We start from the raw sequence: 57,188 nt of genomic DNA on the forward strand, positions 1-57,188 counted from the left end.
TCTCCTGTTTCATTTCAGATTTAACACACGCAGTCATGAACTACCTACTCACAGATCTATGTGATACCAGGCCAAAGCCAAGCTACACTAAAACTGTAGGTTTGTTGTTGAGTTTACTTTTGTTCTGTTTAATACATAGGCCAATTAAGACTTACTATAGCTAAACCTGAATTACAATGGGCCACGGTGTCCATGTCAGGGAGTGAAAAGTCATACTTTGATGATGATACATCACAAGGGCGTGAGAGAAATTATTATAAACTGAATGTTGATGGCTATAAACTAGGTTAATAGGTCATTTTCACAACTAAATAAGTGTTTGTAATTAAAACACATTAAGTAGGTTTTATTTCACAGTCGCCCATCTTCAAAAGTATTTACTTTGGTTATAGCTGTATTTCTATGTCTTTATTTTTTCTTTTTTTTTAACCTTTTAGTTGCGTGTACTTTATAGAGTGAGCCTTACATTTAAATGGGAATTATCAGTGATTTTTCAACTAAATCATCGAGTTATAAAAGAAGAAAAATTCACTAGTGTGCAACAACTATTATACAAGTACAGATTATCCATGTGTCAAAAGGATAAACCAATGGCGCATTTGGATTTAGTGGGCTTTTTGTACACCCAGGATCCATCTTCTCAATGATTAAAAATTGTTGTGAAAACACAACATACAGCGTTAATATTGACACCATTTACTGATGTATATGTTGACTTAGCACATACTGACTTCTCTCTGTGGTTCAGAATTCACTAAGAATGCTACTCAATTTAATGCCTGCACCAAATCACTGTCAAAGCAAAGACATTTCGATATAAACAGAGTGTGACGTTGTTCGCTACTGATTCATTAGCATTTTGCTAGTTGACTGAAGTTGGGCTTTTACATCACAGTATTTATTCATTCAACCTGGCCAGTATGCCTTTGAGTGAGCTCAAGCTAAAGGGGTGAGGACCTTAAATTGTCAAAATGTCACTTTATACTGTGCCAAACATGCTGATGGAGCTTTTATGCTGCGACAACAGTCTCATGGCAGTGTGATGTAAGCTGCTGAGCTGGATTGAAACAGCTATTTATCATGCTTCAGTGGGAGGCAAAGAGTTGGATAAAACACCTCAATCCATCTCAGAACCATGACCCAGGAAATAATCACCAAGTGCAAGGACCTGGTTTTTGGTTATGTTGCCAGGACTTGGTCTCGAATCTGTGAATTAGAAAGTGGTTGCACTTGGAATTGATGTTCCCTTTAAGGGACTGGGATCTCCCTAGAAGTACAGCCTGCAGTGTACATACGTAAATGGCTATGCAGTCCTGTCACCATCACACAGGCATTCAGTCAGTGTAAGAAAGCAACCAGCTACACCACAAACTGACCCACTGTGTGTCGCCCAGGCTTGCTAACAAAGAGAACCTTTCAGAACACAGCAGTTTCCACTTGTCTCTTGCTTTTCATTTCAACATTAACACAGGCTCAGAAAAGCTTACTCTCTTTTTCAGTTGTGCTACAATGTGGTAGAAGAGATCATTCTACCATTTTTGGTTTTCTCAGGTACATATGTAAACGCACGTCTCTTAATCGACAAGTATAGCTGATTTCATTTATCATTAAAATTTGGCTCATTTTGGTCCTGTAATTTTCTGCTGTTTTCTGCACTTTCCATTGAAGCAAGTTTTTGTAATGGTACAACAGTAGGTAGGCCTTAGACTGAATTGTTGATTAGTTGACCAAGAGTTATAATTTTCATGAACAATAAGAATTAAAGAAATACTAAATGCATTATCCTCTCTTAAATGTTTAATCACAGGGGAGTCCCAGAAAGTCAGTCTTCAGAACTGCACTGTGTATTGTATGTTAGAGAGCTTTGCTAACATTTTTGACGTTACATTGTGTAACGTTTATGTGATGTCATACGTTGGCACAGCTATCACAATCCTGCCTACACAGCTGGTGACGGAAATGGATGCCAAGGTTTACAGTGGCAACTCAACTGTATTCCTCTGTGTTACAATGTAACTCAGTCCTGAGCTCAACACTGGGCCCTTTTTACTCTTCCTGGTAAAGCCACGCTTTTCCCTTTTTTGCCTATTATGCTGCTCAAACTGGTGGGAGATATTAACCGATTGTGGTATCTCGCTCGGTAATATTGTCCGCATTTGTGGAGTAACCCACCTTTGCAGTTATTTGTAAAATAAAAAAATAGATACTTGATGTAAAAGCTATGATGTGTGTAAAACACTGGGGAATACAAAGTTACACTTCAAACTCCTGATATCTAACATTCAGTGTATTACAACAGATGATAAACAACATGAAAAATGGACAAATGAATGAAAGTACCCAGATTTAAAAAAAAAAAAAAAGCCATATTATCAAGCTGTTAAACTTCTTAATAGTTTTACAACCTGCTTTTGGAACCAGTAAAACAACACTTTTGCGTCATCTAATTTAAACTCAAGATACTATACACCTCAGTTCGCAATTTAAATGGAATTCCAAAACAAAGATCTGACACAGTTAGAATATTGAACGTAATCAGTTTCAGCTGCTTTTTTCCATCAAAAGTCCTCGAGCAACTAATTATTTTAGAGAGAAAAAACAGAGGAATTTTCTCCACCTCGAGGAACCACTTTTTTTAATTTATTTTTTTTTAATGCAGATTAAGGAATGGATGGGCAACTTAACTCATTCACTGCCATTCAAAGAGAGCTACTGTAATGGTATGTTTCAATACTATCAAACTGGGAGGACTGGCACTGAATTTAATGGCCCAGAGAGTTTACGTCAGCCGCACTAGATTATAAACCGCAGGTCATAACATCAAATTTATGCAAAAAAGATTTTAGTGACTGTTGCACACATTGCACTTAATATACACAATCATAAATACAATCATACATACTGTATACCATATATCAAATTTACAACTTAAACTTTTATACAAGATCTTATTCAATTTGGACATATTTTTTTATATTTTTAATAATCTATTTTGAAACTCTTTTTGAGCACAGCCATTGATTCGCATCTTTTCAGTTCTATTTCATAGTAAACTGACACCTTGAACAGATACAGACATTTGCTTAAAGGGTAGAAAAAAAAACGCAGATAAGCCGCCCTGGACTATAAACAACAGGGCTGAAATCATGATTAAAAAGTCGCTGCTTGTAGTCTGAAAAATTTGGTTTATAAAGATCAAGGAGGCAGGAAGGAACAGAAATGACAAAAAAAAAAAAAATGACAAAAAAAGACAGAAAATGTCAAGTGTGCAGGCATTTCAGGTTAAAAACCAAAGTGATGTGAATGTTGCATAATACTGTATCTACCAAAGACACCCAGAAGAAAACACAAGGTTCAATAATGCAACACAATTGAGTGAGGTTAATCCGAATAACTGCCCCACCACTGGCTGGCAACCAGTCCAGGGTGTCCCCTGCCTGAAGCCAGCTGGGATAAGCACCAGCAAGCCCGCGGCCCTTGTGAGGATAAGCAGCTCTAGAAAATGGATGGGTGGATAATCTAAATAACAACGCTAGCCTTGTGGAGCTTTAGGTTTCCCTTAATTGTGACCTTTGTCTATTTTGTTAAATTTGTTTCTTAACACCATGGTGACAAGTATGCCCTTGAATATAACATGACTAAATACATGGTGTCTTTATTTTTCAAAGTATAGTGCTATGGAATGAAGAAGATGAAAATAAAAACATGATGACGTTAACTGAGCAGAGAATAGATGCTCACTTCTAGCAGACAATACTGTGCAGTGGAACAAGGAAGTGCGGTTCACACTTGCTTGATGGAGCCAATATCAAGGAACACTGGTGCCCTTCGTGCTCCTCTCATTTAGTTGTTTTCATCTTCGTACATTTCCAAGGCTTCTAGTGGTAAGAATATTCATCTTATTTCTAATCAGCTCATAAAAGTACAGCTGTGTGGAATGCAAAAATATTAGCTGCTGAGGTCAAGTTGCACAACATAAAATTCCTTTTTTTAAAGGCTTGGTTTAAACTGAAGTTTGTTCCAGCAGTTTTATACTTGTTCATATTTAGCGCTGTGTTATTTTCATGTGTATTCGTAATTGGTCTTTTAGCAAAAATAAATTTTATCCGAATCCCCAATTGTTCAACATGATTTTTCGTAGAACGCACAAATACAACAATATTCAATTGTAGCAGCACTAACAATAACAATCCTGCCAGAAACGTTTGAAACATTGTTACATTTTGCTGTGTTCCCATTGTTATCACACCAGTTAAGACTGACTAACATAAATCTGTATGTGTTACATTCTCGCGTGAGGAGATAAAGTTAATGGGGTGAAAAGAATATACAGTGATCCCCCCTACTTCGCTGTTTATTGGCGGTTTCAACCCGCCGTGAAGTCTGAAACCCGCGAAGTAGGGTATCAGTTCCTAGATTTCTATGTACGCCCCAATATAGCCGCAGTAACCATAAACAATCGTTTTTTTTTGTATTTTTTGCATATTTTATTTCCTTTCTCCTATTATTTAACATTACATTATCCTTATTAACATTATTGTATATTCATTAAATAACTAATATTACTTAGTTTGTTGAGAATTTGCTCTCAGGACTGGTTATCTGCACCAAGACTCCGGTGAAAGAGTACGCAAGTCATCACGTTGAACTTCACATTTATTTTGGCTCATGTATGGTGTATCAGGTAGTATCTGTTAAATAATAAATCAACAACAATGTTAAAGTCAGTAAACTAACATATAAACACTTGCCGAACTTTAATCTATGAATTTACTGTATGTTTAGCCGACATTAGCGGGTTAGCAACAACTAACAACAACTACTAACTATAAAGTGCAACCTCTACACAAACAAACACAAACAGAACTAGAGCTGCAAGCAGCTATAAAGGGCCCTCGCAGACCTGTGCACATTGGGGTATGAACAGGTCGGGGAATGAACAAGGACTATGAACGATGAAAAAGTAGTTGTAGATCACTTCAGTGCAGGACTATTACCAAATATGTAAAATTTAGACAAGGTGGGACAATGTGTGTGGAGTTACTGCAGCTTTTATTGTTCCAATTTTGTGACTTTCAATGCAATATAGGCCACACCCACTGTCGAAACATTGTACTGATTTGTGGGGGGCATAAGGCATGGCCACTGGCTTTTCAGAAAACATTTAAGGGATATCACTTCAAGGGGCTCAGCAGAGTACATAAAAACATTAAGGATTTGCTATACTTTTTTGCTGCCACTAGGTGGCGCTCGTACTATGATAAAAAATAGGCTTGGAGGTGTGTTTAACATTGGACTCCCATCCTATATATGAAGTTTTGCAAACATCAGATCATCTAGGTCCAATTACAGCAACTTTTACCGTTTTGGCGAGACATCAGACTTTGAGTTTGCATAGAGGCCACGCCCTTTAATGAAAAGTCATAAAAGTTGAGAACCTTAATGTTCCAATGTGTCATAGCTTTTCTGACCATTTTTTAATTCATTTAGTCAAACAGGCATTTCACAGTACATAAAAGTATAAAAAATGAGATTTTTGTCCGCCACTGGGTGGCGCTCTAAATAATTTGAAAGTTTATTACATAGCTGAATTATTGCATGACTTTTAAAGTCCCAGGAGAGTTTCAGATGGTTTGAAGCTGTCAGAGCTGAGTTATTAAGATTTTTGTCACTCTTGGCGAAGAAAGTATTAAACCTAATTTGAAGCTCCGCCCCCATCTTTTATGTCAAGAGATCTTCACGATATTTAACCTATGTGTGCCCCTCAGTTGGATAATGATTCATGCCAAAGTTGAAGGTAATGGGGTGAATCGTTCAAGAGAAAAAGGCACTAGTTTGAGACCAGCTAATGTCTAAGAATGGGACAAAACTGCACATTAAAAAAAATCATAACAATTTTTCTGTACATCCTAGCACATCACTTCTATTGACTTTTTTGTAGGTCTTGCAGTCCTTCATTTGCCTACAAAGTTTCATAGCTGTAGGTCAAACCAAACAGCATTGACTGTAATCTTTCGACTAATGACATTTTTTGCAGCCACTAGGTGGCGCTAGCTTTAAACTGGAATATATTTTTGTCGATATGTTCAGGAGAATATTTTCATGCAATGTGTGAAATTGTGAGAAGATCAGATCATCTGGGTCAAATTACAGCAAATTTTACTGGACAGATAAAGCTTTGGAATGAAAATGGTCGTAGAGGCCACGCCCATTATCGAAACTTCGTAAAATTTGGTGGAGGTCAGCAGGGCTGTCTAGAGGCTTTTCAGACTTAATTTCAGCGATATTACTTCAAAGGGCTCAGCTAAACACATAAAAACGTTTAAAAAATGCTATATCTTTGGCTGCCACTAGGTGGCACTCGCACTATAACAAAAAATACATTGATACGTGTATTCCGCATTGGAAACTCATTAAATATATGAAGTTTAGAAAAGATAAGACTATCTGGGACCAAACACAGCAACTTTGTTCGTTTTGGCGAGACATCAGACTGACATTTTTGTTTGCCACTAGATGGCCTTATAAGCAATTGAAGATTTTTTTAAACACTTGTGTTAAGGGCTTAAGTTTCCATGTGTCTGTGAAGTTTCAGATTTTTCCAAGCTTGTAAAGCTGAGTTATAAAGGTTTGTTTCACATGTGGCAAAGTAATCATCAAAGGCATAATATAAAGCCCCGCCTCCAACATATTTGTTGGCGGATCGTCACAAAAATTTGAACAATTGTGTCTCACAGTCAGATAAAACATCACAGCAAATTTGAAGGCGATCGGGTCAAGCGTTTGGGAGAAAAAAGGAGCAGTTCGGGACCTGCAAATGAGCAAAAACGGGCCAAAAGTGCACATTCAAAAATTCATAACTCTCTTTCTGTACATCTGAGCATATGGCTCGCGCTGACTTTTTTGTAGGGCTCAAGGCCCTACATAAGGCTACAAATTTTTGGAGCTCTAGGTCAAACGGGCCGGGAGTGAGAGGCTATTTTCCACTCATAAGGCCATTTTGGGGCCAATTACAGCCACTTTTTTCGTTTTGGCGAGTCATCTGACTTTGAGGTGGCGTGCAGACTACGCCCATTATCGAAATGTCGTAAAATTTTAAAATCTTAATATTCCATGTCTTAATGATATTCTGACCAAGTTTCACTTGTTTTACTCAAACAGACTGTGCACAATACATGAAAGTGTAAAAAATAACATTTTAATCAACCACTAGGCGGCGCTAGTAGGTATTTAAAAAAACATTTTTCAAAGGTGTTAAAGACATAAGTTTCCATGTATCTATGAAGTTTTAGATTTTTTTAAGCTAGTACAACAAAGTTATTAAGGTTTATGTCACTCTTGGCAAAGGAAAAATTGAACACATAATTTGAAGCCACGCCCCTATCATATATGTCAGCGGATCTGCACCAAATTTTGCCCACTTGTGCCCCTATGTGTGAATATGGACCACAGCAAATTTGAAGGCGATTGAGTAAAGCATTTAGGAGAAACAAGGATCAGTTTGGGACCTGCAAACGTGCAAAAATGGGCCAAAAATGCACATTCAAAAATTCATAACTCTTTTTCTGTACATCTGAGCACATGGCTCACGCTGACTTTTTTGTAGGTCTCTAGGTCCTACATATGCCTAAAAATTTTCGTAGCTCTAGGTCAAACGGGCCGGGACCAGGTGCACTTTTTGGACCTTAGGTGGCGCTGCAGAGCCATTTTTTTTGCATTTTTTTGGGAAACACAAAAATATCCAATTTTTCACCGGGCCCGACAAATGTGCAAATTTTGGTGACTTTTCGTGCATGTTTAGGCCCTCAAAAATGGAAAAGCGCTGCACAGTAAATAATAATAATAATAATAATAATAATAATAATAATAATAATAATAATAATAATCTGGAGAAAAACAAGAGGGCTCTCGCAGCGGTAGCTGCTCGGGCCCTAATAAACACTCATTGCTTACTAAACATGGGCAATAGTGTGCGTTATCAACATAAATGATAATAAACTATAAATATGAGCTTACATTGTCATTCACTACGTCACAGTAACGAGCCGAATGACGCACAGAGAACGTAAAACGGAAATGCAACGCGACCCAACAAATTAAAAGCATGCATTTCAAAATAAGATAACAAATGTCACAAACTCTAACGCTTGAAGAATTCTTAACATAGTTATTAACTAATATTACTTATTTGATGAATACAGTACTGTATAATGTACTTTTTTGCTTTTTTAATTTTTTCCCCATTTTTGCGTATTTTTTTAATGATTTTTTATTTTGAAATATTTTCAATTTTTCCTGGAAAAACCCGCGAAGTACTGAGACCACGATATCTGAGATCGCGAAGTAGGAGGGATCACTGTATAGATGATCATACATTACAATCTGTGATTAGGCAGTATTTACAGATTAAGTGGGTGACAAAGAAGTAGACACTGCTATACTGGAGTTGTGAGTTCAAGTCTATAAGAACACGCTCACAAAGACACTGTATGTAGATAATGACTTGACAGGCAGCGTGTGGCTGACCTGTAAGATCAGGGATGGACATCAACACGTGGAAAGACAACTGTTCAAGAGTTGGTGGCCCTTTTATGTTCAGGCCCGCAATAACTCATGTTAGGTTTCCCCAAGTCATTGTAATTCTACTCTTATAAATGCTGAAAACATATGCATTTGACTGCCCACCTCCACTTACTATTACATGAACACTAGTTATAGTGGGCAGCAGAATCATGGAGCAATAGTATTGCTTTAATGCCATACCCAGATATAGTTGGATACCATTCGAGATAAAAATACCCGAACAGATGGGAGGGTTCACAGGCAAGGGTAGAGTCGAGGCAGTGAGCACAACGTAAGATTTCAGAGGAGAGAACTGCAATTACAGTCGTTTTCTAACCTCTGCCTTCTATGTGGTTCACAAAGCCTTCGGTGGATGCCCATTCAAAGATAATGACCTCCCTGGGATATACAGATGTAAGAATAATCATGCACAGGCCAGTGGAGCTGTGGTGGAAATGACGCCAAGTCTCCCAACATTTTCTGTAATGACTACTTAAGTTGGGTTAGACATAACCTTAGCCTTCATTAAAGTATTACCCGTAGTAGTGATCAAATTGATCGGACCCCAATTGTAATCAGACAATTTCTGTGGAAAAGCACATGATTGGCAATGAAAGGCATGAATCAACTTAGCAATCAAAAACGCTGCACGCAACAGACCAAACCGGTAACTGATTCATAAACTATACATGAACTTTTCTGCGCTGTCAATTTAATATCTTGTTTTTGTATAATAAAGGGGTGGAAATTTGGATTGAATTTTTACTTTTTTTCTGTAAAAAAGCCGATATGCACGAATATGGCTCCGATAATGGGCCCCGATGATAATTAGTCTAACCTCAGTTAATAACCTCTTTTATTACTATTGTTCTCTAATTGACTACTTTTCATAAAATAATGGTGAGTGAGTGGCAGTGAATTTGGTGTTATCAAATCGGAATCATCCTATCTTACGGGCTGAAAATGATTGGTGTCCTAATCAGGAGCATAAAACCCTGGTCGGAACACCCCTAATTAAAAGCAATGATATCCTTTGATCGATGTCAGCCAAATATCAATACAACAGAGCTGGCGTCGCCAACGTGGACCCCAAGAGTGGCTGGCAAGCCTGTTCTAAAAATAGCTCACCAATGACGGTGGACATTATTTTCTTGGAATGTTGTATTAATTCAGGTCTGATATTATTATTACAGGACTGATATTACCAGTAAGCCAGAAATACACTGATGCTCGCCTGACCAGGCCACCAGAGTACATGATTCATATTGCTCGCCATTGAATTGAAACCTTTTATGTAGCAATTTTCTCATTTTTATACTTTTCCTCAAATGTATACTATTGGTTAGGCCACACATGTGGGTGTTATTTTTACAACTTCTTGTCCAATCTAAAATGCTGAAAATGGCTTGCTCGCTATGAGGATACAATGTAAATGGTTGAATAAATCTGCAGATTTTGTGGTCTCCTGAAAAGAAGAAGATTTTAGAAGTACAAGGATTCTAACAAACACCGGTGCTAAAAGATGAAATCAAAAACATTTTTGCTTTTTCTAATATGTAATATTCAATGTTTGGAGTTGTAGCCACTTAAATTGATCAATCATCGATGCTCTTTTTAGCCCTGCTGCGCACATTCGATCGCCCTGATTCATTAATGCAGTGTGCACCACGTACATTTTGGCCACATGTTTCACTATTTCAATCACAAGCAGGCCTACAAAAATACTGTTTAAAATTTGAGCTGAGCAAAAAAATAAATTAATTTGACTGTCATTTTAGCAATCTAAAACTTGAAAATTAGCTAATTCTGAAATCGGTGTTTTGCAGAAATGGCAGAATGCTGGACGAGTGGTTTACAAAACATGTTTACAATTTGTAACTACTTAATTTATTAAGTACCAGCCATTTTTCAACCCTCCTTTACATTTTTGAAATTAATAAATAAACCAATCGAACAATCAATTATTATATCAATAAATGCCTAGGATAGAATGCCTAGACTCATGAAAGTTATGTAAAAATACACCTTTAGTATTGAACGAGTTAACTGTGACATTTACACAAGTTATGCACAATCTATGAATGTTGTTTGCATTAAAACTGATTTAAAGTCAGTATACATTTTCATTATCCAAATACTAATAAATCAAACCTTTACAAAAAAATAGGATTGTTGGGTTTATTACTTCAATTAAAAAAAAAATGATCAAAATGTAATGACTGTTGAAAACTTTAAAAAAATAAAATTGGTGCCATATCACCCACATTTCAATCATTTATGTGTGTGTGTAAAATGTTTGCAAACGTGCTTCCTCAGCTCATCACCACTATTAAAGTTTTTAATCCAGATGATGATCGTTAAGATTAATGAAAATTAGCTACATGTAGTAATTTAATACCTATATTCCACTTCCCTGAACAGCAATGTCTTCTTCAAACTATGATAACGTTGGTTCGAATGGCAAAAAGAGGCTATACAATACACTGCTTTGTTCAGGCTCCCAAATTATCCCTTTGAGCAGTTATCTAACCAAGTTTTGACTCTTTGATCATCACAAAACAAGGATTGTTTATTAAGTTTGAAAACAGACAAGAGGAGAACCTACCACATCAGTGCGATGTTAAATGAGAGTGTGCGCTTACCAATTTAATCGCCACATATTCGTTGGTATAGAGATTTTTTCCCAGGCGCAGCTCTCCAAAATTCCCGCAGCCAATCTTTTTACCAACACGGAAGTTTGGGCCAACCATAAGAACTCCAGAATTGGTCCCAGAACTTCGGCCCCCATGTCCAGTCCTGCTACCTGCCGTCTTAGACATTTTTTTCCCTTCCTCTGTCTCTCCCTTGCCCCCTCTCTTGTCAAAATCCATAAGCTTGTGATACCCTGGCCTCTCCACGATTATTCTCCAGCCATGCAAACCATAGGAGATCCAGTAACAATGGCAGAAAAAGCTTTAGGAAGGGGGGAGGGAGGCAAATCTCATGGGACAGAGGAAAGGTGTTGCTGTTAAAACTCGGGTGGAGAATGTAGAATCTAATGCTGGATCCTCCCGTTTAGTCTACTTGATTCGTTGTCACTCCAGCTCCAGTCAAATGGAAATACGGCCCCGACAGGAGACTAGGCAGGTGGTGCTAGAATGTGTCCATACGGAGACATGTAGTACAAATCATAAAAAAGCACTCCAAACGCCAGCTAGTGCATCCGAAAGGCCACTTGGGAACATCCCTTGAGGTTCCGCATTCCTTGGTGTCAGCCCTCAGTGATACAGTGGATACTATCCATGTTGTAGGGTCACGTCATACAGCGACCCTGAGATGAGTAGGTAATGGACTGGCTTTATGTCACCTTGATCCCTGCAAAGGAACCAAAAGAAAAGAATGAGTTCATAAATTATGATGTCAATTCCCCATCTGACGAATAACAGCTCTTCGTCAAATTTAGGATCTAACCCAAAAGAATGAATAGGAATGTAATAGGGCCACAGATTTTCCAATAAAAGTTATTATTCATTAAACAGGCACATTTTTTACAGCCAATACTCATTTTGTGATGTTGTGTCCCTTTAGGATTCTTCAATGTTTTGGCATTATATTACAAATTTTAGTCAGCAGACTTAACTCATTTCTTACATAACCATAATAAGACACATACGTTTCAAAACATTAAAGTCAATTTAGCATTATAGATGATAGAATTTGAGATTACAATTACAATAATAAACTGTAAATTACAATAATAAACTGTAACCTGTGGATCCAATAATAAAAACCAGTGATTTATTATTCTATGTGTCAAAGGCATATTTGGAGATCTGAATGACTGAGCCTTACAACTGCCTGTTCATTGCAACATTGCTTTAATTTCATGAGGTAAGTAGTGTTCCAAAATTATTTAAAATTAGCAAACATTGACAACAGCGACTGATAATACATATCCATGAGAATCATCAAAATATACCATTTTTATTCCTTCAAATGAGCAACATGTACGCGGTGAAAAAAAATCAATCAGTTCCAGGAAAAGCTGTCAATAGCCAAAATGTTTACAGCTTATTGATAGTGTAACTTAAACCCTGCATCCAAATCAGCTTTTCTGAACACCGTATTTGTGCAAGCTAAGAGGCTGGTTCAGAAGAAGAGGGCAGGTAATGGTCAACTTCTCTTACCAATGGAAAAGCACTTACATGGATCAATACCAAGTATACATTGGGTACAGTCAGTGCATATTCCAAAACGGCCAAGAGCATTATCACAACATGTAGAAAATTCTGTCAAAAGAGTATGCTGAGCAAGTTGAACGGAAGGAATCACAATTTACATTTTAGTAAGGCCCCTTATATTATGTTCAGCTCTATGAAACTGCAGTGATGTTCTTGGGTCAAACTATAACAAAAGGCTTGCTTAATTTCACAAAAGTAAAAAGGTAAGAATACAAATTCAACTGCATTTAAAATCTTCAAAACAAATACATTCAGGAAAATGCAATTCATAAGTAAATTATATGACCCGTTCTGCGGCCTACACTGCCCTTCTGACATGTCACGCAGTCTGGAACGTTTCTGTAATTTTGACATGACAACTTGGAGAACCTTTTGGAATTTTGGCCTGTAGCATCTTATTGGTGGATATTTTTAGCAAAATCCTGTCCGTCAATCCAAAAGGGGTTTCTCAAAAAGCAGACAATTGAAAGAAAATAAAAGACCCCCTCCCTTCTAAAACAGATACACACACGCACACGGTCCTGAATGTATGAAACGTTTTCATACCCATTAAAAACACTCACAAAATTACAAGAGGGTAAATACAGCAGTTTCAACTAAGCGATAAGATTAAAAAATATTGATGAAATTACTTTCAAAAAGCAAACAGCGTAATACAACAATTAATGTTCAAAAAGTCTTATATTTCATCCCATTGCCAATGAAAACAAGTGTTTATGTGAACAGCAATCATGCTTGCTGTATGTTCTATAGGGAAAAAAATGGAGGGGGGGGGGCACCTGGCAATAACACAGAACTACAATAAACAAGATGCCTAAAAGCAATTAGAGCATTCATGCTAAATCACTACCACTGTGAAATGTTTTTTATAAGTTGCATACTGTACAAGTTGAAATGCTTGTATGACTGTGTTTATATGTTAACCTTAATTGGAGGGAAAAACGCATTAGCCCACAACCCCCTTTAGTTGTGATCTTTAACACAATTGTTATTTCAGAATATGTACATTATTTTGAATGGATCGTTTGCTATCACGGCCCATGAGTTTGTTACCTTTGCAAAAAGGCCTACATTTTGAGGTGGCACCAAGCGACCAGGTCTAAATCATAGCTAGTGCCTCCACCGTCACTTCACTCAGGGTAGGTATAAGAGTTTGCATTGACATGGCATAAATAAATAAATAAATTCAGCGTGAGTGTTGTCTCTTTAACACAGGAAAATCCTAAAACGTAAATAATACAGACAGACAACATCAATCTATAGATTTCCTCATAATCGCGGTGTAAAATGTGTGCATTTTGCGAGTAGGTTCATGCTCGCTAACAACTAGCTAGCTAGCTAGCTAGCACTAGCTGTCATTTAACGTTACTTTTGTGTAGCCCCACAAATGACTATTTCCTCACAAGGGTACCAAAGTATGTTGCTTTTGCCGGCGTTGATGAGAACATTGAAGACAAGGAGGCTCGACACATTTCTTCAAAAATAACCGCAGACGTGCGAGTTGGGGAGGACAAGGCCAGATACTCTCAAACCATCCTGGCGTTTTTAACCCACTTCGCAAGATAACATTCATTCTGCTAGAGATTTAATCTACGATCAAATGTTTTCTTGTATTTCATAAACAAACGTCTCACGCACAACTGCCATCAAATGGAAAGCGGATGTATGCCGGCTATTGCTAAATATTACATAGTTGATCAATGCTAACCTAGTTAGCACATCTACAAAAAAAACACCGCTCCTCTTGGCCCTACGCCTAATAAAAAGAGCTAACGTTAGCCGACACTAATAGAGCAATTCAAATATAAATAAAATAAAATAAAACCCCAAAGACTAACTAACTGTGAGCGAATTAGGTCATAAAAATTACGAAGAGGGCAAAACACATTTTTTCATTGATTGACAGCCCGAAGATACGCTAATCTGGTTAGTAAACGAATAATAATAAATGAATAACACTGTCACTTCCGACGTAGTTACAGATGGTAACGACTGTTGTGTACTTTTAGTCAGATCGATCATCATTTAATCTGATAGTTTTATTCTAAATACATATTGCAGCCATTGGCATTGCGCCGACTACTGCCGGGCAACTCCTTAATCCCAACAAGCGAGTGTACACCAGCGGGTCTCTCTTTAGCTCACATGCTAACGTTAGCTGTTGGCCAAACTAGCACACGGAACACAGCCAGAACGTTCATGTACGGCGAGGCGCTTTCTTCTTCGAGGAACTACAGACGGGAAGGATCCTTTGCACTCACGGTAAAGCGTGTGAAATTACCTTTAGACTTTAGCTATCGACGGCAGGTCGAAGTCATGGCTCTTCGTACGTATGATTCGTTTATTTTGCCCCCCCTCTTGTCCTCCAGTTGCTATGATGTCTCTTTAAGCCTCCCTCGACTGCCGATACCCTGACACAGCGTCACACTGCCTCACGCCACTACTGCGTAGAAAAAAAAATAGGACGTATCTTTTTTCGGGAATACGGAAAGGAAGGCGCGCAGCGTACTGTAGTTGCAGAAGTCAAGATACAGTCGTTTAACTAGCCTAACTCTAAACATTGTTTGTTTCATGTAATCGTGATTCGTCTCTTAAAAATAGTTTGGATCACTCTCCATTGGCGTTTTCATTTATATTTTATTTGCAAGTGTGCAATAATTATGTCGTGTGTTTGCAGTTTACAGCTATAAAAATCTGAAGTGGTTTTGTGGTCCATTTTGCACCATAATGTGAAAACATATCATTAACAATTATCGTATGAATAAAAGTTTTAATAAACTGTGCAAACGAGTCACAAAAATAATTATATCTCAAATTAGTTGGATCTTATTAAGTTGCGAAGAATTCCCTATTTTCCGTTTTCTTTGGTTAGGGTCAGGTCTTTTATTATTAGTTTTTTTTTTTTTTTTAGTTGTACTGGTTATATGTCTCAATGTTTGAAAATGACTCATTTTGATCTAAGATTTACAGGAACTTTTTTTTTTTTTTTTTAAACTGAAGGTGTGGAAATAATGAACACGTTTTCTCGAGTCAATCACAGTGGACCCACACTTGCATGAATGCGGGAAACAAAAGCTTCAACTATTCGTGTTTCTATTTTGATTTTACAGTATAAAAATCAATGGTTTCTCATGGAAAACACTTGTTGGATGTTTTTTAGTGTTTTTGTATAATTTCGGAGGTTCACCATTTTATTTATTATTTGTTGCCTTATATTGCCTTTACATATTAATTGGTGTAAATTAAACATGCATTTTCAATGTGTGCAGGGCCGACACACATTGTATCCATATTTAAAAGGAAATACATGATCCAATGTGGCATCCCACTGGTGCTTTTGAAAATGTTTGCCTCTCCATCATTTAGGTTTTCCTGTTCCTGATTGAAAATAACACTGGAGGTTGAATAGGGATGTGTAGACTTTTTATATTCACTTCACAATGTTTAATGATGTAAAGAAAAAATACATATTACAAACATATTATCCAAATTAATAATGTATATATTTCATTATGTGAAGAATTACACAAGGTATAACCGGACTGGACTATATGACAGTAAACATTCATACAATTAAGAGTGAAAGGAGTCCTGCCCTCAAGTAATTTGAGTACCTCAGTTAAAAAAATCTCCAGGATTTTTTTTCTTGCCCCTTATGCCTTCTTATATTAGTGTGCATGTCAGAAAAAATATCAAGCCAATCACAGCAACAATTGTTAATGTTCTTCATGACAATGTAGTGAGAAGGCTAACTTCAAAATAAATTTATATTCAATTGCCAAGTCATGGTGTCAACAATAAGAGGTAAACATACTGGAATTCACATTTTTGTATGTACGGCACCTGTTGCCAGTATTGACTGGTAGTTTTCCACCATTATAGTTGCATCTAGCATAAATTAACCGCTATCTAGCAGCGCGCGAGTGCTGGCACGATCAAGGTAAATGACTCTACACACTTTTATATTGACTTGACACAGTTGCCATTCCTACTGATTACATTTTAACAAACTATGCTTACTCAAATGTAATGTTTCAGTCAGCAAATTTGTCTCGTGGGCTCTCTCTGGGCACTCTGGTTTTCTACCACACTCCAAATACATGCAAGGCATGTGTATTGGACATACTAAATTGTCCTTAAGTATGATTGGGTGCATGAATGGTTGTTCATCTCTGTGTGCCCTGCAATTGGCTGGCAACCAGTTCGGATGTCCCCCGCCAACTGCCTAAAGTCATCTGGGATAGGCACCAGCAAGCCTGCAAACCCTTGTGAGGATAAGCGGCTTTAGAAAATGGATGGATGGGGGAAAAAGCGTTGGTTATTAAAAAATGCATCAAAGTTGGCCATTCATAATTAAGTGAAAATGTGTTGTTTGGTCTTCTATGTTTATAATTCTTTTTCACCATGCAAAAAGTATATTTTATATTTTCATTCAAATACTCAATATTCCATTTGAATTTTCTGTAGATACCCAATTACCAAAAATACTCAATAGCTGCATCACTTCATGGTATATAATATGCACAATTGCACACTAAGTATTTCCAATGTCCTTGTGAAATACATTAGATAACATCAGCATACTGTGTAAATTGTGGAATGTGTTTTGGCACAGTTGATTTTAAAGGTAGAAAACATGTTTAAATTCAACTGTTCTCATCACGAGTAATATTCCTGGTTTAAAAAACAAAATTGAAAAAGTGATATATAGAAAAACACAGATACATTACCATACTTTTTTAATGTGTTTATTTTTGCTCACAGCAGTTTTAAGTCATCATTATGACTGCAAATAGGGAGCAGTGCAATTTGATAAATATATGTTCCTCATATGCTGAAAGGTGAAGGTTACAGAATGGTAAGAGATGTATAGATAATATAAGAAGTATCACACAAAGTCTCCAGAGTGCACGTTGGACCCAAATCCACCGTTACTTGCCCATGTTTGGATACGGCACAGCTTTATTGGAACAATCAGTCTGAAGGGAGAGGCTATGGTTTTTAGTCATGGCTGACAGAGGAGCCCCCAGGCCCGGGATTTGCTGTTGGGTGAAGGGCCAGAATTCTGGAGGACTGACAAGCTCTGTAGACAGCAACCCAAAAAGCGGCTGGCAAGGTGGGTGGCTGTAACTCTGGCTTGGGATGAAAGAGAAAAGTGGAGGGGAGGGAAGTCGCGGGGGGTACCTGGAGATGAGATGAGAGTCTGTTCGGGGGCAAAGATCTCTTTTTTTATCCAACATGGGACATCGCCTGACAGGGATGTTTGTTTCACTGGATAATGTGTCCTTGCCTTGTCTGTCTCCTTCCTCTTCCAGCTTGTTGTCATATGCTGCCCCCACTCTATTTTTGTCTTTGGAGAGAGGTACACACCTTTGACCTTTGCGAAACTTGGCTCTTCTGTTTTTAAACCACACCTGAGGGAAAAGACAAAATATGCATAACCCTTGTGCAGTATTTTGTCCAATCGTTTGATCTTTACACCAAAGGTATTTCACATCAAAAGGAAAGCATTAAAAGGAGCTTAAATTTCACCCAGATGGTGACAACATGTCAAATTTCAACACGGCATGACTACTTAGTTATCACACTGCAAGGGGTGTCTATTGGCTAAAATACTGCGAGAATGATGTGGAATAAAAATGACCCAAAAATGATTAAAATACTGTCCAAAGGTTAAATACAGCACCCATTGAACTTTTTTTCAGCTGGTTCCATTAGTTCAGCAGTTCTCAGGGGTACATGAGATTTCAACAAGATGTCTGTAGGCATCAGATAATCAAGTTGAATGCTTCTAAATGCCGTGAGAGGAACGATACATTTTTCTTTTCAAATTAAGAGCAAAACAATTGCAACATGAAGCTAAGTATTGCTGAATGGTATTATAATAACTTACTTGTAAAATATTGTATGTGTTTATTATGTTACGTTTTTTGCAGCTGAACGTCATCATTGTTGACACAATTTTCTCACAGACCAGAATGTTGAGAAAATGTTGAAAACCACTGTATTAGTTCATTGGCAGTGAAATGATGTCAGCAGTGGTGTCTGATTCGACATCAAAATACAGAAACATCACTTTCATCATGACAGGGAAAGAGAAGTGGTGACATCAAATGAGTCTGTAACCACACACCTCTGTCCGGCTTCTGTTATGTTTTCTGTTATGTCTCTGGTATTACTTCGGAAGGTGGGAAATTCCCCCATTCTGTGTCGGCGGCCTTTAAAATGAACAGCTACTCAGATAGAACTTGTTTTGTTTTTTGTTTTTTGTTTTTTACAGGAAGGATTGAAATTGAACAATACAACTGTTTGCTTTAAAGAATTTCAAGTCTTTTAAAAACAAAATGTTATATAAGCTTGTATGGTATCATACTAAAAACAAAACAATACATTTGTATAAGATATCCCATTATGACAATGTGAAAATAGTTTTTTCAACATTCTTTGAATTTATTGAAAATAGGAAATGACATTTACACACGTATTCACAGCCTTTACTTAATACTTTGTTGGGCCTCCTTTGGCAGCAATTAAGTATTTTTGAATATGATGTCACAAGCTTGGCACACCTATCTTTAGGCAGTTCTGATCATATGTCTTTGTAGTAATACTCAAGCTCCATCAGGTTGGATGGGAGACATCTGTGCACAGCCATTTTCAGGTCTCTTTAGAAACGTTCAATCAGACTCAAGCCAAGTTATCATCCTGGTTATCTCTGTATATTGCGGTATTCCTTTTTCTTTCTATCCTGACGAGTATGTTGATTCCTGATACTGGAATACACTTGATTGGTGGACTGCTACAGAAATGGTTGTCCTTTTGGGAAGGATCTGACAGAGTGAATATTGGGTTCTTGGTCACCTCCCTGACTAAGGCTCTTCTCCCCTGGTCGCTGTTTCGATAGCTGGCCAGATCTAGGAAACATCCAAGTGGTTTAAATGTCTTTCATTTATGAATAATGGAGGCCACTGTGTCATTGGGACCTTCAAAGCAGCAGAAATATTTCTGCATCAATCCCCTGACTTGTGCCTCAAGATAATCCTGTCACACAAGTCTACAGATAACGCCTTTGACTTTTTTGACATTTGATGTTAGTGCTATGACATGCACGATCAACTGTGGGACATTAGACCCGTGTGTGCCTTTCCAAATCATGTCCGTTCAACTGAATTTCCTGCAAGTGGATTCCAGTTAAGTTGTAGATTTCTTACTTTTCTATAATTTTTTTTTTTTTTAAAAATGTAAAAAACAAAAAAAGTTTGCCCCCCAATAATGCAGTAGCATAAGTGAACAAATCCATGCATGTTGAATGGAAGCTGACCTGAATGCGAGCCTCAGGCAAGTTGATGCAAACTGCCAGCCTTTCTCTCATGCCAACATCAGGGTATTGGGTTTGCTCAAAAGCTTTCTCAAGAGCCTGCAGCTGGCCCACTGTGAAGGCCGTACGACTGCGGCGCTGCTTCTGCTGATTCCCATAGCGTGCCTCCAGTATAAGTTCTGGTGCCATGGACAGAAATGACTTGGTAAAAATCAATACATTTTGCAAAGCTATGAAATTGAATCATAATACTACAGTTGAAATCCATAAAAAAAATATCCAAAATACCGTTGATCAACTTTGTATAGTATATATGTATATATACTGTATGTAATCTGGACGAGTGACCAAAAAAAGCACTGTTACAAAACACTGGACATTATTGGACAAACATTTTAATTAGATTCAATACAATAACATATTTTAGCCTTTTCAAACATGTGCATGACACAAATTTATTATAGTATTATTATAGTTATTAGAACAGAGATACAATTATTACTGCACACCACACTACAACAAAATGCGAGAGTGTCTCTCCCATTATACCCATTGTATTATCCATAATCACACTCACACTTAATTCATTTAATCCCAATGTCATATATGTATTGTATTTTTTTTTAAATCCAACCATTCATTCCCAAGAATTTACAGTACCGTGTTTACATTTCTTTTTATATTTTTTCAAGTGTCTGTCAAAGGGATGGTCTAAAAACACTAGGTACTAAAGTGATCAAATACTTTTGTAATTAGGTACCCAAGTAATGGATTACTCTAGGTAATTAAATACTAAAGCAATCAAATGCTTTAGGTACTTAAGTGCCAAAGTAAGCACTTACTGTAAGTACTAAAGTAAATGATTATTCTAAGTAAGTACTTAAGTAATCAATTACTTATCAAGACAATTAGTAATCAAAAACTAATCAATTATTTAAGTACCCATAATGGAATTACTTAAGTACCCAAAGTAATTGATTCATTTAGTATTTGAAGTACTGAAGTACTAATCTAACTGAATTTGTTAGTACTCTGCAGTACTAATACTTAGTTGTCCACAAAAAATAAAGTGTGAGAACCGTTCGAGAAATCATTATAAATAAATATATGTCCACAGAAAAATATTAAACATAGTGTTTTTTAATCACTGTAGAGACCTGTTCACAAAATAAACCATTAAATTAATCATTAATAAATATTTGTCCATAAAAAAATAATCAACAAAAAGTGCCAGACCTGTTCTCAAAAAGAAATAATTATAAATAAATATCTGTCTACAGAAAAATATTAAACACAAAGAATCCTGTTTTGGGGTTACAGTAGAGACCTCTTCACAAAAATAAATCATTACCCTGATTGTTAATAAATATTTGTCCCCAAATATAATAAATATAAAGTGTCAGACATTTACTCAAAAAGAAATAATTAAAAAAAAAAAAAAACATTTGTCCACAGAAAAATACCCAACTTAAAGTGTCCTCTTTTGGGATCGTAGTAGAGATGCATTCACAAAAATAAATCCTTAACAGATAATGAGAGGTGGAACGGGACAAGTTGGGTCAACCCATTCCAGTATGGGGCACAATCCGGGTTTTTAAAATAATACATTTGAATAACCTACCGAATATAAAATTTGTTTTTTGAACTTATATTTTCCTGAAACATTTAATTAATTCAAAAATTATTTTTTAATGGGTTTTTGCTCGTTTGTTTGTTTTATTTAACACCTCGGGTACCCTTTGGAATTCCTTCAAGTACCACTAGAGGTACTAGTACCCCGATTTGAGAACCACTTCTGTAGTGATGCTTTGTCAGGCAAAGTACTTTCACCTCATGATGGCAAAATATGAACAACACAATGAATATTACTGTCTAAATACTAGTTCCAGTTGAATTAACATTTATTTTTGGTGTGTGCTTGTGGAAAGGGGGCGTTGTCACCTAGATATTTGCAATCAAAAGTTTAGTAAATGGCAAATTAGAATCATTTATAAAGGTCGGGATTTCACCGGAAAGCAGTAACGTTTAGGAAGTGGTAGCTCGTGCCTTTTGTGCCGTGTGGCGTGACCGAGCAACCTTGCCCGGTTTGTAATTTCTTATAGACGCCACCTTAAAGCGAAGACCATTTATAGTAGAGACATTTCTATTAGCTCCATAAACCGTAACTTGTTGCCGAGTTGCGTACCTGCAAGTCTCTCAGCAACAGACAGGGTGCGCGCTGCGGGACTGGTCGCTGGGTAGAGGCTTCTGTACTGTGGCGCCATCTGCTGGTGGAATTCCAGCAGCATCGTGGTGTTGACGCCATACAGGGGGAACATGCTGCATATACACCCATCGAAGCCATGTCAGTATTGGGCAGGGATGTCCAGATTTTTTACAGATTTTTACCAGATTTTCACAAGTTCATCTTGTAATATTTAACACCAATTAAATAATGATTTCCTGTAAAGTTCAAACCAAAATCAATTATAAAATCGAAATAAATGTGGCATTTTTTCATTAAACTTTTTTTTAACGTTGAAAAAAATCAATCTGAAACTTGTGTGACCTCAAAATGTAAAACCTATCTCTGGTAACCTTTTGATGCAGGCGAGTCTAAATTAGCGTTTAGAAAGTGAAGGTGGCAATTTTAAAAGTGATCCACAACTTGCACCGAGGCCTGATTTTGGGCACTCTGATCCAATGACTCATGCAGCATTTGCTCAAGAAAGATGCATATTGACAGAATGGGTTATCGGAAGGTAAAACCCATTTTAATGCTACAAATGAAAAACCAGGATGAACGTCATCCAATCTGTGACCAAACATGCCAAACAAACGTTCTGTTTTTTTAAATTGTTGTGATTGTTAAGAATGTCTGTGAGTACAGGCACTTTACCTGAGATGGTAAACTTGTCTTTTTGAGGAATTCCCAGCGCGGTTTAAGCGAATATCCCCAGTGCAGGAGCTCCCAGTTGCTTTCAGCTGCTTGAGAGCATTGTCAGCCGGCACTATTTAAGAAGCATTTAGCCAGGCTCCTTCTAACCATTAGCCAATAGAAAGAAAGGTATTAGCTAGGATTAGGTGGGATGAGGAGGGGGGCGGTGGGGGTTGCACAGGGCTCAAGTTTTTGAAACTATTGAACTTGGGAGATTTATGCCAAGGATCCCTCTACAAGCGAGCGTTAAAACAATTAAAACAATGTGGTGGGCTAATCTCTGATGCAGCCTAGCAGGCTTCTCCTCATTCAGCCCACTTTTCGTTCTCCCATCATGCCGCTGCCTTTGACGGCCCCGCCGCAATAGCCTCCTTGCCTCCCATCTTCCCAGGGGGGGTTGTTTTGCTTACGCACACAATATTTCCCCTGGTAAACTGTCACAGCGTGAAAGTAATCCCAACTCAAACCTGTAGAGAACTTCTTCAAAGCAACCTCAATTAGGAATGTCACAGCAACATTAAATACAGCAGGCAACATTGTCATTTTACTTTGCATTCATATGCACATCCACTGTTTGTTGCATGGTTTAATACATTGGTAGCGGATTTTTTTTTTTTTTTAATAAGATTGATTTTGAGGAGATCTCCTTTTTGGGATTTCTACAAAAACAGCTTGATCAAGGTATTTTTTCATTTCTCAGCAGCCAGAAGGTTCAAATTGTAATCCAAGTTTTTAAAAATAAAGGTCCATAAATGTGTACCTTTGCAAGACATAATTTTAAACACGTTTTTCCCAGGGATTTTAATTTCAGCAACATTCAAAATGCTGTAACTTTGTCATTTTTTTGACCTACCTCCATGTATTTTACATGTATTTAAAGAGAATCTATATATATATATATATATATATATATATATATATATATATATATATATATATATATATATATATATATATATATTAGTTGAAAGTAATACTTGAATTTCACTTTTTCTAATCACTCACATAAGCTACAGCTCAGACTTTGAAAATATGTGAAATGTTTGTGGACTTTTTACCCCCACCCTCCCAACTTGGCCTTTTTGTCTCACTCCTTTCGCTGTTCCTGGCTGTCAAGCTATATTAGTGTCCGATAGAAATAAGTCATTTAGAAGAGGCTCTGTCGGCCAGCCCCTCAGCCCCACTAAAAGCTCCAGGATTAGGTCCCAGAGGCCTTTGTCTCGGCAGCCCGTAGGATTAGGGGAGATTTAGCGTGAGGAGAGAGAGAAAAAAAAAGCAGTTATTTCATGGCACTTTCATGATGAAACCTGGCCAAAGCTGTGGTGGTTGGAGGGATTAAAGGCACACAAAGAGTATGCTTGTGTGTGACCCTCCCCATCCCAGAACCACCGGCGCTGACTCAATTTGCTGCCACGGGCACCCCATTTGCCTTTTGGAAGGCCGCAAAGGTCTTGGCCGAGTTCACCTCGTCAAGTCTCAATTCCCTCCTTGGCTGGCTGATGCAAGTTCCCACATGACAAGAGGTAAATTATGACGCTCAATGACTTAAAATCGCTACGGGCAAAGCATCTGCAAAATTAAATGTTAATTGATGATGAGCTTAAGTTCAGTCCTTGGTGGAATTTGGTGTTTGTCAAAAACTGGTCCTGTTTTGAGATAAATGTCACCGTAGCATAAATTGTACTGTGGTAGAGCAGTCATGTATCTCAAACTGGCGCTGAAATGCTCGAAGGAACAACAACAAAAACAAAAACTTTGTCCAAAAGACCATTTTGGTTGTGGCCAAATGCTTACAAAGACACTTCACCCTGCGTGGTGAAAAAATGACGGCTACACGAATGAATTAAATGATACCATGTGAAAAAAATCAAAACAAAAGAAACAATGTTTCAACTAATTATAAATTTAATAATTTTTCAATTGTTTTGTTGATTAATCAATGACTCGGAGAAAAACTTTTAATTTCCCTCACTTTATTCATAAGCGAGACATTATTTGAAACTGACTGCAATAAAATAAAGTAACTAAGATTCAGGTTTGTGTCAAGAAAAAGGGAACAAAACATTGATAATTTTTTCATAAATTAAAGCAAATGTTCGCAAATGTTTTACAGTATTTTGACAACACAAACATAAGTCCGCTCACATGGAGAATGACAGAAAAAGGAAAATATTTCATGCCGAGAGGCTGAAATCAAGAGGATTTTTCAACTAAACCACAAGATGGTTAATTATTAAGAATTGTTATGGAATATCTTGACAATTGATTAAATGCAGATTAATCGATTAATCATTGCATACTGTACTAGTCACTTTTTGGGGCACCAGATTTTCCACTCAAGCAAACCACCAGACAAAAATGTAACAGGAGGGTACCTAATTGTATACTTCTGGCAGTTAGTTGAAAAGTATTTCCAGTAATTGTTATGCCTGCCTCTATACATCATTGACACGGACAGAGGAACAAAGATACATTATTTGTTGTAAATGTAGAATCATTTTCAGAACAATAGGGTCTAAATGTGTGGAGGCACACAGATTTGAATGAATGAAGTCTTTTTATTCCACTGAGGGGCGCATATACGCCTGGAGACAATTTAATGACCTATGGTGACATTTTGTCAAACGTTTGCGACCCTGAACAAATCCCGATGAGAAGGCAACAAATTGCTACCTTAGCCAACGCTCGTAATTGTTCGCCCCTCGGTGGGATAGTGGCTTTAAAGCTTCGTCTTGCCACAGGAATTACAACTGAACGAGTCTAACTTCTGCTACTTTAGGTACAGCATCCTTTAGTAACGGTAATGAGAAAGAAGCACTTGGTTTAGTCCAGAACATACAGTATAATCACCAGGACATAAGTAGCTTGCTTTGATGACTGAAGGGTGAGAAAATAAGTAGTTAGTGGATTTCAATGTGCCCTCCCCTCAGTAGGTTAAAAAAAAAAAAAAAAAAAATCAGTGATGCTGCTATTTGGGTGATCCGCTTACACATGCATGGATTATGGCGCCTGAAAGACAAAAGGCCAGTCACAACAGTGAGCAGGTGAAGACATGTATATTACAATAGTTGTATCACAGCTGCCTAATAGTGAATGCCTTTCTATGTAAATTGACGGTAAGTGTAGTGTAGGGCCACAGACGGCCCACTAATAATAATAAAGCTTCACTTTCTAGCGCAAATACATTTGCCATACCAATGATCATAAATGAATGAATGAATAAAGATTACTTAATAGGGACATTTTTTCATGGGATGCATGTGGAGACAACAAATGCAAATTCTCCACACTGGTCCCTAGTTTGGCTCTTCTACAACATCGCAATACAATAAAAATGTAAAAGTACTGTATTCATCACATACAAAAAACAAAGAAACTACACAATTCAAACCTAATAATCCAACATATTTTTCCTCATCGCTAATAACAGAAACCTTTTCTGTAACATAAATAACTTGAAAATGTAAATATGCAATTGCGTCCTTGACCGATTATAGCAAGTTTAATAAATTAGCCAAAATATTTTAAAGTGGCCCTCGCAGGCTTCCATTATTCTGTACCTTGTGGCCCCCAAACGAACAAAAACGAAAGTTTGAACGCCCCCGCCTTAAGGGGTATGTAAGATTTAAACAAGGTTTCTGCAGGTATTTTTAAATGCTGTTTTTAATGCGGCTTAAACCAACTTTTATATCCATGTGTCCCACTGCATATATACGCAGTTGTACATTGGTGACAGAAAGAGTAATAGTTTTCTTTTCAAACTAAGAGCAAATTACCTGGAACGTGAAGCCTGCATGAATTGGACTCTTTTTTTTGTTTATCGTAAATTACAAGTAGTCACCTGTTCCAACAGTATATATTATATTCTTAATCAGTTAATTGTGCAAAATTGAGTCGTAGAGACTTCTTTGCATAACATCGTATGACTTTATTTTGTGTAGTTTTACATGGACACTGATGTACTCTGTTTTAAATCCCCAAATGCTTTGTGCTGTTTAGAAGGGTGCTTCACTGAAAAAGTATTTCACAGAGTGTCCATCAGTGGAAAAAAAAGGTTGAGAGCCACTTGTTTAATACACTTGTTTAATAAAGCGCAGATGGGAGTGAGGGGGGTGAATGTTGCTTAATGTCAGTCCTTTTTTTGTTGGGGGGGTAATTTTGCCTTTTAGCAGATGTTTTCAAAAGCAAGGCCCCTTATGTTCCGGCTTTCTTTAATGAGTTATCAATTGTGGAAATTTATATTGACAAGATCTGTCAAGAAGGGACCTTTGTAGTTGTCAGTTATCTGAATGGACGGCCCCCTCGGACAGCGAGCGGATCAATCGGCACGCGGAACACAATTGGGGGGCTTTCGGGAGGGCAATGTTCATACAGAAGCAGTTGGGCCGGAGAGCGGCGAGCGGGCGGAGGGGTTAAAGCACCCTTTACAGGGGGAATCGATAGGGCCGGCTGGCCTTTGACCTGAGACGGAGTGCGAGAGCAGGCAGTGGGTCAGTGGGTCTACTTAAGCGGCCAGGATCACGCTGTGAGCTCTGGCGCTGACTGTGGCACGCTGCAGGCTTAGACTGACATTCACCAAATGCGCTCACGTTCACACATGCACACACGCACTCCATTGTATGATTATTTGTCCAAAATAAGGATTCAGCCAAAGTAATCAACATAATCAAATTTGGAATGATGTCTTTTCCACGATCATCGTAAATGCTCGATTTCCAATTTTGATGCGACGCATGGTAGTTTCCAATTAGCTCATATGATATGTTCAGCCCTTAGGAACCGGACAAAACGGATCAATACATAAGGATTAAGATCAGACTCTTAATTGGCATCAAGCGCAACGGGCGAGCAAGAGTGAGTTATCGTAGGGGTGGAGGGTACCCGCAGTCGGTGAGATTACACAGCTGCTGGGGAGTCAGAAGAAAAAAAAAAGTTTGTTTTTTTTTCCTTCTTCCATTTTTCTGTAGTCAAGTGCTGTTTGGCCCACTTCCAAGCAACAAAAATAAATTCATGAATTGGCCACTTTCTGTGTGTACACAATGTACATAATTATGTACTGTATGTATGTACAGAATCGATACTTATGTAACGATAGCCATTTTTGGTAGTTGATTGGTCATTAAAATATTTAAAATTGTCCAAATACTTGGAATTTCAGCCTCTCACTATTAAATATTCTCACATTTCTATGAAATATCCTTACACAGCGGCCAATCTTCAGGTGCTTGTAGGGAGCAGGAACTCATTTAGTGACCCAAGGAAAAAGATTTCTCTGCACACTGACACAGAATTTACTTTGTTTTTATTTAGGTTTTTGTGTTGTTCCCTCAAGTGAAAACATAATGCTTATGTCAGTGTGCGGGGGATTCTTTTTCCTTGGATTCTCATCTTTCCGCTGCCCCTCAAGTACAAAGATTTATCGTCTTGTGTTGAATCAAAATCAAAATAAAAAAACAAAATAGTTACGTTATAGATGAATTTTTTAAAAAGTTAGTTTACATGTTAATTTTTTAGTAGTTACATTTTGCAGATGCTGACCATCCAGCTAACTGTCATTTATTAGTATTATATGCTACCCAGTTTTGCCATTCAATTGGAGATATATTTTTAATAATGATGTTAAATAACAAAGTTTTGTATTAGCTTTTTTTTCTTATGACTTTTCAGGATTTCAGTTAACAAATTAGCCCCTTGTTTTTGATTTATGAAAATAAGTTTTTCTGACAAAACTACATTTGAATTCATTTTTAAGATAAATGAAGACATACATATTCAACTGCTATTGTATTTTGACAGTTGAGCAACAAACCTCAAGTTCTGTTTTTAGCTGAAGTAAAACAAAATGACCACATTTGCTTGCATCTTCAAAACCCTATGATGTCACTTTAATGTGAATTTCAATACTCCAGAAATGCATTTCATCATGTTCATTATCAGAGGTCCCACAGGTGTCAAACGCACGGCCCGCGGGCCATATCCGGCCCACAAAACGTGTGATTCGGTTCGCGTGATAATTTTGTGAAGCATTAAAAAATGAATAGTATTGAACCCAACATTTCTTACCGTGAGCGAGAAGTGTGAATGTTTCATTCATCCATTATTTCTCATTGAAAACTTCCAAAGGAGAGAAGTGTTACTGTATAGAGAAAAAAATAAGCGCTACTTACAATAATGAAAAACTTTTGGAGCTTATACAACACCACCAAAGAATCTCACAGTATCTCACGTTTTAATCGGGTTTCTCAGCTGGAGTGAAGCGTTACTAAGCTGGCGTCACTTTTTGTAGCCCTACATTACATGCCGGCAAAAAGTTGAGTCAAGCGTTGGTCTCACGCGTAGATAATTGAGCTCTGCATCCCCAGCATGGGGTCAATTTCAGAGCCCCCACACCAGCGTGACCCAAACTACTCAAAGGTGATGACGGGAGAGAGCGTGAAAGAAAGGCGAGCATTGATTGAATTTGAAAATGAAGACGACCCCTTTAAGCCGCTTTGGTCCACACGTTTTAAGAAATCCTCCGCAGCAGTCGATACGCACTGGGAAGCCCCCCTCGCTGTCGCCGCAACATTGTGACAATATTGATCCCAGCTATCTGGCTCTTTTCATACCTGGGCTCTCTGGTCCGGCCGGGGGGAATGCATTCTGACATGCGACGTGAGGAGCTTAATAGGCAAAGGATGGGCCTCTCATTTTAGCCTTTCACTGCCATTTATCACATCTGCTGAAGAAAGGTTTACAGCAGCTGCACCTGCTGCAGAGGGGACACACGGTTAGGATGGGCGCCGGGCACTGTACTTGGACAGAGCCGCTGCTAAGTATTTCCGCAGAAAAGACTGACCTCTTTCTACTTTAGTTCTTTTAATAGAAAAGATAAACAACCAACAATACAGAAATACAAAAGAAAATGTCGTAGAACTTATTTACAGCATTCTGCGTGGTCATTATCAACCCAACATTTAAAAAAAATATATAGAACTATTATTGCGGGCCAATGATACGAATCTTACAGGAAAAAATCAACCCAATTTTACAACATGTTCTATGAAACCCCACATCTAACCACAGTATTAAGACTAATATTTTGTTTGTGGAATATGAATGAAGCAGCAAAAACGCATCTGTTCTAAGCCATCTCATCATTTTACCACTATGTGGCCTACAAATGACATCACATTTGCTGAGGTAACAACCAATCACAGCTCACCTGGTTAAGGTGACATGACTAAACTCAGAAAACAGGTAACCTATGATTGGTCGTAACCTGAGCCATGACCAACTGTGATGTCATTTTCAGTCCACGCAAAGCGCAAAAATGGCCGACCCCTTAGGTGGATCATTCATATTCCACAAACACAATATTAGTCAGAATGCCATGTTAAGACTAGTGGGGGCACAAAGAACAATATTCGGTTGTCTTTGTCTTTAAAATTGTGTGTTTGCTGATATTTTTTTTTTTTCATGCACAGCACATGGCGGAGATGGTACTGAAAAGTACTTCAAATAGTTTAAACAAATTAAATATTTTTGGGCAAACACTGTGTTTTCTCAGTGTGATGTGATCAAGTATGATAAATCAGGATTTTGCTAACTGAACGTCAGACAAGTAGCCATGTACAAACAAGACATCGGTGCAATTTGGAAAAACAGCAAGTGTGTTTCCATGGTAATTCTCCAACAGACCATGAGAGCAATGCACTTCAGTACAACAAGAAATTAGAGACTTCCTATAACATTGGAAGCTATAACAGATGAGCGTGCATTTGAGACACAACATGAGCTTTCTTCTAGTGCAATTTAGCCTGCCAATAAATGACAAACCTCTTGCTCCTACTGTGGACACACATCTTTTATTCTCTAATCGTTGTTGAGGCGTTGGGCGTGAGACTGCTCAGAGAAACCAACGAACAAATGCACTTTAGACTCGCATACAAATGAGGACTGAAATAACAGTACAAGTAACACGGATAATGAGGGCTCCTATTGCTTATTTCCGTCATGTGCAAGAAGCCGCAACAATACGTGCTTCTGGCCTGTTTGTGCTCAAAACTGGGCAGAACCGGCCCAAAGTCTCCAAATGTCCTTCTTCGGCGTGTGATGTGAGCCTGAAGAGGTGGCGTGAGGTCATCTCTTAAGTTTTGCATCCTCCTTCAGCTTCCATATCATCAGTTCCATGCAGGCGGAGGCATCTTCGCTCGAGTCGTGGCCATCGACTGTGAATCCAGAAAGAAGGGGAGATGATTTTAACCAGCTTGAAAAATGTCACATCATGAATTTGGCATTGAAAAAAATCACCAAAGACCTGTCTTCCATGTTCTTTTTTTAACCGCATACTGGTGACATCTACTGGCAACTTTGAAATTGACCAGGCAAAATTCTGGCCTTTCAAATAGTGCATTACCTGAATTAACCATTACATTTATGAACATTGGCATAAGAGTTGCATCACAAAAACATGCTTTTATAAAGATCTTAATGTTAATTTTGCCATTGTCAGAGGTATTCCTTATTCTAGTTTGCAGTGAGTGAGTGAGTGAGTGAGAATAACAAAACAGCAACAATAATAATAACATAAAGACTGTGTTGCTTTGCTGGCTTGATACCGGAATATAATCTTGTGACAACAGCAGGTCACTCAAAAGCCCACTGTAAATTGGTTGATAAGAAGATCAGATGCCAAAAAATACGCGGCTCATCAATTCAACACACACACATTGATGTATCCACACATCTCATTCTGTTTGAAATATTCAACAACCCTGTGTTCTGTGTAAAAGACAATCATTTTCCAAACAAAAATGCATGTGTAATCAAGAAGACGCAGCATTATAAAGCTCAGTACAGTGAAACGCGTCCCCTGGTAAGTCTGTGCAACTCTCTCACCACTGTCCTGGATGATGCGTTTGAGGTAGTCGGCCATCAGGTTCCTCAAGGCACGTTTGTAGGGTAAACCAAGTCGATGTGGAAACACGATGGCTGTGTCTACCACTGAATTGTGAATGAGCTGAAGTGGATAAATACACAAGTAGAGAATGATTTTTTTTTTTTTTTTTTAGATTTAAAAAAAAAAAAAAAACGCACAACTTGGCATGCCAATATTGCTTTCTATGAGTCACCTCTGGTGACTCGCACCAGACCAATCAAATTACACGTTGACAAGAAATCAAAAGTTGTCTACCTTGAGAGCCAGGAGGTCACTCTCCAGGCTGTGTCCCACCAGGATGGACTCAGCACTGAACATACTGAGCAGCACAGCCTGAACATCTCTCAAGGTGATGGTGGTGCCATCCAAATCCTCTGCAGTCACACCCGAAAATCTGTGAAGGAAAAAAAAAAAAAAAAAAGTAGATTACACTGAAGAGAGCTTCACTCCAATGGCGGCTCAAATCAGGATGAAGTAGAAAAACATACCGCGTATTGAAGTCAACTACTTTGCTCGCCGGTTTGACAAAGGTGTCGTAGATGACTTTCAAGTCGGAGTTGATGACCGTTACTCTCGTCAGCTCCAGTCCTTGCTTTGTGTAACACTAGTTAAAAAAAGACACAAAACATTTTGGATGAGAACTACATGACTCTATGTAATTAAGAGAATTAATTTGGAATTATTTCGCATTACCATCTCACAATCCAAGGCAAACACTCCTCCATTGCCATCTAGTGGGAGATTTTTGCTGAACGTTGTTACAAAGCCATCTAATGACTCTTTTCGCCCATCTTGAACATGTTGCTATGGAAAAAGTATAGAGATTCACCAAATGAACGAAGCTGAACCTATGTGATAAATAATCACAAAAAGCCATTTTCATTTGCTTTGAAAGGTTCCTAAGTGAAAGATGGAATGTTGAACAATACCTGAGCCATTTGGCATCCTGGAGAGCCCACAGCCCCGGAGCAACAGTTGTACATTGTCTCCCAGCCTCCAGCCACTGCCGCAACAGGACATATCAGGCTGACGTAAACAACGCTTTTCACCATTTTGAATGAATAGCAAAGGCCTTACCTTTCTGCCTGTGTAAACGTCCCCAATGGAAAGCGCATTCCTCTTTGCGAAGACAGCTACCCATGGCATTGACTTTATACTCTGCACCGCATCTGCAGCATATTTTGGTGAACGCTAAAAACACATTAAAGAGGATTTAATCGGCAGGAAGAGAGGACAGAAGATAAGAAAATAATCAATCCCGCACATGGTTACATTACTCATTTGTATGCATGGGAATGGAATACTAAGAATCCCGATGGGCTTAGAGATTTACAGATCATACAAAGTGCCCAAAGAATACATAAGCAGAAGTATTCCCCACACTCCCCCATGCGGACTAACCACACGCCCAAAATCGATGAACCAGGACAACATTATGGCGCAGCAGCAACACGGCGATAAGAAGGCTTAAAGGGAGCCATTAGTTTCACTTCCCAGTCACAAATATAGTCAACAAAAAAATTATTTCTTAAGAAATTGAATTGCCAATGTGCCCAAGGTATGATTTCATCATATATATGCATATATTTAACGGTGGTGAGCTTAAAATGCCTTGATGTAGCTCCTTTAAAACAGAAAATTTGATTGTACATATGGAGTGTATCTACTTACGGTCCATGGTGACCTTCTTTTCTGGAAGATTGTATATAATAGCCTTCCCTGAAGCATTGGGGTTTATTTGAGGGTATCCGTGCTCCTGCAACTGTTCCTCTGTCATCAGATATGCTTGCAGCTTCCTGTAAAGTGTAGCTCCTAAAACGAGGAGGAAAATGTCCAAATACTGAAGAAAACAAACTGTATAACAAACTGTATATATAATATAATATATAATAATATATAATAAAATAATATAATAATATATTGACTGTACCTTTTTATAAGGAAACACTACAAATGAGTAGCACCTTTATTAAGAATTCGAGAAGCTGGTGAAGTTTAAATATGACTAAGTAAGTGTTAAAAATAGGTGTTTAAAATGTGAATTTTGTACAGTGGAAATAATAATACTAAAACGCCAGTATATAATATGCAATAAAATGTTTTCCCCCCCAATTCTATTTGTACTCAGTTAATGGGAAGTCAATCAACAATTTTAAGTTCTTTGTAACCACACGTAAAAACATGTCATTCTGATTACTGTATTTTTTTTTTGTTTGTAGAATGTGAATTAAGCAGCAAAATCCACCATCTCAGGTGGCTTCTATTTTGCCACTTGCTGTGAAATGAAAATGACATCACTCTCAGGTAATGACCAATCATTGCTCAACCGTTTTCTGAGTTTGGTCACAGTTCAACATACTATAAGGCAGAGGCACTACCATACTGAAATGCCCAATGTCATCAAGACAAAAACCAAAAGACCCACCACTGAGCTTCTCTTCTTGCTGTTTACCCATCCTATTGACTGTGAAACTGGTCGTAGCTGCAAGACGTCCTCCCAGAACGTCCTGATGAGACTGTGCCTTGCGGGAAGGAGGCAAAGCTGGCTCCTCTGTAAAGCAACATGGACAGAGTTTCACAGTAAAAATAGAGGTTTATGCCCAGCCCAATAATTATGATACATTTAGTACAAATTACATAATGTATCAGCATGCCTCGGAAGTAAACACTCATAGGAAAAGTAGGGTTTGCCTGATAAAAATGTCATTAGATAATACTTATGAAACAGAACTGTTCCATAGCCAAACTAAGTAGCTGATCTCAAGCGTACATTGACATATAACTGTGGTGACATACTGATGGCAGGCGAGGAGTATGAGCTGCTCTTGCTACGGAGCTTCTTCAGCGTGTTGACAGCTACATTGAGATAGATTTTCTTGGTGTTGCTGCGTTCATACACCAGCTTTTCTTCATCAAGGCCCTGACAAGAGATGACGGCTTTGAATTGACAATTAACTGCAGCCAGAAAAACACTGCCATCAGGAGGCATGACACAACTAAACCAATGGAGATAGCAGCTTAGGGTCTTGAGACATTCCTACCATTTGGAAGGCAACATCCTCTGAGGGACAAAATTTGATGCACTCATCTATGAAAATGTTGAGGTAGCGCTGGCGTATAATGGTCGGGATTTTGGTCCCATAGTCAGTGGGGATGATGGGACGTTTCAGTGAAGAACTCTGATCAAGTGAGAAAACAGGAAGTTAACTGCATTAAATCACATTTCAAACACGAATTTGTTATCATATAAAAACATTCTAATATTCTTTATCTTTTTATATGTTGTATTAAAATTTTTATTGTCTGTTTTGTTGTTTCCACAAAATAGAGCTGCAAATTAATTTTCACTGTACTTTCTGGTACAACGACAGTAAGGCTATTCAGATTCTCTGGTTTCAAAAAAATTGACCTTAGGGAGGCACTTGGATAGCAATTGTGTCAGTAATAACCAACAATTAAAAGACATTCTATAGGTAAATACCTTCATGGTGGGTGTGTGAGCCACTCGTTTCTGTGCAACAGTGGATGTGGTCTTTGACATGATACCAGCCGTAGTTTGGGTCTTGACAGGCAGGCTACCAGCTGCTTTAGCATCTGTACAACCTGCCCAAATGTTCACAGCAAGAAACTTTCGTAAAAGCCTCATTGAACATTTCTCTTGGTTTTATTTTCTTTTTTTGTATTATTATGCCATATTGGATATTTAAGTTGATTTTTTTTTTATCAGTTGAATATGCAAATTTAAGATGGAAATATTGTATTCAATGATTGCATTAAATGATTGTACTGTACATACACATCTACCTGATGAAATAGACATGAAAAAAAAAGTTCATTTTGCCTCTTTCCATTGTTTTATGATGAGCAAAAGTAGATTTAACAAAATGCTTCTGTTCTTCCCAGTGGACTCACTGATTTAGAAAAGTGTATTCCTGACATATACTGGTGGTAAAATTGTTTCTAACTTTGACGATCTAATGAAAGCTGTTTTTAATGTTTTGTCTTTGTGATGAAGCAAGGGTCACATTTTTATGCGGTCTTGTACGCAAACTCCTTGTGGACATATAATGATATGAAGATTCGAGGGGGAGGTCCCTTTCCAATTTTCACTAAAAAAATACATGATAATTACGTACTTGTCTTTGGGGATACCGTTAATGGATTGGGACGGTGTGCGATCCTTTTCTTTTCTCCTGAAATGCTGAGGCTGGGTGTGCTCTGAGAAAGTCCTTTGACTGCAGTGGAAAGCTGAGCAGCTTGCTGCTGCGCCATCTGCATGCGCTGATAGCAAACCTCCTGAGCTGTGGGTCTCCTGTACGGCCGGACTACATTCTTTGAAGGTGCATCAGTCTGACAAAAAGGAAAACAAGTAGACTCTGATGATACGACTCAACCCTAAATAAATTGGTAGCTAATGAATGGATGGATGTTTGAATGAACGAAAAGGTCTTTCTGTATAAACACAGATACACACTAACATTTTCTAATCAAAGTCTTCACAATAGAAGGGAAGCAGTTGTTGTACATCGTGGACACACTTCATTATTTTATTACCTAATCTGCTCCAGTAGATGTCCAGTAGACGCTCAGATGACTGCCCTTGATGACCCCACTAGGAAATGTTCGTTTCAGTGAGAAAATAATTTGAACTCCAAGTGACCCAAACCAGTGGTTCGCAATTGGGAGACATTTTCTCAAGTGTCCCTCCATGGTGTTAATATCAAACAAATACAACTGGACACGTTCATCTGTATTTTTCCCAAATAAACAAAGGGCAGATCATATTTATTACTGTATAAAGAGTTGTTATCATTTGAAAAGAAAGCTGTATTTTTCCAAAATAAATTCCCAATTTCATGAATCGTTATATTAAAGTCATATACGAATCAAAACGAATTGTATTGTACCATATAAAAAGTGATTTTTAAAAATAATCATAATATATCATAATATACACATAATAATATTCTCATAATTTCATTTTACGATGATTCCGAGAAAAATAATTTCCCTAATTTCAATAATTGGATCTTAATTCTCGCCAAAAAAGATCACTTTATTTCAGTAATAATAAGCCTTTCGTTAAAAAATAGAAAAGGAAGTCATGCAGAATTATGTGATATTTCTGGGGAAGAAGCACTTTCCAAAAGCTAACAGTGGCACTTCATCTTACTAAATGGGCTCTCGCGCTGTTTCAGTTAGCATTTTATAGGAGCATATTCTGTTGCCCACAGCAACCTAGAAAATGGATCTCTCCATCTGTGGTCCCTTCTTCAAGATTTCTTCTTTTTCCCCCCCAAAAAAGGGGTTTATGATTTTCTTGCCATTGGAAGATGTCGGTCATATTTTTAAATTGATGGAGGATGAGGTCAACTTACATCTCCTTTGGCAGCAAAGTGTGAGACTCTCTTCTTTTGACCAGGGAAGAGAGTGGTTAAAGTGCCCTCAATGTTGTCCTCCTCAGAATCTCTGGATGGCTGACAGCGCATGCAAAATAAACATGTAAAAAGTGTGACACGGACAATCAAAAGCGCAAATCTTGTAAATAAACGGAGAGAAGAATTGGTAAGAGCACAACCTGCTTAGCTTGCCTTCCCTTGTCTTCCTTTTTGACATCCGTGGATTCGTTGAAGATCCGTAAACACTCCTCCATTGGATCTGAGTCAAAGTCGAACTCATCATTGAAAAGTGATAAGTCGATTGCGGAATCTTTATCCGCACTGTTCCCTTCAGCGACTTTGTCATCCTCATCCTCAGAGGAAGACACAGTCAGTTCAGAGGCTTTCCTCTTATTTAGTCGTCCCCTCTTCAAAGCGTCAGCCGATTTCCTCACGAGTCTTTCTTCCGACTCGCTATCATCTCCCCCGATCGGTTCTGCCTCCTCTGCGCTCTCATCTCCAAAAAGATCAGCGTGACTCAGACTCAGGGTTCTTTTTTTCTGCTCCGGGCTTTTCATGTTTTTGGAGCCGACACCGTGTTTTGTTTTACCTTTGCTGGTTGTGGAACTAGATTTGCTCTTAGTGCTGGTGCTAGAGGAGCTATTTTTGCTCAGTTTCTTTCCATCCCTGCCTCTTTCACTGATATCTAATTGTCCATTTTTATGTTTCCTTTCCTTCTGCTTACTTTGCTCCTTGTCTGAAGTCTTGGACTTCCAGCTTTCCCTTGCTTTCCCGTCTTCTGTGTCCTTATTTCGTTTGCTAGGGTTTATTTTTGGCAGAATCTTTCCATCATATTTTTTCTGTTCCTTAATAACTTTATCAGCAGTCTTAACTTTAACAGTGTTCTTTGTATCATCTTTTTTCTCCTGACTCTTGTTTTCTTTTTTTGTGGGGTGTTTTGGCAGAGACTTCTTCAGTAACTCATTGTCCTTACTCTTGCTACTTTTTTTGATTAAAGATGTTTGGTCTACTTTTGCCTTCACAGACTTCTCAATTTTTACCTTCTTTTTCACCAGGCCTCTCTTTTGCTCCAAATGTTCCCCTGTCTTTAAGTCCTCCTTATTTCTCTGTGTCAATGCTTTAAGGGTACACTTAGCCCGCTCTTTCCGCGCCTTCTCCACAGCGTCTCCAACTTTTGTCATGCTGTTGGCTTTTCTCTGCTGAAGACTACCGAGCGAAGTGGGTTTGTACTCAGTTTCAGAGCTCTCACCATCAGAACCAGAGGTGTACTTGTTTTTGTCAATGCTCTGTCCCTGTGCTTTTCTCACAGATGGGGCAGAGGAATCTTCTGATATGGATAGTCTATGTGTCCTTTTGCCCTCTGCAGTACTATGACACATGCTGCCATCGCTCTTGCGCTTTACTGCAATTCCTGCGGTGTAGTTGGAGAGTGGGTCATATTCCATATCTGTAGATGGCTTTGAAGTGTCCACGGTGTATTTACATGTTGAGGAAGATATCCTGGTTGAGTACTTTGGACTTGGGGGCGGAGAGGGTACTCTGTGTGTCCGAGATGGATGCTTTTTTAACAAAGTGGGAACGTACTCCATGCAGTTGCTATTGGTTCCCCAACTGTCCGAATCCAAAGTGTACTTGCTGCAACCGGGAGTGGGGTTATACCCTCCTGACGTCATTTGATGACTGTCAGGATCATAGGCCAAATGTGTAGTCTTAACATTAGAGGACGCATGAGTTCTTCCTCTGGGACTGTAAGGTTCATCCCCGATCTGAAACAGCTTCTTCTTCTCCCTTTCCACTTCATTGCGGACCTCCTCGATGGCCTTGTTGACCATCTCCAGAGCACCGGTGATGTCTCTCGAGTGAGCCGAAGTTCCATTCTGATGCTCATGAGGCCTCACAACTTCGGGTTTGAAAGGGTCATATCCTTGTTCTGCAGGGAAACAGTATAGGTACACTTAGAATCCAGCACAAAATACTACTTATCATGTGCACATTAATTTGTTTACTTAATAATTGTCAGATTCACTTTCATGGTGAAACAGGTTCACTGCAGAAACAGGTTCATTGCAAAAGTGCTCTTTCGAACCAGTGATGAGCTGTCAGGACAGCCCAAAAAAGCCAGCTAACTGGCTCACAATGTAAAGATTTTTTTTTTCCAATTCTCTGATCAGTTGGTCAGAACAAGCCAAGTTTGACCGCAAAACACATCTGCAGCATTTTACAAATTGTAATGAATCCAAATGTTTTAACATATACATTTCCAAGCCATTGTTAAACAAAAACATGACAGGATTTTAAAATTATAGTAAGGCATATGCACCAACATGTTATGATTTAGTTACTGCTCTAATTTGTACCATGCAGAGTTAAAGAAAGGAGGCAGGACACAATACTGCACACAGGCTGCTTTAGCTGGCTGCAGCCTGAGTACGAATTATGGGAGATTGTTTTTTGTGATTGGTAATGACAATCAGAGGCCAATCAATCACAAAACCATTACTTTTAAACAAATAGCTTAACATAATGGATCCCCTATAATAGCCATATTCTTTCTAAAATTCCTTAGTACATCTCTCGAACGTAATTATCTATGTGAATGAACACGTCAGTGCTATCAGAACAAGTCTGCATCATTGAGAACAGATAAGACAGTCAACTTGTGTACTTGTGTTACAAACCCTGGAGAGGTGCAATGATATTAACTACTCCTTTGGTTTTGATAACAAAAAGTTTAACTTTTCTGTGGAATATATATTGGAGGAGAATGGGCAGAATTCCGATTAAGCTTTTGGTGTTTGCCCTGTCGGCTTGGTGGGGCAGTGGTTAGCACATCCACCTTACAGTTCAGAGACCCGAATTCAAATCCACCTCGCTCCGGCCTTCCTGTGTGGAGGTTGCATGTTCTCCGCAAGCCTGCATGGGTTCTCTCCGGGCACTCCAGCTTCCTTCCACACGCCAAAAACATGTATGGCAAGTGTATTGGACATATTAAATTGTCCTTAGGTGTGATGGGGTGCATGAATGAATGGCTGTTTGTGTACTCTAAACTAAACATCCTCAGTTTATATGTTACAGGGGTGTCCAAACTCGATCATCAATGGGCCCTACCCTGCAAGTTTCCATTATCCAACACACCTGATTCAAATGATTAGCTCATCAGCAAGTTCAATAGAAGCCTGATAACGATGCTGATACTGTAATTTGAATCAGGTGTCGTGGAGGATAGAAATAACAAAACCATGCAGAATAGCGGCCACTGAAGACCAAGTTTGGATAAACCTGATCTAACATGTCACCTTTCCCATTGTTACATAAGTCACCTGGGGAAGAACAAGTTTGATAGGAATGCATAAAACGTGCTTATCCTATTATGACATGTTCAACTGAATCAATGCCAAAACGTTGCGGGATGTGAGATATTCAAGAGACCTATTATAATACATGTAGATCAATTTGTTCAAATAAAAAAATGTTCATAATTCACAGAAAGTCAAGAAATGTAATATTAAAAAAAAAGCGTTGACATCTGTCATTGGAACCTCAAAAATGACATTTTTGAAAGTTCAAATTTGCTGAATATCCTAAACTAATATTTTGTTATTTGGTTTCTGACAACTGCTTCCGTAAACTAACTTCTGGCATCGGTCATCGGGTTTTGCAGCACAGGTCAATTGTGCTACGTTCCACAAATCCTCTGCATTTCTTGGTTTTGCCTCATGGACATCATTTTTTTTATGTCAGCCCATAAATTTTCTATGGGATTAACGTATGTGGATGGTGCTGGCCACTCCTTTAAATGGATGCTGTTTGTCTGGAACTGTGATTTTGCTCATTTCCTGGTGTGTTTGGGGTTATTGTCTTGTTGAAACATCCACTTCAAAGGCATTTCCTCTTCAGCAAATGACAACATGACTTCCTCCAGCATCCGGAAGCACTCAAGCTGATCCATGATCCCTGGTATGAAGTAAACAGGACTAACACCGAAGTACAAAAAAAAAAAAAAAATCCCCATATCATGATGCTTGCACCACCCTCCTAAAGCATCACTGGGTACTGTGGCTTGAATTCTGTGTTTGCAGGATGCCTGAAAAACCCGTCATCGACCCTTGGACCCAAAAAGAACTATCTTACCTTCATCACTCCAAAAAATATGACGCAAATTCTCTTGAGGCTAGTCCATGCGTTCCTTGGCAAATTCGAATCACTTCTATGCATGTCGTTTCTTTAACAATAAGAGACTGCGGGCTTCTTGCTGGTAAAATGGCTTCACAAAGATGTCTGATTGTAACAGTACTCGCAGGCAAGTTTAGCTCTTTCATCCTCCTGCAGCTGATCATAAGTTAGTTATCCTCCCCATCTGTTTGAGATTTTTTTTTCTTTTTTCATCCCCATCTGAATGGTTTTGGCTGCCATTTCAAATCCTTTCATATAATTTTGTCCAAACAACCTATAAATAATTGAGAACATTACTGTAGCTTTTCCAAGACACATAGTTGGAAAACGACACGAGAGTACTGTGACATGCCATACAACACACCTCTTTATATACTGGAAAATATTTGGTGTAACCAAAGCCATCACGCTAGCACCAAAGTATTGAAATTCATGTTTGCCAAGGGTTTCATTCGTTAACATTAATGTTGCAATCGAGTTTGTGACAACTGCTAGTGCTACGGTTTGCTAACCCCCTTCCAAACGTGTCCTCAAAACGGAACGTTTGAAAAGCAGTATCTTAAACCGTAACGCAGACGTCGCAACGCGCGATTAAAGTCACCTTTTTGGGCAGCGTGGATCTTTTTACTTTCGACAGCAGCCCCCACAAAATTCTGTCGTCTCTGGTAGCTGTGCCTGAAGTGACAGTAAGGTCTGTTGCACCCATTACCGCTGGCTTTGCCATCAATGTATTCCGTGTAATAGGGACAGTCAAGCCCACGGAAGAAGCCGGTTGTTCTCAGCATTATCCCTAAATAGTCCTCTCATGCCCGCGCCAGTGTCTTCGGGCCGTTTGCGCTCATTCCTGGACAACGGAACAAAGCTTGAATGAGAGCTAGGACAATAACAAGACTCCTAAGGCGCCATGTTGGATCGGCGGCGGAACTGAAATCTCGTGTCACGTCACCTCTCGCGTGCAGATGACGTCACTGTCCGTCATGCTCTTCCAGGCGGACTGGAAAAAAAGATCCAGTACTTCGTCTATAACTGCAATTTAAAGACAAAATCGTCATTGGAGTTAAGGTCGGGTCACAGAAATTAAATTTAGTTTTGGGTTTCCATCTAGTAATTAAATCAGGCCATTTCGCGTTCTGACGATGTTCCTTTCCTTTCTGTAAGGAGAGGATGTTGTAAAAAAATTGTCAAATCAAAACTCTCCTTTGGTTTATCATTTACAATACAAACGCATATACGTAACCAAACATTGTAAGTGACATGCGATGTGCGTGCGTGGGAGGAAGGGGGGTAGGGGTTGTAAATCCAACACTTGTTTCAACATTTATTTCACAGGAGCCGGAGGTCCTCTGTTAAACATCTGCAAGAGAAGCGAGTACACTCAAGTACTTTTTGGCAAATTTTGACCACAATACACACAGGCCGAACAGTCAAATGTTTAGGTACTTTTGCGCAACTTGCTGGACAAACTGTTAACTAGCTGTTGCCTTTCTGTGATTCTGCCTCTGTTGAAAGATGTTTCTGCCACGCTAAAAAACAAACAAACAAACAAACAAACACAAAACAGGGTCGCCATCTCTCTCACATCCTTTTAAAAGCCGTGGGTCCTATAAATTGCTTACTTTGTGCCACGAAGCATGAACAGGATGAAGACTGTTTAGATACCATTTCTATTCATGTTGAGAACTTTGCCGTTCAGTTCGCTGATATGCTGTGCAAAGTACAATGGAACATTTGGACATGGGCATTTCCTTTCAAAAGGTCAAATTAAGTTAACCAGTGAAGGTTCTAGTTATTCAACTTGAGAACATGGTTAATTAGCACCTGAATATTCTTAACCTTTTGAGAGCGTCGTTGTTATTAATTCATGACAACGTAAGACATCCAATCATTACGACTTGGTAGACTTTTCCAGAGAGACTAGTCTACAACTAAATCCTAACACGTAATCGAATTACTGTTATTGCTTGAGTACAAATTATCGTGAGAAAGCAGGCAACGAACTTACGTTGACGATCCGTGGTTAAACGAAAAGTTTTCATATACAGTACCAACAAACGGCAATGTAATTTAAACCATCAAGACATGAATAGAAATGTTTAAAAAGTGTAAAACCCACTGTGATACCTAACTTGACGCTCTCGTACATGGCTCGTGCCAAACCATGTGCTGATTTTTATGCCTTTTCAGCGCACACGCAAACCAATTAGAGGCCGTTTAATTACCTAATTAACCTCAAGTGCGTTGGGTGTTCTCCAGTCTTGTGGCTCAGTTTACGGAATACACACGTACTTTTTTGAGTACAGGAAAAAATACCACAGCCTCACATTCAATGTCCGTTTATTAAACCGTATTAGATGTTCTATCATTTTATTTACGCCGTTTTTATACAAGGTAACTGGTAACCACTACCCTTTGCGCATATATTTTGCATGACTAAGAAACTCCACAAGAGGGCGACAGTTATTACATTCCAGCTGGTCGGTGCTCAGCCGCGCCCCACGAAGACTCCAAAAGTCGCACTGCTCTTGCATCAGTTAATTCTCTCCTGAGTCCTGCCCCATTACGTTTGCAATGCCCGAAAACATGTTATGCAACCAAGTGCGTTACCGCTAACTTACACAATGTCCGGGATATATGGAATTGTTTATATGTTGTATAACTTTTCAATATACACCCTTCAGGTTGGAGAAGTCTCATATTAGACTCAAACTATTTCATACGTTTGTTGTACTGTAATTACTACAACAGTTTATTCTTCACTTATCATTCAAAGTAGTGGTCCAACAACTTGTTGTGCAGAAGTAAATACACTACATGTTTTTGTATTTACAGATTTACTTGACTTGAAATGGCTTGGAAATTTTTGTACACTGCCATTGACCTTTGTACAATGAGATCCTTCTGATGTTGTAAAATCTCTCTAGGGATCATGGCTTGTACTGTAAGATGTGACAACAAAAAATGTAAGGAAAGGTTTATCAGAGCAGCATAACATTGTTGGTCCTATTCAGATGTAATTCAAATGGTGGTGAGTTTATGCTACACTAATATGAGTTTGAATATGATTGGCTAAATTTAAAAACAAGACCATTGCATTAACGCTTGATTCTACTTGGTCTCTTTTTTTAATGCATTAGAAAAAACAGACATTTGAACAGAGGTGTTTGAATTTTTTACTTTCACCAACACTTTGCTTCACCTATCTTGCTTTGTTAACTTGTTTGCTGAAATTAATTCACAAATTAAATGTACTACTATTTTTCTGGATTGTGAGAATGGCTTGAACGCCCCTCAAAAAATGTCTGTGCATGAGCCAGGCTGCTGCTCATTCACAAATACAGTAGTACTTCTCACAAGTCACACGAGACCAGGAAGAGCAAATTTGGACATTCTCAGTTGGGTTGTAGTCACATTTGTTGCCACCGTTATGGGATTTGTTATTTTGAAAAAACATTCGATTAGGTTAACCCATGACAGTCTTTATTCTCTTGTTGATAGCTTTTTAAAACCACATACAGTAAAAAAAATAAAAACTCAAGGTAGCATTGTTTAGCCAAGTTATTTCCTATCGTGAAAGTGATAGCTCTTACAGCAGGTTGCATCAGTCATGTATGATGACGAGGCCCGCCGGTGGAAAACCCCACAGTGGCATTCTGGTGGCTGACGCAAAGTCAAACCACATAAAAGTTACAGTTCGTTGAGTGAAGGGAAAAGTGAGCTGCTTTTTAACTTCCAGCCAAGGACACGTGACACAGCTCTAATATCAGTGAGTGCAACTGATAGGATGATTTACTGCAAACAATCAGTAGGCATGGCCTCGGCTTGTAAGATAATGCTTGTACTGTGAAACTGGCGAGGTCGGAGTGAGCACATGCCAGGTGTCAGATTTCCAGCCAACTATTTAAACTTTACAGGAAATCAATGAGGACAATGATTAATGACCTCACGCGACACGTGAGTTTTCAGAAGCATTTTATTGCCTTTTTTCAATATAAAAAAACAATACAAAATTCTGGAACAACTTTTTTAAGTGTTGCCTAGAGTGAACTGCAATCATTCACATGGTACAGTAAAGTGCTTATCTTAAATCAAAATAGTTTTGTATTTTAAGGGTGTATTTATTCCAAACGCCCCCCCAAGCATCGGGATGGTGCTAAATTGAGCTCAAGGACTGTTCTCCCACCACAGGCAGAATTGTTTAGCTCACACTTGAGCTCAATTAGAAAGGCTTTGAAAAGTATTGCTGGATTGTAAATTCTTTGCCTTTGGAGAACAAATTAAGGGGAGGGTTGACACTGTCCGCATGAATGAATTGAACACTTTCTTACATCAAAAAAAAAAAAAAAAAAAAGAAAAAGAAAAAGGGAGAGTAGAATTTTCTCCCCATAGGACAGTCCAAAAACAACTGCCATTTCACAAAAAGTGGAAATGATCATGACCGAGAACTCTTACTACACCAGTCAGGATTCGGAGTATGGCCCTATTTGTGTGCATGTGATTTGTCCTAGCAAACCAGATCCAAAACATATGTTAAAAGAAGATGAGAAAAGAAATACTGAACTGTATTATGGTCTTAAAAATGTCCAAAGATTGCCCTAATCATCAGCTTAATAGATTTCAAAAAGAAGTTTCCCAAATAGAAAAGGAACAGCTGCATATACAAATTTGAGTCTTACTATAAGACATAAAATCCCATGATGATGCATCTGTAGGTGGTTTCATAAAGTATTACAGTGTCCTGTTGTCAGCAGTGGATGTTTTACACACACAAAATGGCAACCATTACCAGAGTACCATTAATGCAGTGCTGGGAGTCGCTCATCAGCACCTGTCTGCTAGGTTACAGCAAATGTTTCAATGTGCCAGGTCATGACTTCAACCCTCTTTTAATGAAACAGATCTTGTCGCTGCCCATCCTATCACAGTCTCAGAATGAACTTACTTCATTCAAGAAGAAAATAATAATTGCCAACTCATCAACATAGGAACAAATAAAAGAAACCTCTGGGCAAGAACGCTCCAGCTCAACTAAAACTTCTGCCAACTCATATTCACAACTTAAGAACATACATTAAATAAACTGACAGGAACCAGCCGGTGCATCACCTGAACTCATCAGCACCTCCAACCATGTAGAAAAAAAAAATACAAAAGAGTTGGGGTGGGGGGGGGGGGGGGTGAGTGGCACATTCACATGGAGTTTTTAAACAGAAAAAAATAAGGTAAACCTTATACAGCTACACGTTTGTGGAAGACATTTTTTTTGTGTTGTTTTTTTGTGGAATGTTTTTCCGTTTTTTTTTTTTTTTTCATAGGAAAAAAATAAAGGCATATTTTATTTGGTAATGGACGTCTCAGAAATAAGACAACGCATTAAAAATGCTGGTCCAAATAAGTGTATTCAATTAAATGACCACAAGGTCACATTAGCCAAAATGTGCTTTTCCAACCCCGCAAGAGGGAATTCTAACCCTAAGTGTCCAAAATATAAAGGTTAGGGCGGATGCATACAATGATATCTGCATCTAAAAAAAAAAATACAAAATAAAAAAATACAAAAATGAAAAACCATAAGCGCTGGGTGTGGTAGTGGGACACTATAAATTCATTATTTAAAAAAAAAAAAAATCCTGATTCTTCCATGACTATTATTCTGAGCAACATACCAGACATTGTTCAAGGCTTCAGTCATTTTCGGGGATGACTAAAGAGTAATACTTTAGACCTGTGATACGGAACAGTATGGCAACAGAGCCAAACTGTAGAAATCTCAGCACTATTTACATCTTGGCTGGCAGTGTACAGACATTTTCTACTCCTGAATATTTGTGTAGCCACTAAGCCAAAACGGATTCCAAAACTCTTACTTTGCTTTGAGTGAAGAGCAAAAAGAAAATAAATAGCTTTGGAGAATCCCCAGCCACACAACAACTGCACCAGGCACAGACAGCATTGGCTTACAGCTTTTCCAACCCCCTATTGTACACCTTCATCTTGGCATATTGCATAAGCTTGTATGTATGTGCAGACTGACAATTCATGCATGTACACACAGGCAAAGAGAACATTCTAGAGAACTTAATTCACAGTGGATCCAGTTGTAATGCGGGAGCAGCACGAGAGATTGTCCTTTGGTGTCTGAGTCTTAGTTTAGAACTTAAGTGTTTTGAGAAAAAGGAGGGGGAGGAAAAAAAACGCAACTTAAATACTTCTCTCTTAACCTGGAAAAAAACCTGGACATACATGTGTATTTGCAGGCCCTGGGCTGATGTGCTTCAGAAGTGCTGCAGGTCAAAAGGCATTTCGAAGAAAAGCTGCGGTCTCCCCTTGCAGCTAGGCAGAAAGAGCCTGAATGGCGAGGGACCAAGGCCAGCTAGAGTCGAAGACAGGCAAGGAGAGGAGCAGGTCTTGGGTCTTCGCAGAAAATCTGAGGTCAACGTTGACAAAATTCAGGCACAGTCCCCCACAATAACGAGCGGGGCCAAGAGCTGACGGAGCTCGGCAGCAGAAACCGGGCCGCCCTTGGGCTGGCTGTTGCGCTGCCTTCGCTTGGCCAGCTTCGAGTTGGAAGGAGGAGAGAGGCGCATGGAAGAGCCCCCAGCAGCAGTGACCACAAAGGGGCTTTCCAGTTGATTTTGTTCCTCCATGCCATCCTGTTCTGCCAACTGCCTGTTCACAGCCATGGCCTTGTCCGCAAAGAATGTCAGATCCCTCGCATTGCCGCTCCTGAAAAACAGGACAAAAAAAAAAAAAAAACTTGAGCTGCCCGGGCCATAAAAGATGCCATGTTTCGAATTGGAAAAATGCACAGCCACTGTCTTACCTCTGATGAAAAACCGGGGTTGGTAAAGTGTCAGATGCAGCCTATAAAGGAAAGAAAACAATTCAATTAAAAAAACAAATATACCCTAGAATTAAAACAGAATGACAGAGGAAGCTTGATGGCTGGACACTCACCCCCTGCACCCAGGGGTGCTGCAGCACCTGGCTAGCACTAAGGCGATTTTTGGCATCCCGCACCAGTAATCTGGATATAAGATCTTTGGCACTTGAGGAGATATGAGCCCAGTCTTTGTCAGGGAATTCATACTTTCCTTCCTGAATACTTTCAAACAAGGTGTCCTACCAGAGGAAAGCAGCAAGTTAAAAACAAGACCAAAACTCAATAAAACATTTTTAAAAAGCCAGAGTGAATGTTCCGCATTCTCACCTGGCACCTGTGGCAAGGTTCCCCCAATTCCCAGCCACAGTCACCCCCGCAGTGGCCCACAAAGGGTGGGTAACCACTCAGCATGATGTACAAGATGACTCCCAGGCTCCAAAGGTCACAACGCTTGTCATAAATAGTGGCTTCCTCACTGAAGGCCTCGACCACCTCAGGTGCCATGTACTCAGCAGAGCCACACTGATATGGGAAAGGAGGGGAAAAAAAAAAAACAGAACAAAACATCAATTATCATCAGGCTTGGCAAAGAGCAGCACACATGAAGAGTGAAGTGTTTTCTTTAGCTGCTGCTCCTTACATTCCTCAGTTCAGCTGACACCTCATGTGGAAGCTAGAGGCCTAAACTGGGGCGATCTTAGAGTCACATGCTTATTCTAAAAAGGATAGGCCAGTTTTAAGGAAGGCACTGCAATTTTTCTTCCGTGTGGCAAGTAAAAACATGTTGTGCAACATCACTGTGCAGCATCAAAAGGGGCAGGTTTGCAGGAACATTGAGTCATAACTTGGACCATCCAGCTGCGCACAGTACACAGAGAACTGAGGGCAAAGGGAGACAGGAAGGCTCAGCTCTGACGTTGCCTTGTTATGTATCCAAGACAGGAATTAGGCCAAACACTGAGCCCAACAAAGAGGATTGGTTGTCCTGCAGAACCACAGACTGGGCTGAGCCCTTAAGAGTTATATAATTTTAAAGCAAAGGCCAAATGGTACCGTACTGGAGAAAAGAGGAGCAGGTCACTAGATCACAAGTATCTTCATTCAAAAAATTCTACTGTGCCCAAATGACACACAATAGATCAGGGCTTCTCAAATGGGGGTACATCAAGGCACTTCAAGGGGGTATGTGGGATTTTTGACGTCGTCTGTAGGTATCAGCAAACTTAATTTATTGCTTTTTAATACAGTGACATGTACAGATATTTTTTCTTTTCAAATTAAGAGCAAATAAATTGGAATACAAAGCAACATTGCTAAATAGTGTTAGTGACTTCTTTGCAAAACGTATGACTATATTGTTCAAATTTAAATGGTTGCCCACCGTTCTTAGTGACAGTTATTTGGCACATGAGCCACAAATAAAACAGATTGATGAATAACATATGTCGAAATACAACTATGAATATAATTCTAAAGTTTATTGGCACCGCGCTCTGTGTTAAGTGTTTTTATTTAAAATAGTTTAAACTTGTTAGGGGGTAGATAGATGGCAAAGAGGACATAATTGGAACAAGGTCTAAACCCACTCCAATAGAAAAATCCAGTAATGCAGCAAGATCTTTATATAATAAACCTCACAAACTGATCACAATTCACTGAAACAGTCAGCCTTTGCCTTAAACCAAAAATAACTCAACTGTCCTTTCATCTGAAAAGGACATGTTTACATTAAGCAAGACTATTACACAACATTCTGGTAGCTCCTCCTCCTCCTCCTCATTTATTCTAGTCGTGAAATATGCTGAACAGGAATCTGAGCTCAGACAAAGCTGCTTCTGTCGCAGGAGAAACTCCCAACCCCCACATTCCTACCATCAACATGGTCTGGAAAGCCTGCCTCCGCAGGCAAAATGTAATAAAATAAAACTGCAGGTCCGAAATGCAATACAATAGCAAGGAAAAATGCTTCGGAAAACTGGATAAAACAAAAAAAATGGTTAGAGCTTGCTTGGTCCACAAGCAGCTGCTGCTAACATGAGAAAGGAGAGGGGGCCAGTGAAATCTATCAAGGCCACCGCTGAACCCGCACACACACAGTATAACCATTGCCCAACTCAAACTTTGCTTTGTGCTTAGTTCATAATGCAAGCTGGTGCTTTCCCGAGAGCATGTGACTAGTCAGCCCATAATGACGCCACACATCGCTGGTTGGTAAACAAGATTACCTGGTGAGGCTTTAGAAAGACATCGGCAATATCTGCTTCAACCGGCTCAATCAGGCTGCTTCTACGATACGCCTTCTTTTTTCCCCCTCTTCCAAATACTGCAGATGCAAGCTTTAATTTTTGAGCAACCTTGCTTGCTTTATGCTGGACTGAGAGACACTGGTGGAGCTTTCTTTGTATACAATATTTAGCCTTTTCCTAGAAGGTGTTATCCTACAGCTCTCACCACTCTAAATCAAACTAAATGACACATGAGTAAGAAAAAAAGGCTATGGTAAATAGCTGCACAAATAAATGCAACAAATGCAAAAATCTTTAAATGTTGTGCAAAAGCAACTGTGCAGATACAGCGTAAGTGGGTGCAGAGATGAAAATCAGATAACTTTGTTCCTGAGACCAAGGCAAAGAAGAAGTAGAAAAAAAAAAGCCAGGGCGCATGAGCAGGCTGACCCTCCCCCTCACACTCATCTAAGCCAATCAAATCTCAGTTGCTAGGTATGGGAGGAGGGGACAAAAACCTTCGAGAACAAACCTCGTTGATCTCTTTTGTACAAAGATCAGAAAAATGTAGGGTTGCGGCCATGGGACATTAAATAAGCAGAGATACCGGGGCTGTACGCATGCTGCTTGTGTTTATAAAACACAACATGACCTTGGAACATTCCCTCTGGCCTTATTACATTCCAAGGCTGTAACATTGCGTCCTAAAACTTGACATGTTACTCTTATTATCAAGTTGCCCTCTATAGGGGTCTCCATTCATTGGTTTTTCACTCGCTAGATGAAGTTACCATCGGTGTAAACAGCCTCCAACACACAACGTTCCTGCAGGGCTAAAGCACACACTCCTTCACCTGCTCCCATCCATCTATCAACAACACACAGACTGTCTGTGTCAACACATAGCAAAAGCCAGAACCATTACATGGAAAGAACCCCGCTCCTTTCGGCACTTTGAGTCGCGTTGTGACGATGGTACCAGGTTGAACAATCATAACCTCAAACTCGAGCCCCGAGTATTTACAACTGATAAGTAGGACGTGTACCTTACACTGAGGGATATCGAGCAAGGAACTGCTGATAGCATATTGTGATAAGACCAACAGAATGCTGCCAGACTGGGACAATGAAAAACTGCTCAGCGAGCCATGCATAACACCACCCAACGTGACCAATGGGCAAACAGCCTAGACTTGATAAAGGCAGTTTAAAGCTTGAAAGCACAGCGCTTATCTGCATGGAAAAGACAACTGCACAGAGGAAAGACACAAAACAATGCCTAACACAAGACTCAACATTAGATTAGCACAATTTCACAAGTGGGCCAAAGTTGTTGTTTTCAACTTTTACTTAATAAATTGTCTCATAAGTCTGCTTTGCAAGGTCACTACCAATTCTGTATTAGGGCTAGACCGATTATCAATGCCAATTTTTGGCATTTTGGCAATTATCTATTTTTATATGTCACTTTAAAACTACAAGGAACTTTTTTTTTCGCATTCCTCATTAATGATTCTGCTAACACTGCATCTTTAATATCACCACAAATTATCTTGTATCGCCCCCCTTTGACTACTAACTTAAAAAAACCTATAAATTCTATACACTCTTTCCTTTCTGCTCTCATTGCAATTCTGCAGATCCTACCCTACATTTGAATGTATCAGTTCTTGTCCTCTGTGCTAGGGCAAAGTTGATCAGAATATAATTTATTGCTCTATATTTGAGCCCAATGACTCTCCCCCAAGTTGCCACTTTCCATTCATTTTATTAATTTGTGCCATTTGTACTGATCCTCAAAGCAGCACAGTATCACAATAATTTATTGAAGGTGAGAAAAAGTTAATAATGAACTTACAGGCGTGAGGAGCTCAGGGGTGGAGATGGGTGAGCTGTCGCTGTTCAGTTTGATACCACTGCCCAGGTCAAAGTCACAAATCTTCACTGGGGAAATCTTAGAAAGGAATACAAGATTAGATTAAAATGAGTTGAACTACAAATGAAATTTTTGCACAAACTCACCTTGTCTGCACTTTCACAGAGGATGTTTTCAGGTTTGAGGTCTCTGTGTGCCATTCCTAGAAAAAAAAAAAAAACAAGCCACAGTCACTTTTTTGGGTATTGTATCACAACTAAAACAGTAAGCAAATATTCAAAGTGGGAATATCAAATAGGAAGAAAATGCATGTATGTCACCAATTTTTTTTTTTTTTTGTAACAATCAGCGGTGAGGATTTCTGTGTGCTCACCCTTGTTATGCAGGAAGTCCAGAGCCCGAGCAATGTCCTGAACGACAACCCTTGCTTCCTGCTCACTGAAGTGCTGCCTCTTGTGAATGTGTGCCAAAATCGACCCTAATGAGAAGGGAACATGAGCACATCAGCTATTTACATTAGGGTTTGAAAATGAACACTGATGCGAGAACAGCTGCGATTCACTGACCTCCTCTGAGCTTTTCAAACACCAAGTAGAATTTGTCTTCCTCTTCAAAGAACTCCACCAATTCCAGGATGTTGCTAAGAAAAGTGTAGCATTACAACATTAACAAGGGCGGACTCACAAGTCGCAATTGGTTCCAGTTTGAGATTAGTATCACTACCTGTGGCCCTGGCACTGGTAGAGCATTTCGACCTCACGAAAGACACGGCTGCGGCTGTGGCCAGGTCTTTTTTCAATTATCTGAAAGAAAAAGCAGATTTCGGTTGACTGGTTAGTCGAGGTAGCCGTAGTTAAAAATAAAGGATATATACTGAATGGTATGCTGAACTTTGTGGACAGAGGGTAGATTACATGTTCCATATGTGGTGCCAAGTTAAAAGCAGGCCTTCCTTTCCCCTGCTTCCCAAAAGGAACCCCACCCTGTGACACACTTGCAAAGATACTTTAACCTACTTACAATGCTGCCAGCCAACCCAAGATAACGAACAAAGTCGCAGAGCATCTCTATATTTAGTGTCATGTGTCAGTCTTATTTAAATCTTAAGTGCGCCTAAGTTTTCCTCCTTTGAAACATTCCGTGGGCTAATCCCATTCTGTTTACGGTAAAAACAAAACACTCTCTAAATATAACAGCGCTATGCCATGCGGGCTGGGGAGGGGGGGGGGGGGGGGGGGGGGGTAACCACTGAGAGGCGCCACCATCAGTTGAGTGTTATGCCAAGAGAACGATAGACTGCTGACACCAAAGCAAAAGGCCTGAACGTTCCAGTCGTGGCAAGTTATTGTTTGCTTGGATGTTGTGCATGGTGCTCTTCCTGGTAGCTGGATTACAGCTGCTTTTGAAGCTCGGTATTGCCGTTCGTCTAGGCTTAACCCACAGACAAGAGTGCTGTGAGCACTCCAGAGTCCCATGCACTCATCGGGTCTGCGTCAGCAGCACAAACTAGTACAATAGCTCATACACCACACCAGGGTAGTCAATTAAAATACCCATAAACGAACACTGCATGATAGGAAGCTTCGAAAGGAACAGTGCTTTCTTTTCAAATTAAGAGCTGATTTATTGGAACATTACTAAATTGTGGTATAGTGAGTCCTCTGCAAAACATTGTATGCCTTTACTTCATTAACTTTTATATTGGGTGCATGCCTGTCATTTTTTTTTCTCATTGCAAAATGCTTAGCATTGGCCCGGGGGCACTTGGCTGGCTGTATTTAAAAAAAACAAAACAAAAATATTCCATAGGAGGGTAAATTATTGAAAAACTCTTGAGAACCAATGTAACAACCATCTGAGTGTTAGGCGTTCAATATGCACAGCCTGCTGCTTGTGCTTGGTGGTAAAGCTTTGTTACACTTGCAACTCCGCTGTCTGGGGGGGAGGGGGGTAGACGGGACATCTGCCGAGAGCAGTCTGAACTCCCCTTCAACAAAGCAAATGACCTACTCCACACACTTCCTCCCCCAGAATGACAATGTCCCTTGGGGATCCAGCAACGGGTCACAGCGTAAACAGCAACAGATCGGCATCATACTAACAAACACTTGCCTCAAGTTGTCTTGATTCATTTCTATATGGAAACATTACTATACGTGCTCTTTAGCTTGCATACAATTATACAAAGGTTGAGGGTGCAAACATAATATAGTTAGATGTGCACTAACTATATTGTCTTATTTACTGCCAGGGATTAATGTTAAAAAAAAAAAAAAAAAATCACTATATTTTACTGTAGGGAGGAAAAATAAAAAGATTTTGCAATGTTTTGCTCCCTTATGCAAGGGTATGCAGTTTTCAGAAAGGGAAGTCCATTAATCAAGGAGTGTCTCAAAAAGAGAAAAATATTACTTCACAGTGCAAAAAGCGGAATAAAACCATGTAAACATCCTGGGTCACGATGTTCAACCAGCGCTGCCTACACCCCTCCTTCTCGATATGATGGTTTTGTTTTGGCAGCACACAATGTTCTCTCCCTCCCTCACAGAGCATCAACTCTCCAGGCAGTCGGACTCAAATGAATGGGAGGGTATTATCCCTCCCTGCTCTGTGATAGGCTGGCTGCACGTAAAAACAGCAAGGGGAGTGTCTGCTGACTGCAGCTAATTCCAGAGCAGCAGCAGTAGCACACAAAGAGAGTCATGTGGCAGCCAATGTAAAGAGTTAAATATCCTGAACCAACGCCTACTTCAACAGAAACTTCAATAATAAAAATGTTGCATGTTTAAGCTTAAGACAACATGAATGGTGATGTCTTACCTTGACAGCATACTCTTTGTTGGTTATAAGATTTATGCAGGTTTGCACCCTGGCATAGGCCCCCTCTCCGAGTACTTCATCCTGCAGTCTGTAGACATCTGTGAGAGGTTGAAGCGGTTGAATATTAAGTATGCTGTTCGTGTGACACAATTTCACATCAAGCCAAATTCGACAGAAAATAATCGTACCCTCGAATCGTCCAGAGAAACTGTCTGTTGCCCTGCAACGCTTCTTCTTCTTGTTTCTTTTTTTGGCATCAGGGATGTCTATGGGCTGACTGGAGGGTAAATCTGTCACAATAGGGACAACATTTTAAGAAAGCTGAGAAATTGGAAGAGGAAACCGCTCACTGCACACCTAAAGCATTATGAGGGGAAAAAAAAATACCCACCGTGTCTTGGGGAGGAATCAAAATCAAATGTTGAATCAATGAGATGAGATCCATTTTTAGTGAAGTCATCTGTCGCAAAAGGATTTTGGCCCTGGAAAGTAAGACAATGAAATTAGCAAACAGTGAGAACTTTCTCAATAGACCAGCTCTTAGCTAATCTACTATCAAACAAAAACATTTATTGGGTCTATTCTTCGCAAAACAAAACTGTACACTGTACACAATGGTTATATGCAGGACTTAAACATGCTTAATCAAGACTTGCTCCTCAATGTACTAGCGTGTACATAGATGTGTGATGACCAAATGTTGATTTAGCAATTTTCTCGCACACACGTGCAAAAACGCCATCCAAACACACGCCCCCGCTAACAAACCTTAAAAGAGCGGTGGAATCCAGTGACTTCGGTGATCTTGTTTTGCACCATCTTGCTTCGATTTGGTCAATTTGTTGGCGGCTGCGGCAGTGATGTCTGGCCTATTCAAATGCACTTTCTCCGAAAACTAAGGAGTTTCAGAGACAGTTGCAAGAAATCAAGCTGATGCGGGCGGGTCAGCGTTCTGCGGCGCTTTAAACCGGAGCCCTGCGGACAACGCAAACATGTCATTATTCCGTAAACACTGCAAAGTATCGCAAGTATCGAGAGTATATCGTAAAATTAAGTCAACTACTGGCGTGGATATGTAATTGTACAAGTCTTCGAAATACTCAAAGCAAGCCAATAATTTGCACGCCACTTCACATGCATAGGTATTTCATCACATTTTAAGCTCAGACAGCGGGTTTGAAAAATAAGTCCGTAAAACTGACTTTGGCGTTGCCTGCTGCTAGCTAAGCAGCGCGTGCATCTGCGTAGGGGCTGACGTAAAGTTGTCTTTTGGGGTTTCGTGTTGTAATCAACACCAAACATCCGAGAAATAATAACCTGGTCATTTTTCTTACATCGCACGTACATTAGGACAAGATTTAAATACAAATTAACAATGCACCCCCTTTATGCTACTCGTGGCACATGTAATTAAAAATCACCGCAAAATTAGTCGTGGTTTAACCTACAAAGACTATTTAAAATAGAGACAGAGAGGGAAAATGAGCTTACCGATTTGTTAATTTTACAGCTCCAGTGTTGGCGTCGTGATCGGACCCACTGCTTGGACAGCCGCAGAGGACAATCTTGTGGGGGAGAGGCCGATTGAAGGGACTTGGAAGGTGACAGGATGCGAGCAGCTGCAGCATTTTTATAACCTCATGGTTGACTCCTCCTTGGCCGCGCCCCTACTTCACATTGCGTCAGCAAACTAGAAGAATCACGTGTTTTCTAGACCCAGACCTCAATGGCTGCGTCCCATTTTGTAACGTTGGTACTGCATTATTATTTTATCAGGCATAAACGCGTTAAAAAACAGTGTTCAACGTATGTGCGATAAATATGTAGTCAAATAGTTATTTGGAAAGATCATGACAAAGTCTTTGCTGAATTATGCAC

The 57,188-nt window shown here is 39.2% G+C and overlaps 4 protein-coding genes across 7 annotated transcripts in view; all 4 read right to left on the reverse strand.

The window, feature by feature from the left end:
• The window catches only part of csnk1g2b (casein kinase 1, gamma 2b), a 33,472-nt gene extending 18,264 nt beyond the window's left edge, over positions 1–15,208 (reverse strand). For all 4 annotated transcript variants that reach the window (XM_088425227.1, XM_088425225.1, XM_088425226.1 and 1 more), the window contains exons 1-2: positions 15,064–15,208; positions 11,205–11,916 (exon numbers count right to left, since the gene is read on the reverse strand). In XM_088425227.1, the coding sequence (XP_088281353.1) occupies positions 11,205–11,432 (228 nt within the window). In that variant the 5' untranslated portion in view covers positions 11,433–11,916; positions 15,064–15,208. The remainder of the gene's footprint in view (positions 1–11,204; positions 11,917–15,063) is intronic.
• A 2,306-nt stretch (positions 15,209–17,514) lies between these two features.
• On the reverse strand, positions 17,515–23,079 carry dmbx2 (diencephalon/mesencephalon homeobox 2). Its single transcript, XM_088425991.1, has 4 exons — positions 22,979–23,079; positions 22,286–22,419; positions 20,104–20,279; positions 17,515–18,196 (listed from the first exon to the last, which is right to left on the reverse strand). Exons 2-4 carry the CDS (start codon positions 22,416–22,418, stop codon positions 17,714–17,716), a joined length of 792 nt encoding a protein of 263 aa, XP_088282117.1. The 5' UTR covers position 22,419; positions 22,979–23,079; the 3' UTR covers positions 17,515–17,713.
• Positions 23,080–29,858: 6,779 nt separating this feature from the next.
• Positions 29,859–42,431, reverse strand: rexo1 (REX1, RNA exonuclease 1 homolog). The gene is made up of 16 exons (XM_088426460.1): positions 42,111–42,431; positions 37,516–39,266; positions 37,316–37,414; positions 36,074–36,287; positions 35,419–35,540; positions 34,979–35,116; positions 34,734–34,857; positions 34,363–34,488; positions 33,609–33,749; positions 33,015–33,128; positions 32,867–32,940; positions 32,631–32,741; positions 32,426–32,541; positions 32,193–32,331; positions 31,898–32,018; positions 29,859–31,227 (listed from the first exon to the last, which is right to left on the reverse strand). Exons 1-16 carry the CDS (start codon positions 42,292–42,294, stop codon positions 31,139–31,141), a joined length of 3,663 nt encoding a protein of 1,220 aa, XP_088282586.1. The 5' UTR covers positions 42,295–42,431; the 3' UTR covers positions 29,859–31,138.
• Positions 42,432–45,461: 3,030 nt separating this feature from the next.
• Positions 45,462–56,923, reverse strand: mknk2b (MAPK interacting serine/threonine kinase 2b). The gene is made up of 14 exons (XM_088425381.1): positions 56,802–56,923; positions 56,079–56,285; positions 55,702–55,792; positions 55,499–55,600; positions 55,311–55,408; positions 53,214–53,293; positions 53,057–53,130; positions 52,864–52,968; positions 52,637–52,692; positions 52,473–52,568; positions 48,717–48,911; positions 48,464–48,628; positions 48,330–48,370; positions 45,462–48,232 (listed from the first exon to the last, which is right to left on the reverse strand). The coding sequence occupies exons 2-14, from the start codon at positions 56,127–56,129 to the stop codon at positions 47,956–47,958; spliced, it is 1,431 nt and encodes a 476-aa protein (XP_088281507.1). The 5' UTR covers positions 56,130–56,285; positions 56,802–56,923; the 3' UTR covers positions 45,462–47,955.
• Positions 56,924–57,188: the final 265 nt, after the last annotated feature.

The sequence above is a fragment of the Hippichthys cyanospilos genome, chromosome 10 (assembly GCF_059441005.1).
Source record: "Hippichthys cyanospilos isolate Australia breed blue-spotted pipefish chromosome 10, RoL_Hcya_1.0, whole genome shotgun sequence".
Lineage (NCBI taxonomy): Eukaryota > Metazoa > Chordata > Actinopteri > Syngnathiformes > Syngnathidae > Hippichthys > Hippichthys cyanospilos.

What these genes read in the sequence shown, in the direction of transcription:
- dmbx2 (XM_088425991.1), bottom strand. Translation starts at nt 22,418, where the DNA reads ATGTTCCCCCTGTATGGCGTCAACACCACGATGCTGCTGGAATTCCAC. An exon ending in TGTTGCTGAGAGACTTGCAG is followed by an intron (nt 20,280 to 22,285) that starts GTACGCAACTCG and finishes CCATGGCACCAG; the next exon opens with AACTTATACTGGAGGCACGC. An exon ending in TGCCTGAGGCTCGCATTCAG is followed by an intron (nt 18,197 to 20,103) that starts GTCAGCTTCCAT and finishes CTTTTCCCTCAG; the next exon opens with GTGTGGTTTAAAAACAGAAG.
- mknk2b (XM_088425381.1), bottom strand. Translation starts at nt 56,129, where the DNA reads ATGGTGCAAAACAAGATCACCGAAGTCACTGGATTCCACCGCTCTTTT. An exon ending in ACAAAGAGTATGCTGTCAAG is followed by an intron (nt 53,294 to 55,310) that starts GTAAGACATCAC and finishes TTTTTCTTTCAG; the next exon opens with ATAATTGAAAAAAGACCTGG. An exon ending in ACCCCGGTTTTTCATCAGAG is followed by an intron (nt 48,233 to 48,329) that starts GTAAGACAGTGG and finishes CCTGTTTTTCAG; the next exon opens with GAGCGGCAATGCGAGGGATC.
- rexo1 (XM_088426460.1), bottom strand. Translation starts at nt 42,294, where the DNA reads ATGCTGAGAACAACCGGCTTCTTCCGTGGGCTTGACTGTCCCTATTAC. An exon ending in ACTTTGCTGCCAAAGGAGAT is followed by an intron (nt 36,288 to 37,315) that starts GTAAGTTGACCT and finishes CCTTTTTGTCAG; the next exon opens with ACTGATGCACCTTCAAAGAA. An exon ending in CAGGATGCCAAATGGCTCAG is followed by an intron (nt 32,742 to 32,866) that starts GTATTGTTCAAC and finishes CTTTTTCCATAG; the next exon opens with CAACATGTTCAAGATGGGCG.